The sequence below is a fragment of the Ipomoea triloba genome, chromosome 13 (assembly GCF_003576645.1).
Source record: "Ipomoea triloba cultivar NCNSP0323 chromosome 13, ASM357664v1".
Lineage (NCBI taxonomy): Eukaryota > Viridiplantae > Streptophyta > Magnoliopsida > Solanales > Convolvulaceae > Ipomoea > Ipomoea triloba.
In genome coordinates this window covers 18,629,313-18,700,914 of record NC_044928.1, presented here as the reverse complement: position 1 = coordinate 18,700,914, position 71,602 = coordinate 18,629,313, and the positions used below count along the sequence as shown (strand labels likewise).

General features: G+C 34.3%; 6 protein-coding genes, 1 long non-coding RNA gene and 1 other non-coding gene across 9 annotated transcripts; 3 read left to right on the top strand and 5 right to left on the bottom strand.

Moving 5' to 3' along the window:
* Positions 1-2,110: 2,110 nt before the first annotated feature.
* Positions 2,111-3,253, bottom strand: LOC116003135. The gene is made up of 3 exons (XR_004094626.1): positions 3,039-3,253; positions 2,564-2,769; positions 2,111-2,469 (listed from the first exon to the last, which is right to left on the bottom strand). It is a non-coding gene; the product is annotated as an uncharacterized LOC116003135 (long non-coding RNA).
* Positions 3,254-18,191: 14,938 nt separating this feature from the next.
* Positions 18,192-20,612, top strand: LOC116001310 (zinc finger BED domain-containing protein RICESLEEPER 2-like). The gene is made up of 3 exons (XM_031241195.1): positions 18,192-19,656; positions 19,816-20,471; positions 20,574-20,612. Exons 1-3 carry the CDS (start codon positions 18,192-18,194, stop codon positions 20,610-20,612), a joined length of 2,160 nt encoding a protein of 719 aa, XP_031097055.1.
* A 2,985-nt stretch (positions 20,613-23,597) lies between these two features.
* LOC116003076 (late embryogenesis abundant protein 6-like) lies at positions 23,598-24,856 on the bottom strand. Its single transcript, XM_031243252.1, has 2 exons — positions 24,718-24,856; positions 23,598-23,888 (listed from the first exon to the last, which is right to left on the bottom strand). Exons 1-2 carry the CDS (start codon positions 24,802-24,804, stop codon positions 23,607-23,609), a joined length of 369 nt encoding a protein of 122 aa, XP_031099112.1. The 5' UTR covers positions 24,805-24,856; the 3' UTR covers positions 23,598-23,606.
* A 3,818-nt stretch (positions 24,857-28,674) lies between these two features.
* LOC116002896 (CRS2-associated factor 2, chloroplastic) lies at positions 28,675-33,288 on the top strand. Its single transcript, XM_031243080.1, has 6 exons — positions 28,675-29,475; positions 30,386-30,513; positions 30,660-30,885; positions 31,705-31,832; positions 32,204-32,354; positions 32,765-33,288. The coding sequence occupies exons 1-6, from the start codon at positions 28,800-28,802 to the stop codon at positions 33,136-33,138; spliced, it is 1,683 nt and encodes a 560-aa protein (XP_031098940.1). The 5' UTR covers positions 28,675-28,799; the 3' UTR covers positions 33,139-33,288.
* Positions 33,289-34,137: 849 nt separating this feature from the next.
* On the top strand, positions 34,138-34,223 carry TRNAY-GUA. The gene is given in 2 exon segments: positions 34,138-34,174; positions 34,188-34,223. It is a non-coding gene; the product is annotated as a tRNA-Tyr (tRNA).
* A 5,575-nt stretch (positions 34,224-39,798) lies between these two features.
* Positions 39,799-42,097, bottom strand: LOC116001717 (protein LOL1-like). The gene is made up of 6 exons (XM_031241634.1): positions 41,956-42,097; positions 41,650-41,835; positions 41,048-41,161; positions 40,850-40,963; positions 40,244-40,353; positions 39,799-40,149 (listed from the first exon to the last, which is right to left on the bottom strand). The coding sequence occupies exons 2-6, from the start codon at positions 41,717-41,719 to the stop codon at positions 40,111-40,113; spliced, it is 447 nt and encodes a 148-aa protein (XP_031097494.1). The 5' UTR covers positions 41,720-41,835; positions 41,956-42,097; the 3' UTR covers positions 39,799-40,110.
* Positions 42,098-54,063: 11,966 nt separating this feature from the next.
* On the bottom strand, positions 54,064-59,500 carry LOC116000903 (eyes absent homolog). 2 transcript variants are annotated; one of them, XM_031240771.1, is made up of 7 exons: positions 59,426-59,471; positions 59,020-59,058; positions 58,596-58,805; positions 58,261-58,428; positions 57,290-57,383; positions 55,972-56,166; positions 54,064-54,555 (listed from the first exon to the last, which is right to left on the bottom strand). In XM_031240771.1, exons 3-7 carry the CDS (start codon positions 58,782-58,784, stop codon positions 54,272-54,274), a joined length of 930 nt encoding a protein of 309 aa, XP_031096631.1. In that variant the 5' UTR covers positions 58,785-58,805; positions 59,020-59,058; positions 59,426-59,471; the 3' UTR covers positions 54,064-54,271. The 2 variants fall into 2 exon arrangements, with proteins under 2 accessions (XP_031096631.1, XP_031096630.1); XM_031240770.1 differs by lacking the exon at positions 59,020-59,058 and having other exon boundaries at positions 59,426-59,500.
* A 6,281-nt stretch (positions 59,501-65,781) lies between these two features.
* On the bottom strand, positions 65,782-67,178 carry LOC116001309 (expansin-like B1). Its single transcript, XM_031241194.1, has 4 exons — positions 67,043-67,178; positions 66,840-66,949; positions 66,315-66,617; positions 65,782-65,979 (listed from the first exon to the last, which is right to left on the bottom strand). Exons 1-4 carry the CDS (start codon positions 67,176-67,178, stop codon positions 65,782-65,784), a joined length of 747 nt encoding a protein of 248 aa, XP_031097054.1.
* Between the last annotated feature and the right edge of the window lie 4,424 nt (positions 67,179-71,602).

The following is a 71,602-nucleotide window of genomic DNA, read 5'->3' as shown; positions in this document are numbered from 1 at the left end:
AATGGAAGGATAGAGTCATTTGTGTTGTTGTTTAGAGCATTTCTTAGATCTATGGCTGGCAAATGTCCACAAACCATTATGATTGATCAATGTGCAGCCATGGCTGCTGCCATCTCTCAAGTGTTTACAACATCACGGCATCGTCTTTGCATATGGCATATCGGTGAGAACTCGAAGAAACACATTAAGACACTAAGGAACAATAAGGATTTCATGGATCTATTTAATTGTTTGTTGAAGTACACAAACACAAACTGAGTTTGAATTGTATTGGTCAAGGTATGTTACTGTATTTTACTCATTCACTCTGTGTTTTACAGTATTTAAATTGTGAATATAGAGTATTAGCTTTGTGAACATAGAGATTTAAATGTGTGAATGTTTATCAGACTTCTACAAGTTTGAGTTCAGAGTCTTAAAAACTGTGAATGTAGAGTAGTGTATTTGTGAACATAGAGTTATCAAATTGTGAATATAGTTTTCTAAAATTGTGAATATTTTTTCCTTTTGTGATCTTATGATTTTCAGGATGGTGATTGATTATATGTGTCATAAGAATCCTTGGCTAGAAAAATTGTACGATTGTAGGGAAAAATGGTGTCCATCATTTAACAATGATTACTTTTCTTGTGGCATTTTATCCTCACAAAGGAGTGAGTCCACAAACCATTCAATTTCTAGGAAGCTAACAAAGACAGCAGGGCTTTGTTATTTCTACTCATCGTTTGTGAGCATTGTTTCTGAATAGAGAAGTAAGGAAAATGGTGAGGATTTTCAGTGTGCTCAAGGCATGCCCAGTATGATGATGGATGATGTGAAACTTCTTTCACATGCTCCCAGTATGATGATGGATGATGTGAAACTTCTTTCACATGCTAGAGAGGTATATACCATTGAAATATATTATTTGTTTGAGGCTAGAGAGGTATATACCATTGAAATATATTATTTGTTTGAGGAACAATTCTTGAAAGGTACTGCTTGTCATCAAGATAGTGTTTTGGATGATGGCTGCCATTTCAAGTATCATGTTTGGCGTCCTGATAAAGATGTTATAAGGCATGAAGTTAGTTTTAAGCCTATCAATTTAGATATTTGTTGCAGCTGTAAGTTGTTTTCTGAATTAGGAATTCTGTGTTGCCATTGTTTATGCATTATGAATGTACATTGCATTTGTTCTATTCCCGATAAATATATTTTGAAAAGGTAGACAAAGAAAGTTGTTGAAGGCAAGGCTGTTGATATGGGTTCTTTATCTTCTAATGTTGGTGTTGCTCCTTCAATTTGGGTTGTTGAGATGACTAGGAAGTTTCAAAGACTAATTGTTTCTAGTCAAGACAACAGTGCAGCTAGACAGTGTTGCGAAGAAGCTTTTGAAAGTGCAAAGAAAAGAGTTGAAATCGAGGTTGGTTATGTCCATATTGAAGAGTCTAATGTCCCATCTTCAAGTAGTATTGTTCAAGATCCATCAAGCCGGAGATTGAAAGGTGAGCGTAATAAGAGGCGAAGTAGTATTATTGAAAAGAAGTTTGTTGTAGCTACGGGGTGAAAGAGTTCTGCAAACAATGTTGCTTCAACTACAAAGGGTGTTGTTAAATCTATTTTGTTGGGAAGTTTATCTGAGATTGCTGGGGATGGATATCTTGTACATCCAAGTTCTGGGAGTTCTGAATTAGTTCATGTTAATAAGAGATGACAATGTATTTTTATATTTGTGAACATTTAGTTATAAAATTGTGATCTTAGAGTTTTAAAATTGTGAACATGGCGTTATGAAACTCTGAATGTTTAGCAGAGTTCTAATTTGGGGAATTGTGAATGTGGAGTTTTGAAATTGTGAATGTGGAGTTTTGAAATTGTGAACATAGAGATTAGAATATGTGAATTTGGAGTTATCAAGTTGTGAATGTTTAGTTTTAAAACTGTTAATGTAGAACATAATTCATATTTAAAAACTGTGAACATATAGTATGCAAGGTGTGAATGTTTAACAAAATTAACATTATTATAGTCAATTTGTAGTCAGAAAGTGTGAATGTGGAGTTTTGAAATTATGAATATAGGGCTATGAAGGTGTGAATATGTAACAAAATTATAACTTGTGGTCATTTAAGTGATTTTGGACTAGCAAGATTTGTACAAAAAAGGATTGAAAGATGTTCATCGGACAACCATAGTTCTATAGGAGTACAAGGAACTATTGAATATTCACCTTTGAGTAAGTTTTATAATTCACACTAATGCCTAAAAACTTTTGCAATCTTCTTTCTACTTTCTAATGCATTTACTCTTGTAACCTACATTCATCTCCAAATCAATTAACAAAGGAAAAGAAAAAAGTTGTCCAATTGTTCATTTCTTGTTGTACAACACTTTGGTTTTCTTGATGACACTGTATTTCAATTTGTTGGCACGCCACCTTGTGATTGTTGCGGCATACTTGGCCCTCAGTCCAAGTAAGAAATCTTCCTACAAATATGCAAGATTAAATAAATAATTTATTGCAATGTTAGGAAATAAAAAAAGAGAAGAAATTATTCAAAGCTAGTATTTGTTTACTTACATTTAAGCTTGCCTCCTTTTGAATCCAGGGTTCCATTTCTTTAGTGTCCCATTGTATGTCTCCATATGCCGCATTACAAATAGTCCACAGTCAATATAATTTTCTGTTTCTTTCCAATTCATGTTGATAACCTCTTCAGTTAGCTCATCCACTATCCAGAATAGAGCAGATGACCCCAATGCTAGGTATTCTTTTAAACTTGTAACCTGGACAAAAATATTTAAGTGTACCACTGTAACACATTCACACATTCATACTTCTATATTCACAGTTTCTATACTCCACATTCACAAATAAAAAAATCCACATTCACACATTTCAGTGTTACATTTTCAGTGATTATATTACATCTGCTATACATTCACACTTTCATAACTCAATATTCGCAGTTTATATACTCTATATTCACGATTTGAAAACTTCACATTCACACATGTAGCAATTGATAAGGAGTTCAAGTTGTTGATCAACTTACCAAGAGGTTTGTGCAGTCTCCATACTTGTCTTTCTTGTTACACTAGAGACTAAGGCCTTGCTGTCAATGATTTCAATTTTTGAAGCTTTAATATTGATGCAAACTAGAAAATAGTGACCGTGACGAAGCACTGGAAAAAATATCTAAATTCAAAAAAGGAAAATAAAAATAGTGTCATTAATGTCTTGAATGTGACTAAAAAAATTGAGTGTTGTTGATAAACTCACCAAGTTTGCATCAGTTATGTCTAAATTCTGCAGGCGCTCTATTTCATATGTCATCCGTTGGTAGAAGTTTTCTTTCTTTTTTTCCATTGGTAGACATTTCATCCATTCTTGCATGGGATCTAGTTGTAACTGAGATAAAAAACAAAGTTCTCAATTTTAATACTTTTTTAAGTTGGAAATACGGATAAACAATTTTATGTTCACGAATTGTATGCTCTGTGTGTGAATGTGGGGTATTCAAATTGTGAACATGGAGTATAGAAATTGTGAATATAGAGTATAGAATGTGTGAATCTGTAAAAGAGTTAACAGAGTTCTAGCAACTTGTAGCTCTGTAATGTGTGAATGTAGAGGTTTCAAATTGTGAATGTAGAGTATAACAATTGTGAATATTGAGGTATGAATGTGTGAATCTGTAACAGAGTTAACATAGTTCTACAAACATGGTGTTCTGTTTTACTACACATAGTTCTGTATTTAAAAAATATACTTGTTTGCAAACCAAAAAGGACTTACATAGGCTACTGTGCTAAAAAAATACCCTCCTTGGTTGCCCAGGTGCACGTTTTTTGTCAAGCATTGAGAGCCTCAGTGCCCATACATCTAAGAAGATATTTTCCACTTGACCAGAACTGAGTGAGGTGAAGTGATCCCTAGTAATCTCAATGTCACCAAAGCTGAAAAGCAACTCACTACAAAAAAAATTACCTAATTCACATTAATGTAAGTAATTAATTAACAACTATAATAAATATTTAGATGGAACATACTCTTTTGGATGTTCAGCAGAAACCTCTACAAACGCATAGTTTGATAGGAGCTTATCTGGAATAGTGGCATTGCGGATTCAAGTCCCATGTTCATTCCAAAAAGGAGACCGTAGGTTTAAGGGGATGTTCTTGAATTTCCGCTGAGGCTACTTTCTAGCAATCACATCTTCAACATCGGACTCACTCTCTGCCAATGCACTGTGTTCACATAATAGAAGTATTTAGTCAACAAAACAGAAGCTTATGTTTACAAATATAGAGCTATATGTTCACACCTTGTTATCTCTATGTTCACAGTCTGTGAGGTCTATGTTCACAATTTAGAATTTTGGAGGTTTAGCCTAAAGGTGTTTAGTTTTAGGTGTCCCGATGCTTTGTTCACAACTTTAAATCCCTATGTTCACAAATTGTTAACTGTATATTCACAATCTGTTATATCTGTATTCACAATTTGTTAACTGAATCCCTCTGTTTTACATATTCACAGCTTTAGTGGTCTATATTCACAGTTTATATATTCCATGTTCACAGTTCTTAAACACCACATTCACACATTTTAGGACTTCAGATTCACTATAAGTATGTTACCTCTGTTATAGATTCACAGCTTCATACTTCTATATTCACACCTTGCATACTCTACATTCACAGTTTTTATACTCCACATTCACACATTTCAGGGCTACATTGCTAAGTTCACAACCATTTTATAGATTCACAAAAACATAGTCCTAACATCATAGTTTTTAGCCTAAGTTCTAGACATTGCTAAGTAAATGTATTGCATTACCTATCAAAATCATCAATAGGGGAATCAACTCTTCCAAAAGGAACTCTAACCACACCAGGAGTTGAAAAAGCTGCATCTTCTGTGGCATCCATTGCAATTCTATCTACCAGGGCATCAATCCCCAGTTCCCCTACAGCAACCTCTGTATCCAGCTCCTTCTCCTTCTCTTGTTGCTGTGCTGGGGATGGTGTTGGAGTCAGCCCCATATCAAAGCTAGGAGCATCTCCTTGGTGTGATGTTTGTGGTGTTTGAGACAGTCCCAAGTCAAATGAAGGGCCATCAGGGTCCATTTGCTTCCTTGTCTCCTCAAAGGCTTCGACAAGGGCATCCACAGCTGTAGTGAAGGTTTTACTACCATAGAAGATGTCGTCCAATTGCGAGGCTGTTGGGGTTGAAGGGGCTTCCATGGTGCTGGCAACATTAAGCATGTTAGATATGCCCGAAAATGTTTTCCTCATCACATTGACGGGTGCTCCTTGCTTTCCTATCTCAGCCAAAGCCTCACCAAATTCTCCGACCGTGGAAGCCAGCTTTTGCAAGATCGCTGCTACTCTATCTACACTTGATGGTGGCACATTCACTATTGGTTCAGCACCAACAGGAGCTTGAACATTCTGCCCAAAGATGGCAGCAGCAACATCAGCAGGTTTTGCTATTCTGGGATAACTGTCCCCCTTCTAAATGACTCGGACTTGTTTTCTTCTTTAATCCTTTTGTTTGCAATTCAGCAGTCCACCTAACGATGGTTGGGTATGTTCTATTCACTTTCATCCCCTTGAACTATACTCGGTCAAAGTACACGAGCTGCATAAACCAGGGAGTTAGAACTGAAGTTTAGTAATTATACTAGTCATGGGCACGCGCTTTGAGCGAATGCCCAACGATAATATTATGTTAATTTCAGAACTAAAAATCAAGTATGTAATTACACATGTTAATTTTTTACACTGAATCAACTATCAGTTATGTTTTTTTTTTTGGTAAATGTAAATAAATTAGAATCAAACAAAATATGTACAAACTCACAAAGCATACCTCTAAAATTACAAGAAATAAAGCACAATAGACATCAAATAAGAAGCCCAAATTGTAAAGCATCAACGGCCCACCGCTGAAGCAAAACTAACAAAGAAGATCAATTGGAGCATTAATGAGTAACACTCCAAATAACGCATAAGCCCATAAGATATAATTCCTTAGAAGTAGGCCAACTGTAAAGGCCCAATGAGCTCAATAACCTCCGTGCTAAAGCCTAAAAATATGACCTTTATTGAAGAACTCAAAAATATATCTTGAAAATCGTAGTCAATCACTAACTTTAGCAAAATTAGTGATGAAATTGTCATGAATTATATGGCAAACGTAATGGAATTCTCTACCGTTATATGACAAAATTGAAATTTATTTAAAATTTGAGGGCAATTGGAAACATGCAAAAATTAAAGTGCTTTGTCGGCTATGCCTAATTTTGACACTACTAAAACACTACTAAAACTCTGATTAACGTCTGAGCAACAAATAATCTCAGTTATTTAAAACACCAATTGAATGAAACAACATATGACTCAAACACAAATATTAAAACACACCAAGAAATTAAAATACCCAGGCCAAATCTGATGCATACTACTTTGAAAATTTTCTTGCTCAACTTCTCTTTAATGTTTTGAAGACCAACAAATTCGTTTTACAAGTAACTCCTCTACAATGTTTCCAAAGAGTGCAGACTCAAATGAGTCATTGCTTTCACTAATTTCAATGCTCATCATACACTTGAGGTTTATATGTAAACTGTTGACCTTCATCAACATGATATGTGCCACTAATATTGCTCATTGCTATTTGCTAATGAACTATGCACGAAAAATATTATTTAAAGAAAATCATAAACGCACACAAAAAGCAATAAAAACATATATAACCATTATCAACAAAACAAAACATACCTTATAAGCTTTTCTTTAAAGCAAATTCTTTTCATAAAACCTGAAAATTAGAGTAGAATAAAATATTATATTATATTAGGCATTAGTATAAAATCTAATGTAAAAACAAAACTTATATAAAAAGTTTGACATTACATATAATATTTTAAACAAACCAAATGGCCCAAATCTATATATAATTCATTAATTTTAAATCCAAATGAAATTAGGTTAAAATTTAAAGCCAATCATTATTGCATGGACCATGGTCCACACAGTTGTGTGGACCATAAATAAAAAGTACATTTTTAATATACTAAAGGTATATTATTTTTGTACATAAGGTACATTATTTTAGAGTACATTATTTAAGTTGGACAATTTGATGAGAGGCAAATACCAAAAAGTTAAAATACTCCATAAAAAATTGGATGAGAATCTTAAAACCCGGAAAAAGAAAGAGAGAGACATGAGCTTTATTGTAAAAAAGTTAGGTTGAAAAACGTGTCCACTAACTTTGGCACACTATGGAATTGTCTTCAATAATTAACCAAAGTTGATGGAATTTCTGGACCAAAGAGAGTTAGCTTGGAAAACGTGCCAATACCCTGCCAAAATCAGTGTGTATTGGCTTACTGCTACGTTGCTTTGGACATGTGAGGACCTTGAAGAAGCCAAAAAGATGGTTTGGAATTCATGTTCTGCCACTAATTTTAAAGTGGGGCAATGTTATTTGGCAAACTTGTAATTTGCTTAAAGATTCAGGGCCAAAAGCTGGTTTGGAATTCGTGATCTACCACTAATTTTAACGTTGGGGAATGTTATTTGGCAAACTTGTAATTTGCTTAAAGATTCAGGCCAATTAATAATTTAATAAAAACTAAATATTATATCAAAAAATTTAAACCCTACGATTTCAAATCAATGACCAGCAAATGTGTCATTTTTGAGGGGCAATTGGCAACTCCCAAATATAAGTATAGGGAGATTAGCAAACTCTACATTCACAGTTTCTATACTCTATATTCACAGTTTGAAAACTCCACATTCACACATTTCAGTGTTACTTGTTCAGTAATTATATTACTATCTGTTGTACATTCACACATTCATAACTCTATATTCACAATTTCTATACTCTATATTCACAGTTTGAAAACTCCACATTCACACATTTCAGTATTACTTGTTCAGTAATTATATTACTATCTGTTCTACATTCACACATTCATTACTCTATATTCATAGTTTCTATACTCTATATTCACAGTTTGAAAACTCCACATCACACATTTCAGTGTTACTTGTTCAGTAATTATATTACTATCTGCTGTACATTCACACGTTTATAACTCTATATTCACAGTTTCTATACTCTATATTCACAAATAGATAAGTCAATATTTTACAAAAATAGTAATGAAAATTCAAAATAAAGTGAACTTACTAGGAGGAATGCAACCGGTCCGGTGAAGAACTGCTTTGGGTTCTTTTGAATTGAGTCAATCATAGACTTGTGTGTATATGCACACCAATTGTACTTCTTGATTTGATCAAGGTGTATCAAGGATTTTAAAATCCTAAAGTTACAACACTTGTCTGGTGGCCACATAGCATCGTCGATACTACAAACAGGACAAAGTCCCGTTTAAACATATCACCGTGGTCTCCTCTTCTCACAATCTGATCCAGGATTGAGGTTGTGATTGGGGATCTAGCATCAAGTCCCCATCGCTGCCTCCATAACTTCAGCAGCGCCATCTTCTCATTTATCCTCATATTTTGTGGCCTCATAAGCCACTTTGTCCCCCTGGGGGATCCATAATGTTCGCTCAACATCGTCTTCCTCAATGAGCAGGAGTTCACGCCCTTCCAGCCGGATAGCAGACCGATAGACATCAAACTGTGTAATCAAATATTTCATCAAAGGCCCTTCACTTTTTGTTAGTTGGAGGTGTAATATCCCTCCAAATCCAATCTCCTCAACAACATTCTTCTGCTCATCATTCAATTGCTGCACAAACTCAACCACAATCTTTGGGCTCATCCTTGTATTCCAACTTTTTTTTTGGTTTCCCTACATTTTTATCTTCCTTTGTTTGTGGATTTGTTCTCGTAGATTTTCTCTTTCCTCTTCCTTGTTGTTTTTTGAGCAACAGATGGCCTGTCATTTCTTTGTTTCGTTCTTATTTCAGCTGGTATTGATGAGTCTGAAGATGTTGCCTCTGCAGCTTGAGAGCTAAGGATAACTCCCGTCTTCTTTACTTGTTTGTTCACACGTGTAATCTCTTCTACTGTAGGATTTGTTCCCTCCATTTCTGCCAATGAAGAGTTTAGAAATAAAATGCAATCTCAAGTATAACAAGGATAACAAAAATTTTATATTTGATAGAAATATAATCTGTTAGTAGAGGGGGGATGGGGAATGCCGAATAAATCCAGCTACGCTCTACTAAAAGAATAACACTTCCATCAAAACTCTACGTATGTACCCAAATACATAAATATATTTTCACAAATATAAAGCTATATGTAGTAAAACAGAACACCATGTTTGTAGAACTATGTTATAGATTCACACATTCATAACTCTACATTCACAGATCCTATACTCCATATTCACAATTTGGAAACTCCACATTCACACATTACAGGGCTATATGTTTAGTAATTATATTACCACTGTTATGCATTCACGCATTCAAAACTCTATATTCACAGGTCATATACTCCATGTTCACAACTTTGAAACTTTACATTCACACATTACAGGGCTACAAGTTGCTAGAACTCTGTTACTCTACTACAGATTCACACATTCATAACTCTACATTCACAAATTCTATACTCCATGTTCACAATTTCAAACCTCCACATTCACACATTTCAGGGCAATATGTTTAGTAATTATATTACCACTGTTATGCATTCACACATTCATAACTCTACATTCACAAATTCTATACTCCATGTTCACAATTTGAAAACTCCACATTCACACATTACAGGGCTATATGTTTAGTAATTATATTATCACTGTTATGCATTCAGACATTTAAATCTCTATATTCACAGTTCGTATACTCCATGTTCACAATTTGAAAACCTCACATTCACAGAGACAAAACTCTAGGTCCCAAAATTATAATTCCATTTTTGAACCATTAACATTGTATGTTACATAGAACATAAACCTATTCCACAGAAACTCGTGAAACTACTTAGAATCACAAAATATTTAATAAAACGTGAAATTTTTGAACTAAAATTGCTAATATAAAAATGCGAAGTAATACCTATTTGTAAAATGCTTCAAAGGTGCGATGAATACTATGGTTGACTGTTGTTGCAAAAATGCCGACAAACAATGCGTTGAAGGACTGCTAGAATGGGCGATGAAGGTGCGATAATGGCAGAAATGGTGAAATCGCGGATGCGGATGAAGAAGAGAGAAGCGCTGATGAAATGGTGAAAGACAGTAGAGTGCGCGAAAAGAATCCAATATCATTTATATATATTTTTTTAAAAAAATTCTTATTGGCTGGGGATAACGGTGCCACTAACGGCACCGCTATTCCCAACCCAGAAACGTCGTTGTATTGGACCCAGGTCCACCTTGCCACGGCATAACAATTGCGACCCATTGCCATCCCTAGTAGTGTTCTAAAAACATGTCAACCAAATAATAACAATGACTTTGATACCCATTCTTGATAGTTAAACCTGTCAACCAAACACACCCTCAGTCTTTGAGTAAGAAACATTAAAAAGATTGTGAGATGGTTTTTAACAAAGGTAGGAAATGATTTTTTGTTGGATCTTTCTCTTGCAAAGACAAAATTTTTGCAGGTTAAAAAAATGAAAAGGTCCAATGAGTAGGGTTGTTAACGAACCGAACATGAACGAACAAAGGTTGTTCGTGTTCATTTGTTAAAATTTTGAAGTGTTCATGTTCATTTGTTAACGTTTTTAAAAATCATGTTGCTCCCCCATATGGAAGGGGTGGGTTCGATCCTCAGTGGAGGCAATGCTGGCTCTTTGTGCTTCAGTAGGTTGAGAAAGTAGTTATGAACAGATACTAACATTGTAACAGAGTCAGTAGTACTCAAAAACAAAAAGCATGTTTGTGTTCGTTTGTTAAGCATTCATTAGTGTTCGTTAACGTTCACAAACCTGTTTGTCAACATTTGAGAACATGTTTGTTCACGTTCATGAACGCTTAATAATCTATGTTCACAAACAATAGCCAAACAAACAACACAACAACTATATATAATGCTTAACTGCTTGTTCATGAACATGTTTGTAAACATTATTAAACGAACACAAACGAGCTTGTTCACGAGCTCTTAGCAAACGAGCGTACAATTGTTCAAACTTTATTCATTTATGAATTGAATTCTAAAATTTGTTCATTTATGTTCATTTACCTTAATAAGCGAACACGAACGCCGAAAGCTCTATTCGCTAACACATCTACCAGTGAGACGTGCAAGTGCATCTCCCTGGCCATCCAAGCGGACGCATGTATTAACGCGCCCGATTGGGCGATTGAGAGTGACCGCCAGCTAGCGACCACTCTCAATTGATGGCCATTTCAACAGCCAAATTTCAATTGTTGCCTAGCAACGGCTAAATTTATTTAAAAATATATAAATTATTTATTATTATTATTATTATTTTTATCTATAAATATGATTTATCTCTACAATTTTTGTCATTTTTCCTCATACTATCAATTCACTCCCTATTTTTAGTTGTTTTTTTATAGTAATTACCTAATTCTTAATAGGAAATTAATACTTTTTTATATATTTGGTGTCTATAGGTGCAACTACCTAAAACGAGTAGCAAAGAAAGGATTTTGGAATGTTTTGGATCAATTTTGGAAGCAAAGAAAATTACCTAAGGAAGGAAAGGAGCAGCGGAAAACGAAAGGAAACAAGAACAAGATTTGGAAAAACTCGTAGACCTCACGGCCGTGAGGCAGCAAAGAAAATTACCTAAGGAAGGAAAGGAGCAGCGGAACACGAAAGGAAACCAGAACAAGATTTGAAAAAACTCGCAGACCTCACGGTCGTGAGGCCTGCGCTGCCTCTTATTTAAGTCGCGATTTTCTGCAACTTTAGGTGGTTCTGACCCTTAGTTAGGTTTAGGTTATTTTTCCTCTTCTCTTCATATTTCTCTATCATAGTTTAGCCTAGTTTTACATACATTGCTTTGATTTCAAGTTTGGATTGCAGATTAGAGTTAGATTTGTTCTTCTTCATAGTAAAGATTTCTTTTTTCCCGAATTGTTTTCTTCTTAGATTTCTTTCTATGTTTATGATGATTTATTATAGCTTTGCTTTGTTTACCATTATGATGCGTGAGTAGTTTGCTTTTGTGTTTGGATTAGGGTCATTGCTATTCTTAATGCTAGGTTTATGATTATTGCATAAAGGGGATGAATTGTTTCCCTAGGGTTTATGTTTGAATTGGATATTGAATTCTTCTTGTTATTGATTGATGGCCAACAATTGTTAGCTTGTTTTGGAGAGAATTTCATTTTAACGAGAGTTGGATGAAAGACTCAAGTTTAACAAATATTAAACCCAATTTTGCTTATAATGATAATTTGGGGGCTTATAATGCTGGTGTGTTTCAAGGGTTAGGATTGATACATCACAAAAGTGGGGCAATCTTACTCTAATTCTTGTTTATTGATTGCAAAGTAGCTTGAACTTGAATTATTTTGTGCATTACCAATAATCCCTTGGTTAATTGTTTTCCCCTACGTTTGAGATTATTAGTGTTAGCAATACCCCTAATCTGAACTCATTCTTTTATCATATAGTTTATCCCTTGTTTAATTTGCATCCTTTTATTTCTATTCCCTAATCTTAGTTTCCTTGGGTTCTAGTGAATTCCAATACTTTAGTGCCTAGAATTCTACATATCATACAAGTATGTGCCATAGCCACAATCCTCAGCGGAACGACATTCACACCCTCTTTTTACTATCATCATTCTACACATCATTATTCTCTCAATTCATACATCTCAAAGCAATTTTTTTGCATAGCACAATGAAAAGGGGCAATTTTTGCGCACTTTAATTTATTTTTAACCGCTTTGTAGTTTAATTGTTAAGTAATTAGTTTCAAATTTTAAGCAATTAGTTGTTTAATTTTAATTTTATAATTTATCATTTTAATTAAATGTAGGTAAGTTTATTTTAATTAATTTTCATTACAATTATAAATTTATAATTCTAATTAAAATTTATGATAGTAAAATGGTTGGTCCATAAAAACTTAGAAAAACCTTATAACTAAAAGCAACCATAATAGTGGAGTTTTTTTTTTTTTTTTTTTTGTGGTTTTTGAGGAGTTTTTGTAAGTGTGATTAGGAAAGAGAAAATGGGAGTGGAGGAAACAAATAAATCTGATTAAAAAAAAAAGTAATTGGTAGCAGCGCGTCAGAAGCGCCTGACGCGCTCGCTGGGCGCACTTGTTGTAGCACACGCTGCATGTGCACGGATTAGCTTTGGAGTCCGTGGGTCCCATTTACTGTTCCAAAGACCTCTTCTTGCAAACAAATCCACTTTTTCTCTCTCTTCATTTCTCTTTCATTTATGTGTGCATTTACTATTCCAAAAACCTTGAAAAAGTCATTATTATGGATGCTCTAAGAGCATCTCCATCTACAATTTTTTCTTAGTTTTTTTGATGAGTTGGAGGTGTGAGATGATGATTTGGAGGAGAGTGGAGAGAGGAAAGATAAGAAATTATAATTGCAAGAAAATGATTTTATTGTGGGACTTAGAAGGAGAGAGAAAAGGGAAAGATCTCTAAGAGCAACCATATCAATTTGACACTTTTCATGGGTTTTTATGAGCCAACAAGGAGAGAGAAGAAATAAAGAGAAGAATGAAAAAAGAAAAAAAGTTTGACGTGGGTACATAGATTTTAAAAAAAAAATAGTAAGAGAAGACGTGCCAACGGGCGTGTGCAGTGCACGCGCTCGTCTAGGCGCACTCCCTATGCGTAACGCGGAAGGATTGAGTTTTCCTCTGCTTTTTCTCTTACATGTGGGGCCCTAAAAAAACTGTAGGAGTACAAACGACTCAAAAAAAACCTATTCCCACACTAGTTAAAAATCCACCCTTAGTTTTTGGTCTGTAAAACCTCATAAAATTCACAAGTGTGGATGCTCTAAGAGAATCCACATTGATTTGATTTTTGTAAATTTTTTAGAAGCCAAATAAGAAAGAGAGGAGGGAAAGAGAAAATGGGAGGAAAAAAATAAAGAAGGGAAAACAACAGTGTCGGCCAAAAAAAATGTGAAAAGAGAGATTTGCGTGCCCTTGGGGGCGCATGCAATACATGCACCCTATGGGAGCATAGGTTGCGCTCAACGCACATCACTGTAATATTTAAAACAAATTCTCTCTCCTCTTGGGTCCCACAAAAAGCCTCCTCTCTCCTCCAAATTATCCTCTTTCACATCCATCTCATCCCAAAAAACCAAGAAAAATCTACTAGTATGGATGCTATAATGGGGAGAAGGGTTTTGTGATTAAGTGAGATAATGGATGATGAGGTGGATGCTGAGACCCACAAAAAAATTAGGAAAAAATATCAACTGATGAAGATGTTCTAAGTAATTATTTATATGAATAAATTTTATTTTTGATCTCTTGACTATTATACATGAATCGAATTTGGTCTTTGACTATTAAAATTTTCTAATTAGATGTATGACTATATAATTTGTATCACATTTAGTCCTACCATCCCATTTTCTGGTCAATTATTGCCGGAAATATTACATCCGGAATAAGTAAATGCATGCACTGCTTCTTCCCAGAAGAAGCAAATTCAATGCCTCCTTCCAAAAGGAGCACTTCGGGCAATAATTGGACGACAAGACCAAATTAATGTAATACAAATTACATAGTCATGCACCTAATTAAAAAATTTTAATAGTCAATGACCAAATATTATTCATGTATAATAGTTAAGGGACCAAAAGTGAAATTTTCTCTATTTATAAAGATTCTTAAAATAGTTGTGTTAATTAAATGAAATATTTGCGTCTTTGGTAGAATTTATGTTTTTTTTTTCTTTCAATTTTTTGGTTCTTTTTCTCTATAGGAGTGTTTTTTTTAAAATAAAATTGAAAGTAACAATAACAAAAAACTAACTATACAGTCACACTTGCCAAAGACATTGTGGTCTAGTGGTACCCGGTGTCCCGGTTTACACCCCTACATGGATGATGGGAGTGGGTTCTGTTTTAGTAGACCTAGGATAATTAAATGATTGCTACTATGATAAATATTATAATATTTATAATTAAAATTGTTATACTTACCCACCCAATTTCATGTCTACACCTCGACCCATCGCACAAACAAAAACCCGTGAGATCGACTACGGTTGTCTCACACAAGTTTTTCCAAAATTATATATTTAAATCTGGTCAAATTACTTGTTATAAACCAAACAATTTACAACTCAAATATAACTTGGAGGGAAAATCAAAGCACTTAGCTTTAAATAAGTTGATCTGGGCCGCCGGCGTCGGCAGTAGCTCTGAAGCAACGGCGGCGGCGGCAGCTCTGGGAGTTGACGGCAGCGGCTGCAATGCCGTCGACAGCAGATCTGGAGTCGACGGCGTGGCTGGTGGTGACTCCGACTTCGGGTTGACAACATGGTGGCGTTACGGTGTTTTCATCGAAGAAGAAGCGGACGGCGTGGCTACTGGTGGTGTGACAGCGTGGTGAAGAAGAAGCGATGGTCGAAAATGGCGTGTTTTGGTTTTGCGCATATTTGTTTTGTGGGTTCGACTTTGTTTTGCGCAAATCTGATCTGTTTATTTTTGTCGAATGGAGCCGTGTTTTGGTCGGCTTTGCGCGGCACCCATAGAGAACAAGTGCCGCTTAAATTTTTATTAATTTACTTTACGCGGCACCTACTCCCTATGGGTGCCGCATAAAGTATCCTAATAAATTTTTAAATTATTTTTTTATTTATTTTTGAGAATCCACTACACGCAAGAACAAGGAAGACAGACAAGTCAATTTGCAACAAGCAGATGCGTTAACGGTGATGAGATGAAGGTCAACAGAACGTGGCCAAAGCAGTAGCCACAATCATGGTAAATCAAAGACAAGAAGTAAGAAGAATTTAAAGTGTTACAATTGCGGAAAGAAGGGTCACCTGAAGAAAGATTGTTGGAGTTTACCGAAAAATTCTAATCCTCAAGGAAATGTTGCAAACAACTCAGATGATGGAAGTGCTCTCTGTTGTGAAGCATCAATAGCCAAGGAAGATAGAAAAAGGTTTGCATCACTACTACAAAATTGATGTTGTTTGTTAAGTTGATGATGAGTTGATCATACGAATCAGGTAGACTTTGAAGTAGAAGTTCAACAAGTTCTTGTGGCTCTATTTTATAGCTTAGAGATGAAAGCTGAGAAAATAAAGTATTCAACGTGTTTAAGTGTTCCGCCACTGATGTATATTCTGCCATACGGAGAGTATATAATTTCCTTTTAAGGAAAATTTTGTTGTGCAGTGATTTGGCCTCGTACAGCTTGTTGAGGTGATCCCAAATCTCCTTGGCCTCGTACAACATGTTAAGGTGATCCCAAATCTCCTTGGCCGTTTTCTTCTCCTCAATGCTTGACAGTACTCCATCTGCTATTGATAGATGAAGATCTGCGATAGCATCCTCGCCCATCTCGTTCCATTTTTTGTCATCAGTGAAATCCTTCGGTCCTTCACTGATAGCTGCTAGACAGTTGTCTTTCCTTAGGATAGCCTTCGTCTTCAATTTCCACAATGAGAAATTTTTCCCATTGAATTTTTCAATCTCAAATTTCGCTGCCATATTGTTCTTGACTCAAGTACAGAACAATATATCTGACGGGCTCTAATACCAATTGTTGCGCAATCGAAAGTTCGATAGATCAAAATTGCAATTATTTGAGAAAATAACAATGAAGGATACACAGATTTTACATGAAAACCCCCTAAATAATATAGGGTAAAAACTACGAGCAATGATAGAATAATTTCACTTTGAGAAATATAAGTTACAACCCCCCTCTATCTAATAAGGAGAAAACAATGATAATTCTCTCTTGCTAGGAAGGAGAAAAAAAACACTCAAGAAATATACTTTCTATTTAGCTCTAGTACAGGAGGAAGATGAAATGGTTTAGGATGATTTGCAAATGAAAATGACCTCCCTATTTATAGTTGAAAGATTGAAGTCATTTCATAAATAGCTCAAAGCTTAGGGACTTTTCAATAATTTGCTTTTCAACAATTGTGGCTTGCCTGACATTCAACAATTGTGGTTGTCAACCTTTGCTGTTGCTTTGTTGTTGCTGGCTGCAGGTAGGGGTGGGAATAGGTCAGGCCCCAACGTAGGGGCCTACGGCCTGGCCTACTTAAGGCCTGGCCTGTTTAGTAAAAAGGCCAGGCCTAGGCCTTTATAAAAGCCTATTAGTGTAAATAGGCCCAGGCCTAAATGTAAAAGCCTGGCCTACGAGCCTGCAGGCCTGGCCTGTTTATAATATATATATATATATAATTTATATTTATTACATATTTCATTTTATAACTAATATCTTTTTATATTTATAATATAACCCCCACTATATATATAGACTTTCAACCAAATAACCCTAATTGACTAATCTCCTAATTCCCCATCGGCCATCGTCCATCCCCAAATCGCTTATTCGCAATATGCCCGAATAAATCGTCGACACGTCCGTGCTTGCTCGAGACTCAGAGTCACCGGTCACTACAGCGACGACCGGCGAGGCAGTGACCGGCGAGACAGAGACTTGCAAGGCGGGAGGCGGAAGGCGGCGAGGCAGCGACTCCAGCGAGGTTAGTGCGTACTGGACTGGTTCTTACTTTTCTTTACGTACACTGCGTAGGCGGGAGGCGGCGGCTGCTGTTGGCCTGCTGCGTCCTTTAGTCGCGGCTGCTGTTGCTGGGTCCATCGGTCGCGGCGGCGGCTACGTCCGGCAGCCGCGGTGGCGGCTGGGTCCGGCGGTCGAGGTGGTTGCTGCGTCCGGCGGTTTGATTTTATTGGTTTACTAGAAATAGTCTATTACTGCTGTAGGCCTGTAGTTTACTAGTTACGTACTTACGTTTACAGTAGTGTTATTGATTTATTTGTTAAGTTTATTAAATTGGTTCTGTTTATTTGTTTATTAAATCATTCAATTGGTAAGTAATAGACTAATTTGGTTATGTTGGTTTAATAAATTGGTTCTGTTAGTTATGTTCATTTGTTTAGTAATAAATTACTTACTGTGTTGAGTTGTTGTTTAATGTTTATAAAGTTATTTGTCAATTTGAAGTGCTTGACTGTTTAGTTAGAGATTTGTTTAGTATGTTTACTTGTTTATTTAATTAGATACTTTATATAGGATGACAAATAACAATACAAATGAATCTATTCGTGAACAAGTTAACGTTCAAGTTACAACTACAACTCCATCAATTCCATCAATTTCTTCGAGTCAACCAATTGAAGGTACCAATTCTGAAGAAGTGAGTAGGGGTGAACTTCCTAATGATTCAATCATATCAAAAAATCGGCGAAAAACATCAGCAGTGTGGAATGATTTTGAAGAAATTGAACTTGATAATGGTACAAAGAAAGCAATGTGCTTGTATTGTAAGGATAAGTTATCTACTGGTGGAAGGGGGGCAAGCACTAGCCATCTTAAGAGGCACTCAGAGATTTGCTTGCAGAAAAAGTTGCATATCTCTCGAGAAAATAAGCAAACAACGCTACAATTTCGCCCGCCTACTGAATCTGGAGGAAATCCTTTCATTATTCCTGGTGGTAAATACTCCAATGAAAAGATGAGAGAGATTATTGCTAGTGCAATCATGGTGCATGAGCGACCATTTAGCATCGTAGAGGATGAAGTGTTCATGTGGGCTTTTGAATATGCAAATTCAAATTTCAAAAAGGTCACTCGTAAAACAGCAAGAAGTGATTGTTTGCAATTGTATGAAGCTGAAAAGAATACTTTGAAAAAGATTTTGAGTAATGTGAGTAAGGTTAGCATTACAACAGACATGTGGAAGTCAAGTCACCAAGTGGTTGAGTACATGGTTATAACGGGTCATTTTGTTGATGTAAGTTGGAATCTTCAGAAGAGAGTTTTGAGTTTTGTCAAAGTGCCTCCTCCTCGACGCGGAACAGATATAGCAAATGCTATTTTTAAGTGTTTGAGAGGATGGGGTATTGAGAATAAAATATTCTCAGTAACCGTTGACAATGCATCTTACAATGACTCTTGTGTAAGAAGTTTGAAAGAAAATATGTCATTGAGCAGTAAGATGGTACTTGATGGACAATTATTCCATGTTAGATGTTGTGCTCACATTCTGAATTTGTTGGTGCAAGATGGCCTTAGCACTATTAAAGATGTCATTCTCAATGTTCGTGAAAGTGTCAAGTTCATAAATTCTTCAGATGCAAGGCTAAAATCATTTCATGAAGTTGTTGAATTAAAAGGATTGAAAGAGAGGAAACTTGTTCTTGATTGTCCAACAAGATGGAACTCTACATACTTGATGTTGTGTACTGCGGCTAAATTTAAACATGCCTTTGCAGATTACAATGAAAAAGAATCACATTATAAGTATGCACCATCATTTGAGGATTGGGACAAGATTGAGAAGGTTTGTCAACTTTTGGAGGTTTTTAACGATGCCACACATGTCATATCAGGTAGTCATTACCCTACTTCTAACTTGTATCTTGCTGAAATTCAAAGGGTGAAAAAGGCTATTGATAATGCAGCTGAGTCTTTTGATATATTCATGAGTGAGATGGCAATATCTATGAAAGCAAAATTTGATAAATATTGGGGGGAATGTAATTCTATGAAAGCAAAATTTGATAAATATTGGGGGGAATGTAATTTGCTAATGTCAAAATTTGATAAATATTGGGGGGAATGTAATTTGCTAATGTCTATATTTGATAAATATTGGGGGGAATGTAATTTGCTAATGTCTATTGCATGTGTTTTAGATCCAAGGATGAAGTTGCTAATGTCTATTGCATGTGTTTTAGATCCAAGGATGAAGTTAAATGGTATTATTGCATGTGTTTTAGATCCAAGGATGAAGTTAAATGGTATTAAGATAACTTTTCCCTTGTTGTATAAAACACAAAGTGATGTTGAAAAGAATGTGGAAAGGGTGAAAAGGGCATTAGAAGAATTATATCTTGATTATGTGAACTTATTTAGTCAAGATGCTTCCTCTACTAGTGGACATAGTGAATTCAATGTTGAAAGCACCACTGCGATTCATGGTGTACAGCAAATGGATAAAGGGATGCAAGAGATATTGACTATGGTCCACCGAAGTCAATCAATTCCTCTTACAAAATCAGAGTTGGAGACTTATCTTGAGGAAAATCTTGTTATTCATTCTTGTTCTTCTTCATCTTTTTGTGTCTTGGGGTGGTGGAAAAATAATAGTTTAAAGTTCAAAGTTTTGTCAAAGATGGCTGCTGATATACTAGCTGTTCCTATTTCAAGTGTGGCATCTGAATCCACATTTAGTGCCGGGGGCAGGGTGATTGATGAATATCGTGCTAGCTTAAATGAACAATCTATTGAAGCTCTTATTTGTGGTGGGGATTGGCTTCGTAACAAGTATGGGCTGAAGAAAAAAGCAAAGGTAAGAATCTTATTTTATATTACTGCTTATTTAAAGTTTAAAGTTTTATCTTGTAATGGACTTACTTATTTATTATCATTTTTTTTCATTGTGTTTGTGTAGGAGGATTCTGGACAAGAGGAGATTATGCTTAAGCCGTGACTTGTTTCATTTTATGTTTGAATATTGTTATGTTTACATTGTTGTTATTATGTTTGTATTGTTGATTTATGTTTGTGTTGTTAAACTTGTATTTCTGTAGTTGTATTGATCTGTTGGACTTTTGTATTATGGACTTGTGGTACACAACTTGTATTAGTTGTATTGTTGAATTATATTATGAACTTTTACTTGTCGTGTTGGATAATCTATTATGAAATATGAATTTTTATGGTTAATATAAAATTAGGTATTTTTTGTAAATTTTTTACAGGTATACTTGGCTTAAAAATGTAGGCCTTAAATAGGCTTTAATTGGCTCAAAGCCTATTTAAATTGGCTCAAAGCCTATTTAGGATCTATTTACAAGCCTTTTTAAAAGCCTATATGTTAAATAGGCTTTTAAACAGGCTTCAGGCCAAGCCAGGCCAACTGTAGGCTCAGGCTTGAGCCTAAAATAAAGCCTATATGCAGGCCCAGACCCAGGCTCAGGCTCAGGCTTTGGATTTCTATAACAGGCCCAGACCTAAATTTCTAAAGCCCGGCTCGACCTGGCCTATTTCCACCCCTAGCTGCAGGTTTCACTTTGCCGACATCTTCTTCAAAGTTGCATTCCATACAATGACACCAGACCATGCCTACCACATTAATTAATGAATTTTTTTACAAAATTATTTCAATCGATCATATTGCCTGCAATTATTATTGAATTTCATTGGTGGGAAATTTTATTTATTTTTTTTGACATTGTTTAATTAACTAAAAAACATTTCCCAAATTAATTATTTTCATCCCATATGGATGTATGAAAGCCAAGCAAATGAGAGTTTGAAAGATTACAGCAACTTAACCATGAAAATTAAACAACCAAATACAACCTTGAAAATAGGAAGGAGATCAAGAAATGAAACAAAATTAAAAAGACATATATAATTGCACCAACTAACGAACAGTACGTAGCTAATTAACTGGGCGGCTAGATATTTCTAGTGTGTCGTCCATGGCCATGGGGTAACCTCCCAGAGGGTAGCCCGGCATAACCGCGCCGGTGGTAGGAGCCACCGTGCCGACGGGTCCGTGGTGGTGATGCTCAGCAGAGGTAATATTTGACTCTTTGGGTTTCAATAGGTTGAGAAAGTAGTTATGAACATATATTGTATTGTAACTGAGTCAGTAATACTCAAAAAATTTAAATGAAATATTTGCATCTTTGGTAGAATTTATGTTTTTTTTTTTCTTTCAATTTTTTGGTTCTTTTTCTCTATAGGAGTGCTTTTTTCTTTTTCCTTGTTACTTATGATAAAATTATAATATTTATTATATAAAATTTAGGCTAAAGTGTCTTCTAGCACCATGAACTATATCCAATTATTCATGTCGCACCCTGAACTTTTATATCGTATATATAGAGCCGCAAACCTAAATAAAAAATCCACCTAGAACTTTTAGCAGGTTTCCAGGTCTTCTTGCTGACATGACGTTTGATGTGGCATTTCTCTTAACCTTATGTTGTCCATGTAAGCGTTTACATATTTAAAATTTAAAAAAAAAATTATTATATTAAAATAACCAGAATTTTATTCTCTTTATTTTCATAATGTATACTTTTCAATTTTGCAATTCTAATGTTTCAAATTTATTTTCAGAATTTATATTTTTTTGGCTAATTTATTGTTTAGTATTTTTTCAATTTTCCAAATTTATAGAAATGCTAATTTTTTTGTTTGTATTTTTTTGTTTTTTTTTTAAATATTTGTAATATGTAAATGCTTACATGGACAACATAAGGTTAAAAGAAATGCCACATCACTTGAAAACCTGCGCCATGTCAGCAGGAAGACTTGGAAACCTGCTAAAAGTTCTAGGTGAATTTTTATTTCGGTTTGCGGCTCGATATATACGATATGAAAGTTTAGGGTGCGGCATGAATAATTGGATATAATTCATGGTGTTAGATGACACTTTAGCCTAAAATTTAAAATCAGCCAAATACTTGTGCTAAGATAGCACGTAGTGACTTTCTTATATGGAAAGTCATGAGATCAAACATCAGTGGAAAAAGTGACATTGTTGACTCTTTGTGCTTCAATAAGTTGAGAAAGTATAAATGAACATATAGTACAATGTAATATAATCAATAGTACAAAAAAATTAACATATTTATATGTAAAATAATACTATTTAAGATAAAATGATTGCTACTATCTACTGATGATAAATATTATAATATTTATAATTAAAATTGTTATACTTACACACCCTCATGTCTACAAGCTAAGTCAACTCATCGCACAAACAAATCCGTGAGATAGACGATTTTCTCACACAAATTTTTGCCAAAATTATATATTTAAATTCTGGCCAAATTACTTGTTATAAACCAAACCATTTACAGCTCAAATATAGCTTGGAAGGAAAATTAACCTAGAGAATATTAATAAATTAGGGAAACAGAAATCTTAATTCTCAAAATTTTGAATGATCATATTCTTTATGAACTACCAAATATATAAAAGCTAAAAATACAGATAAAATTTTCTATCTAATTGTCTTGGCTGCTGGATCAATGTTGATCTTCATTTGGAGCTTTGCTGTGTTGATTTTAATACCTATCATCTTCTTCAAAGTTGCATTCCATACAATGACACCAGACAATGCCTACCACATTAATTAATGAATTTTTTTACAAAATTATTTCAATCGATCATATTGCCTGCAATTATTATTGAATTTCATTGGTGGGAAATTTTTTTTTTTTTTTTGACATTGTTTAATTAACTAAAAAACATTTCCCAAATTTATTATTTTCATCCCATATAGATGTATGAAAGCCAAGCAAATGAGAGTTTGAAAGATTACAGCAACTTAATTAACCATGAAAATTAAACAACCAAATACAACATTCAAAATAGGAAGGAGATCAAGAAATGAAACAAAATTAAAAAGACATATAATTGCACCAACGAACAGTACGTAGCTAATTAATTAACTGGGCGGCTAGATATTTCTAGTGTGTCTTCCATGGCCATGGGGGTAGCCTCCCAGAGGGTAGCCCGGCATAACCGCGCCGGTGGTAGGAGCCACCGTGCCGACGGGTTCGTGGTGGTGATGCTGCGGCCCTGCCGCCGGATAAAGATGAGCTTGCTTGGCTTGCAGTTTCTCGGCGGCGTGACGCGCTTTGGCTTCATGAAGATTCATCTTGGCTTCAGCTTCTTTGGCTTTTCTTCTCTCCTCTGCTATCTCTCTCTCCTCCTTGCTCCTCGCCGCTGCTTTCTCCACCTAACAATTGCGATCATTATCACACCATCAAGAAACCATTGTTATAGCATCGTGTATTATGGATTCATTAGTTCAAAACTTATGTGTCATCAGCAATGGACATATTATGTTCATACAGACAATAGTTTGTGTGTAAATAAATTATGCACACATATGAGAATTATATAGACACATATAATATGATAACGTAGTACTGAGACAGATAATATATTAATTTTTAAATAAATTAAAAACACATATTATGATAAATACAAACACATAATATGTTATAACATATTATGTATCTACTATTTTATTTAGTATTACCGTTAATTACAAATACAGAATATGTCAATTGTAGATATATAATCTGAAAGATATTTTGGACCAGGTTCATAATATAAGATAAACTTGATTTATAGTATAAAATGACTGTTTATGCCATAGACTAGTGTATACCTTACATTGTGAACCCTCATCAAAAAATAACTTTCAAATTCGTAGTTACCTGCAGTTAACTGTTTTGTACCTATAATCAAATTGAATGCATATAGCATATAGTAATTACAAACACATAACATAATAATTACAAGCATATAAATTATTAATGGTAAATATAGAATATATTAATTGCAAACACATCACATATCACATATTAATTATGTATTAATCAATATCTTATGTATCTATCATTAATATATTCTGTATATATAACACATCATTTTTGAATAAAGATTTAAAATGGATAGGTATAAGGATTGATAAAAAGATTCATCCAAAAACTATCACGCCAGCCCAAAACTAAAGTAAAAGAAGATGAGACATATATATATATAAATTAAATGCATGCCTTTTCATCAGTCTTGGCTGCAAGAATATCGAGGTGTTCTTTGGCAGCAGCAGCTGCGTCGCTTACTTTCTGCTTCGCAGATTGCATCTTCAATTCCAATATTCTGTATATTATATATATGCTACGCAATCCTAGTTACTTCTGCTACATACATGCATACATGTATATATAATCGTATTGGCTTGTAGAAGAGCTAGTAGCAAAATAAGAGGCGGTGGAAACCCGGCGGCGCAGCCCAAGTCCACCGTGCCTAACTGAGAGCACGCCACGTTTCTAGCTCCGTGTCGTTCATGCAGCTGCTCAACGCATCCGCTTATAAGATTTGAGTCCACTCTCTTTATTTATTTACACAAAAACTTGCGTGAGATCATCTCACAAATATTTGTCCAACGACTCGTGTTAAAGAAAAATGTAATATTTTTATAATTTAATTTAAAAATATTATTATTATTTCTTCTAAATTTTATGTTATTCTCTTATAAGTAACAAATATTTTATATGTTTCAGTATATGTATTATATTTTCATATTAATCCAATTCGTTTTACGAATAAAGTCTATGAGACAATTTAATAGGGAAAATCACTCTTTATTTAGTTGTTTGTTTAACTGCATATTTGTTTACCGTTGAAAAATAGCTCATTTTTGATAGCTTATTTCCTCTTTTAGTATGCCAACGGTCCAATCAATATTGTGGATGTGATCCTTTATGTTTAGGATCAGAGGCATTTACAGGGGACTGCATTTTTGTAGTATGAAACTGAAGTTTTGGGCAAACCTTAAAACAGGCATAGCCATAACCCAATAAGAAAGTCCCAATATGGGTCAAGTCGCTCAAATGGGACAAATTATACCATGAATTAAAGTCTACATTGCATTGTAGATTTTGGTTAAAAAAAACATTTAGATTCTGTACTTGCGATTGACATATTCTGTACTTACAGTTAACAATTTTTGTATCTATAAACAAATTGAATGTATTTATAGGTAAAACATGAAGCACATACCGAGCGCCCCGCATGTCTACCATGTGTCTCTGGGACACCTGTCGATATGAAAGGCAACCACACTTGTTACGTTCCACGCGTCTTGTTTATTCTGACGATTTGCATGTACATTAATTGATATGTTCGAGTTATACTTTAAGGTCATAAGTAAATTATTATAAGGCATGCATTTGGAAAAGACCTTTCGATCTCTAACAATCGGGGAATCTCGACCAATCAAAGATTAGGCTTTATAAATCGAAAGGATGCTACTCCCGATCACACTTCTGGTCTGTCTTAATACCCACCGGATCCTAACCTGTTTCCATATTCTGACGATTTGCATGTACATTAATTGATATGTTCGAGTTATACTTTAGAGTTATTTAGGTTTTTGTTCTCGGTAAGGGCTTTGGCTCCGCACCACGAGGGCGGTTTCCTAATGATCCAGTCCAATGGTTCGACTTGCAATATTATCAATCTTTTTGACAACAACAAAGGGTGGAAAAACTAGTATTTCTCCCTCTGGTACGATTAAAAACTCCCGGTTTCTAACATGCGGAGTTCTCAATTTCGTAAACATGTCTATCCAACCCCCACTACCTCATTAAAATCTTCTATCTAAGTCATCTCTTCGGAATTTTACTACTACCAAGTCTTTAAATCTCCAAAAGATTACGCCTCAGCTAACTTGCAAGATTCTTGGTACGACCTCGAGAAGAAGTATACACCAAGGACAAAGCAAGTTACTGTAGCCATTCCGCCAAGGCCAATTATCCAGACCCCGGAAGGTTATTAATATTTTAATTCTCCATATCTTAATTAGACACCATTTTATTTGGAATGAGATTGGCTAACCCTTGTGTTTTTTGTTGTACAGATGTGCCTCAACTAGTCTTTTGAAGAGTCCGCTCTAATCCCAACCAGGCCTAAATCCACACTCCGCGGGAAGAAGAAATCGGATTCGAGGAGGTAACCAAAGGAGAGGAGGAAGTGCGGTCTAAGAATCCAAGAGGATATCCTGATCACACTCATCAGATTGATGCCTTGTTGGCTAGGCTGGGACACCCTGACAACCTCTTCGACCAAATTTCCAATCATCTTCTAATGATCAAAGATTTTTCTGATTGGTCAATCAACCGGGTCGGTGAGTAAAGTGTTGGGGCATGCTATAGGTAACTTTCCATGCTTTTTCCCAACTAGCAATAAAATTATTTGAGTTTCTAACTTGAAATGATCGCAGCTCGAGAACACTTTATCCGGCCTTTTTTGTCCGGCCAAAGAGAGCGAGCAAACATATCAAAAGATATGGATGGTGCTCATAAAACTATCACCCGCCAAGAGGCCAAAATTTGAGAGTTGGAGGGGAAAAATAAAGAGCTCGAGAAGAAAGCTATCGAGGAGTATAAAGTATCCCTCGCCTTCTTCGAAGACGCAATATTGTCCTATTTTGGAGCCCTCGATCCCATTGCTAAAACATTCCGGAATGATCGACTCTCAAATTGTTTGCCATTATCAGTCACTATATGAACGGGCGCTCCAAATCAGAAAATAACATTCTCCAAATAACCCTTTCCCATTGTTGGGAGGTTATAGTCGCTAAAGGCTCAACCTCAATCCATTTGAAAAAATAATCGATCACCACAATCACAAACTTTCTCCGCCTAGTTAACTCGGGAAAAAGGCCCAACTATATCTAATCCCCACATAGCAAAAGGTATAGCGGTGCTAACCGGTTGATAGTATGTCGAGAATCATCCAAGCTTAATTTGTGAATGCTTGACATGTTGATAAGCGCCAAGAATAGTCGAGTTTAGGGTTCAGTTTTAGGACATTAATGCGCAGTTTTGTCACACTCGGACTCCCAATCCTCATTCGGTTGAGGCATTTCATCAAACGTACCACTCCTCTCATACCTCATCCTTCCGGATAGAGGGCGAGGATGTGGATGAGTTGGACTCGTGAGAGGCCGCTATCACGCGCACACTCACTTTCACTAGGTCTACTATCTACCCCGGCCGGAAATAGAAGCAAATCATGAAGAACATCACCCACATAAGACTAACACCCTACTTCATCATTTTCACAATCAAAATGAAATAATTCAATCATCAATCGCAAGGGCTAATATGGGGCAAACAATCTCCTCAACTAATCTACTCAAACATCATTCAAATCAAAGAACAAGCAGTAGAAAATAACAAAGCAATCAAATCGAAATAACAATCTACTTAAAACAAGAGTAGAGTAGAGATACCTATTGATTCAAGAGATCTATTACATCTTCATTGTCATCTTCTCCACCAATCTAGCTAGATCTACCCAAAACTAAGAGATCTACTACTAAGAATTAAATGGAAAATCTCCCCAAAGGGGAGAGAACAATTAAAATCAGATCAAGGTTAAGAATTGGCCACCAATCTCACGAACGTTCTGTTTGTCTTCTCCCATACTGGATCGTCTTCTCCAGTACGAAACAGTACTATTCGTCTTCTCCAGTTGGAGAAGACTGTTCGTCTTCTCCAGTGGGAAAGACGAACCACACTGATTCGTCTTCTCCAAATGAAGAAGAAGATCCAGTATGTTACGAACAGTGAAGGTTGGAGAAGGCGGTCGTGATGGTTGGGGATGAAGATTCCGGTCGCCGGAATCTTGGTCGGAAAAATTATGATCGGTTGTTCACTTGGAACAATCAAACAACCAGTCATATAGATTTAAATACATCAAAATAACAAGTTTATGTATTTAATTGACCTTTTTGAATGTTCAAGAACTTAATTGCACTTTTGAGTAAAGTTTGAGGGCCTATTTGATAATTTTCCTTAAATATTTTTTAAAACACTAACATTTAAAAATTTCCTCTCTTTTTTTAGTGACGATAGGAATCGCAACAATTTTCCCAATTGATTTCAAAAAATTAAAAAAATAAATCCCAAGAGTGCAAAATAAGTTGTTAATAACGACAACGTACTGCGGCAAAAAATCTCCTCCGGGCGTAATCTCATCTTCTCGCAGTGGTCTCGTCGCAATAGAACCGCCTCTAAGCTCCTCGCGACGTCGCCGGCTGCCTGCTCCGCCCCCTCACTTGCTTTGATTGATGGCAATTGTAGCAACACTGAAAGGCTTCGACCTCTTCTCCAATCTGCCCACCACTCCGCCGCCGTCTTCTTCCGGTGATACCCACCGCAATGCACAACCACCCATCCCCATTCCCAAGTATCCACCTCCTTTAAAATCCCAAAATCGATCCAACAATCGCCCAAAACCTCTACAGAAACCCAAGAACAATAGCCCGGGGTTTAAGACCCACCACCACAACTCCAAATACCACAAGCCGGTTAAGCCAGGGGAAGTCATCTCAGCGGATGGGGATCGCGCCGTCATCGTCGGCGAGTCTGGCGTGTCATACCGCCTCCCCGGGGCTCCATTTGAGTTCCAATACAGCTATTCTGAGACGCCCAAGGCTCAGCCCCTTGCAATTCGGGAACCGGCTTTCTTGCCCTTCGCGCCGCCCACAATGCCTAGGCCCTGGACCGGGAAAGCTCCGCTGAAGAAATCAAAGAGAAAGATTAAGCTTTTTGAGCCGTTAGATTCTGCAGCTAAACTTGATGGAAATGATACCAAGCAATATCAATACGAAATGTTGAAGGCTTATGAGCTTGGGAAGTTTCATGTGAGGCCGCGGAAAGATGTGCTTGGGCCGCCATTAACAAGAGCCGAAATTCAAGAGCTTTTGAAACCTGCAATCTCTTGTAATCGACAGGTTAATCTGGGTAAGTCTATTACTTTTATCTATTTATTAATCCAATTTTTCATAATATTAAGTTTAGTATTAGTATACAAAATTTATATATTTAGAAACTACACTAAAAATGCTATTAAACACAAAAAATTAAATTTAAAATAAGTAAAAAACACTAAAGAAAATAAACAAAGAAGAAACCGTTGTTTTAACCAATGAATAGTAAGTAGTAGGACTGATAAAATGGGAGTATTTTTTTATGACGCTAAACCCACACCCACTACTCGTGAATTTGTTTAGGTAAATCATGTCTTATAACTCTAGTTGTCAAAGGACCTAGAGAGGTAAATAGCTTATGTTGTACATAGTTGATCGGTTCAGAGTCAATAGGCCGCTTCCAAGTTTGAACTTCCATGTAGTTACCGGCTCAATACATGAAAGCTAATAGACCGCTCTAATTGGAAGTTGAACTTGGAACTTGTAGTTACTGAGTGAACAGCCTGACCAACTTGGTTGAGTTGAATCTTACTTTTACTATGGTTATTGTTATGGTTATGGTTTATGGTTTATGGTTTTGGTTTTGGTTGTTGAGTGGTAGAGTTTATTTTCGACACTAGTTTTATCTCATGTAAATTTGATTCTTGCAAGTTTATGCCTGAATTAGCATTTGGCTCTGTTGTTTCTCTTTAACCTTAATAAAGGTGCATTCTTGATCATTAATGGTTGATAATTGACCATGTTTACTGTCTTCTATAGTTGTACAACTATTCTAGTAGTCTTACTGTGATCTAGAATGAGGATTTCAGTTTATAATTGTGCACATTATTCAAGCCATTTAGGTTTCAAATTTAGAGAACACTTCTATTGAGGTGTCTCAGTTTCTTGTGTTTGCACAAGGGTATCTTGATTGTTCAATCTCATCAATACGTTGGATTGAACAGGTCGGGATGGATTAACACATAACATGTTGGAGTTAATACATACCCACTGGAGAAGACAACCTGTTTGCAAAGTTCGGTGTTTAGGCGTTCCAACTGTTGATATGAACAACCTATGCCGCTGTATTGAGGTTCTGATACTCGCACTAGATTAAAAGTATTTTCAAATGCTATTGTTTTAATGTTTTGTTATGGTAAATAGCGGGTTCATCTATTCCTGAATCGTGATGTACAAATACTTATTTGTTGCATCTAAATGCTTCTCGTTTGCTACCAGGAAAAGACTGGCGGAAAGATCATTTCTCGAGCTGGTGGCGTAGTTTATGTTTTTCGAGGTAGGAACTATGATCATCATTTGCGTCCACAGCTTCCAGTGATGCTATGGAAGCCAGCTACACCAGTTTATCCAAAGCTTATACAGGAAGCTCCAGAAGGGTTAACCAAAGAAGAAGCTGATGAATTTCGAGAAAAAGGGAAAAAGTTGCTCCCTATATGTAAACTAGGTATGCAATCTACCATGCATTCTTATGGTCATTCTAGCGCAATGCAGTGGATATAGATTTGTGCATCAAAACGTGAAATAGTTGGAGAGATGAATCTTACTAACCCCTTCACCAGCCTTAACTGCACAATTTTTACTCCTGTGGGGCCTCGAACCCGCCTTAATTGCACGTGCCACTATGATACCACTTGTTAGGATCAAACGCTTGCCATTACAACAATAGCTGCGAATGCGCAACTTTATTTCCTCATACTGCCACATTTTCGAGAGGCGACGTGGCCCTTCGGGCCTCCACTCAACAATCCCCTTAGCCACCAGTGCTGGACTTGGCCCTTCCCCGGCCTCAGCCCAACAACCTTTTTTCTTCTTTCGTTTTCTGTTCTAGTGATTTGGAGGATTATGCACATATCTGTGATTCTCCTAGCATCCTTTACTTTTTCAAATCTCTGAATTGACCCTGCATCATGCTGTAACGACGTAACGTTGCATATTGTGTCTGACCAAATCTCTAAATTGAGAGCGTTAGAGAAATCAGTTGGATAAGCCTCGAAGGTTCGTTTGATTGCAGCTCAATGTGGTGACTAACTTCTTGGACGGGGAATTTTTAAACTTCTACCATGCCTTTGGAAATCTTAACTAATATCTTCGTTTCACGATGATCCCTTTCATTGGATTATCTGAATCGATGTGTTACTTTCCCTGTTATATTCTTTCAAAAATGAGAAGCAAATTATAAAGGTTTTACTTGTTTACATACCTGACTTTGAATCGTTATTTCCAAACTGCTTACTTGAGTAACTTTGGTTCCTGACCAACATAGCAAAAAATGGAGTCTACATTAACCTCGTGAAGGAAGTAAGGAATGCTTTTGAAGGATGTCCATTGGTGAAGATTGATTGCAAAGGGATGCATGCGAGTGACTATAAGAAGCTAGGAGCCAAGCTGAAGGTCTGTATTTGTTTTTCTTCTCTTTAAAAATATTTTGCAACACTATCTCTTGCTGATAATGGGAATCCGAGCACTTATAAGTTGCATAAACTTGTGATGAAAAGAAACCGAGAGAATTTCATATTCTACTTCCTTACAAACGGATTATAGAAAAGTTACTGGTTTATTGTATTCCCCGGTAGTGGTTGCTGAGCCATTCCTATTTTATTCTATTTTACCCCATGAAAGTGAAGGTTGTGCAGTCATAATGAACGGGGGAAACTATATTCAACTTCTTTAGGAACATAGAGAAGTCCCCGGGATGGTCTCGGTAACATAGAACTAGTATTTCACCATCACATCTACTCTAATTTCCTTTCCTCCGGTGGCAGGAATTGGTTCCCTGTGTGCTTTTATCTTTTGATGATGAACAAGTACTGATGTGGAGGGGAAAAGATTGGCAACCTAGATTCAAAGATGTTTCTCGGGCTTTCAGATCTGCTGTTGGGGTTACAGATGATACTAACCATCTAGGATCTTCAGGTATGCGGTGGCTTTATTCCAACAATTCCCCCACAGTTTTTACTCTCTGGGACTCGAACCCGTGACTTGGCTCTGATACCACACTATGCCAAAAGCTACCGCTCGTAGTGAAGACGTAACTTTATTTCTTTATACAACTATCACATTTTCGAGAGGGAGGGTGTTGGACTTGGCCCTTCAAGCCTCTGTCCAACAATCTCCTAGACACCTGATGTCGGACTCGGCCCTTCACAGGCCTCCGTCCAATAGTTTATTTATCAATTTCATTCTTATGATTATGACTAAGCAAGTGTTTCTGCACCGAGGGCAGCGAGTAAAGAGATTTTTCTTTTTCCACACTAATAACAAATTTTCTCGTTCCTGGGATGGAGTCTCGTGTTCTATGATGGTGAAACCGTTCTTGTGATCAGGAAGTAGCAATGAAGTTCAGAAACAAGATACCGGGATTCAGAGCTTGAGCCCGAGAATGATGTCCCTCTGGCAGCGAGCAGTTGATTCAGGCACCGCGATGCTGTTGGGTGAGATTAACCTTGGACCTGATGATCTTCTGAAGAAGGTAGAGGAGTTTGAAAGCACTTCACAGGCCACACAACACTCATACCCTGCACTGGTTTTGTCAAGCAAGGATACTCGCGAAACCAAATATGAAGACGATGAAAGCGAAGATGATGAGTACGAGGAGGACGATGATTTTGATGACGAAGATCTTATCAGTGAATCACCTTTGCCCTGGGGGTCTTTGCCCATAGATTCAATGGTAAAGCAATTTAGTGATGAAGAGTAGAGTTAATATTATAGTAAAGCAAGCCATCATGATCTGTTCAGCTATAATCCAGTTTCAGTTGTAGTGTACAGTCAACTTTTCTTTGTTGCTGAAAAATGGAAGTTTTAACATACAAGTTCTCTATTCATCAACAAACGATTAAAGGTTAAACTTTAGAAATATAACAACAAAATATATATGATGTACATGTACGACAACAAATTATACCACAGACTAAGGTTCACCTTACATTGTGAATCTTAGTCCAAAATGGCATTTAAATTATTTGTTTGAATTTAATATATTATGTGTCTATCGTTAATAGTAGCAAATTATGTGCCTGTAATAAATTGAAGGCACATAATATGTTAACTATAATAACAGGATAGTCATTGATGGTTTAAACCAAAACTATAACAGATATGGAGTAGAAGGAGCCATTGTCGAGTAAATTTTTTGTTCATCTACTAAAATTTTTAAGTCTTTTTTTTTTCTTTACTCAAACAATGAGACTAAAGTTAATTGTGGTTAATGAACTTTTTGGAACTTTTCAATCAAAAAAATTAGACTCCATATGAAAAAGGATAACACATCCCCAATCCCCACACAAATGCCCATCAGAATAGGAAAACCATTTTTTGTCCAATTGAAATAAAAATCTTAATATTACTTATCAAAAATTCAAAATATGCAACAAAATGAACTAGGAAAAAAATAATGGACATATTCTTTGATAGTAAAACCTCACATAATGCATTACAATTAGTTAATTATCAATCAAAAAGTTTTTTTTTTTTCTAAAATAATGAGAGAAACATATAGTCATTATTTGAGAGCACGTACAAGGTAAATTTCAGTCGTGTGTAATAACTTGCAAACTATATAGAAGAAATAAACAGATACTACATTGTAACAGAGTCAGTAGTACTAAAAAGAAAAATAAACTGCAGGTAGAGTGGTTCCATCTAGTCCCTAGATGGAAACGTATAATATTATATCTAACTGCAATGTGTCAACAAGCCGACCTTAGCTCAGTTGGTAGAGCGGAGGACTGTAGTGTGATTGCCGAAATCCTTAGGTCGCTGGTTCGATTCCGGCAGGTCGGAAGACATTTTTAAGTAATATCTTTGTGTCTTTGTGCATAGAAAGTGCCCAATTATACAATCCTGTTAATTTTTCTCGGAATCTTGGAGAGAGTCCATGCTGCTCCGTGAAAAGAGTGGGGTAGGCTGTGATATTTTTGACCCTAATTTTGACAAGCTTTTTAACCCGTCAAGCCTAATCCGCGGACTTTGACGGAGCGGACTTGGGCTAAGTCCGTCAAATGTATAATAAAAAAATTAAGTATTTAAAATAAATAAATGCTATTACAACATTAAGGGTGTGTTTAGTTCGCACATGAGAATCGGAATCGGTATGGATATCAAATACTTAGTTAGGGTAATGGGTTTTGGTGAAAATATTTTGCATGCTTGGTAGTAGGGTGGACGGCAATGATTATTAATAGTTGGGAAAAAAAGAAGGGAAATAAAATCCTTATTTCATTAGGGTAAAGGTTTTCTAATTAATGGGGTATTCCAAACCCATAGTAGTATTCCAAAAACCTATCAATCAAACAATAATAATCACTTTGATACCCATACCTTATGCCTAAACCCATCAACCAAACACACCCTAAATATATATTGTCAACTTGATTATATTACGAACATTAGTATATGTATATAAACACACACACCCTTTTATATAATTAATGTATTAGTAATTAAATTTTTGTTTATATTTTACTGTAAACTGTAAGACCATCTCCAATCAAGGCACCAAAGCACCGAAAAAAAAAATGGCGTGGAAGGGCTCCAATCAACACGCCAAAACACTATAATTTTGGAGCAATGTGAACAGCGCAACGCTATATTTGGTGCTGCACTGTTCACACTACGCCAAATCTGATGATTTTTTTTTCCTATATTGCCCCCTACTTTTATTTGTAATACCTTTTTATGTCATTGGTTTAGATTTAATATATTTGTATTGACAGGATAATTGGGCAAGCACTCGACCCGGAACCGTTAGTGGCAAAGCAAGTGGTCACAAGTAAGTCAAACGGTCATGCATTACTTTGACGTATTGAAGAGATGATAATTACTCCAACGGCTCTCCATTATTACGACCCAGCACTCAATGTAGGCTCGCCATTATTAGGAGTCCGTTACACTCATCGAAGGGGCTGTTGCACCTTCAGTATAAATAATGAACCTTAGCTTGTAATGAAGGGGGGAGGGGGACTCTGTTTTCTTACACACAAACTCTTGTACTCAGACTATGATTAATTACTTATCAATATTACTCCAGTAACCATTTTTACCGTCATTGGTGCTTTCATTAAGAGTCGAGATCAAATCTCAGCCAAAATTTCATGGATGCTTAAAACAAGAAAACATTGCATTGGTGAAACTCATTCAAGACTGGAAGTATGGTTTTCAATGTATTTTTTCTCTTACAGTTGTTGTGTTCTTCCACTTGGTTTCTCATTTTCCTTCAACATGAACTTGTATGCAAGGATGCAGTACTAAAAGCAAAGAGGTTGGATCTAAAGGAAGTAGTACTCAAAGCGGGGAATAAATGGGATGTAAAAATAGACTGCATTTACTTCGATTCTCTATTTTCATTTCTCTAGCTTTTCATTCCCCACCTTTGGGTTGGCTGAGTTTAGTTCTTGTCGATTCGAGATGTGGCGTTGTGGTTTACCATGGAGGAATGCCCATTTACTTATCACCAATTGGCTTTAAGTAGGATATGACAACTAGATATCCAAAGAACTATGTGGTTAAGCGTGTTGGACTGTACATGATGGGTGACCCATTGAGAATGATGAATCTAATTATGTACCAAATTAATTTGTCAAAACACTTATAGTAACATATTCAATCACTAAAAATAACACAAAATACGTACCTAACAAAGTATAGGGGGTATTGCCAGAACTTTGTATGATGTTAGACTTATACCAGGATTAGTTTGCATGCTAATGATTTTATCTATAGATCTGAGAGTGATAAGGAAACCATTAAAATCAGTAAGGGTGCTCTTTTTTTTCTTTTTTTTTTTTGAAAACGTAAGGGTGCTCTAATTGTAATGAAAATGAAAAAAGACCACGGGAAACATTTATATGTTGTTGGACAGTATTGTTGTAGATAGAGCACATTCTTTTGAATCTTATAAAATTTGGAAGGGGGACACCCAAACTACAACACTACTAGTTCGAAACTACAAAATGCCATAATGGGAATTTAGCTTTGTCGTCTTCTATCACAGCTTCTACGCTTTCCGGCGGGGCTGTCAAAATATGCCAGCCAGTAGGATAATCTCTGGCCATGCTTGCCACGAGGTCGGTAACTTCGTTTTGCTCGCGGCCACTGCAGAGAGTTTCCAAGACTCAAGCAACCCCTCCGCATCCGGCTCTTCTCGTCCTGTGCTCGAAAAAAGAAAATAGTGCTCAGAAGCATTGTCGACCTTCCAACGCATGGCCATCGTAGCCAACATCTTCATCATTATCCCTCATGGATATGTCTGGGGGTTCTGTTCTATTAGTAAAGACTCTTGCTAGGTCTGGTGGATCTTCTTTGAATCCATACTCCAAACCTGTCATGTGTGATGCTTCCGGGGAGTCATTTGAGTTTAGAACCACTATACTGGTGATCTGCTTCCCTTTGTCATGACCCCTAACAACTATATGCTCTGACTCAGCTGCCGCCCTTCTTGGGGCACCACCTCTACCTCCTCTACCTCTGAATGCACCCCGGTTGGGTTGCTGGGGATTCACTAGTCGTCGTTCTTGAGGAGCCTCAAACTGCACTCCTCCTCTGCCCTGAGGAAGTACTGATCTATTCGGTTGTTGGTGTGTTCGAATTCTGGGTAGATTCGCATTCATATATTGGGGAGCTGCAGTGAACTCGCCGTCCATCGAAGTTGAATCTATTTCTATGTCTTCGACTCCTCCAAGGATTGCGTAGCGAGATCCAAACTGTGATGCCTGATGACCCTGGGAATTGGCTGGTGGATGGCGGTTACCCACGTTCGAGGGACTGTAGTTGCCAGCCCCTCCACTTCTTCCTCTTCTTTCCTTCCTCGTGACCAACATCCAAGCACCGTAATTCTCTTTATAGCTTTGAGCCGGCGCCCTGGGTTGTGGTGGTACTGATCGGGCCTCTGTCTGCGCGTTGTTCTCCTCCTGCGTTCTGTCCATCCTGGTGGGATTCTCCGTTGGGTCTTTCGTCGGATTGTCTACTCCGCACTGACCCTTCTTGTGGCCATATACCCCATAATCAAAACAAACTAGATGAAGCCCTTCATATTCAATAGGTATTACCTCGTCACTCAGCGTGAATTTAGATAATAGAGGCTTCGTTATGTCCACTTCGACACAGATTCTGGCGAACTTGCCCTTCGAGGTCAGACTTGTGGTGTTGTCAATCTTGATTGGTCGTCCAATACTCCTTCCAATTTTCCTCAAGAACTCGTCCTCAAAATATTCTATGGGTAGCGCAGGGATCGGAGCCATACCAGAAGCTTATCCATTCTGTTCTTCCGTGGGTGAAAATTGGGAACCCATTCCTGGACAGTTACGTAGTGATCCAAAATGATCCATGGCCCCTCAAACTTAGCGAATTCATAGTCTCGGAGGGACTCAAACTTGGCCAAGAAATAATCTTGGTCCAGAGTAATGAGATCAAAGGTCGCTTCCGGCTTCTACATCTTCTGCAAGCGCTGCAACAGGTATGGATATCCCACCTTCCTGCCAAGAACTTTGATAATCAGCGATCTTCTCCAAGGCTTGCGGAGTCTTTCTTTCTCTTTTCTTGTTACTAGGATTACTGGGCAGTTGGGGTCTTGCTTGTCTTCATCCATAATATCATTGTCCGAAGCTGAATCCTTCTCGTCAATGCTAATGGGTTCCCTCCGTCCCCATGCAGAGTTTGGAGTTTCCACAGGAGTGCGCCATTGTGTGGATTCAGGTGATTTCAAGTCCGCTAAAGTGGGTGTTTCTTGCACAGCTTCCTTGTTTGTAGAATTCCCAGGGATTTCCATAGAGTTGCGACCTCTTTTTGGTTTCTTGGTACTTCTTTGGAGCAAATCTTGCTCCTCCGGCGACCGAGCCGTCGCCGCCGGAGATGTGCTTTCAGAGAGGTTTTCTGTTACTGTTTCCATTCTTTTGAATCTAGTGATAATATTACTAGGTTGTGACATTTACGTTTGGGTCATCTTATTGAATGTGGTTTGTTTGAATTGCACAAAATGAATGTGTTAAAAAGGGTTAAATGCTATAAGCTAGATTTCTGTGAGTTCTATGTCATTGGGAAACAGTCTAGAGTTGGTGTTTCTACTAGGAAACATAATACCGAAGGGATTCTAGACTATTGCATTCTAATGTTTGTGACATATTAGGGAACTTTTGATGGGTGGTTCTCGGTACTATGTAAAGTTTACATAACGATTTTTCTAGAAAAATGGCACAAGAATATCCAAAATATAATAAACATCATCAATTAATAAATGAAAGATAGACAATGAAATAAATCTCACAATAGTGCAAGGATTCACAATCCAAGATAAATACCACAAGATAAATGACAATCCAAGCTAGAAATAACAATATCAAAGCTAGATAATGAAAAGTAACAAGAAGGAAATAGAAATGACCTAAACTAGAGCTATCTACAACTGCTTCTGCTACTGTTCATGGACTGTCTCCTCCTCATCTACCAAATCTGAAAAAAAAAATCTATTTATAGGGAGGAATCAAGATTTTGACGAACTGACGCCACATAGGCGTGTCATTGCACGTGCAGGTGCACTGGCAGGGCACGGACATAGAGTGCCTGTGCTGGAGGCGACCTATAGCTGGTGTTTATGCATTGGCAACGCACGAGCATGCAACTGTTCGTGCGTGGGTTTCCCTCCACGCCACGATCTTCAGCTTTGTTACTTTTGTGCGTCTTCTTTCCCGCCTGCTTTCATATGCTCCTTTTTATGCATTTTTGCTTTGTTTTGATCGACTTTTGCTTCCTTTTGCCTTTTCCTCTCTCAAGAGTGCATTTGGACGAAACTAAGCATAAAACACACCGTTTAGTTTGGAAATCCAATAAAACACTTTGAAATGAACATATAAAGGGGTTAAGAATGTGATGAAATATAGTATAAAATAAGTCATCATGTATAAGGGTAATTTTGTACATGTACATGTTTAGAGTTATATAAATATGATGTGTGTAACTTTGGATGCATGTTTTATCATCATTACAATTAGTAAAAGAACTACTTTCTCCAGTTGACGTAAGTGCATTATTGAACCACATAAATTTTGTCTTCTTTACTTTCTGCCATTATTGCCGTTTATTGTTCTCGTTAATCGATCTCAACAGTCTATATACTTTAGTTCATTTTGTATTAATTAAATAAGTTATGCAAACTTTTTATAATCGGTAACCAGATATATTTTTGTTGAGTTTTACATTAATCTAGTTGTCTTTTAATTTTAGTCAGCCACCATTCGAGAGTGTGCACTGAGTAAACCTCGCTCTTGTGATAAACCGCATTAGGAACAACCTATGCTAGGGGCTCAATAACTCGTGACCATTAACTCATGCCTGAGAATCATGTTTTATCCCCTTAGTCACCCTGTTATCTTCAATGTCACTATTCATTATACATCAACTGTAAACACAACAAATGTACTGTGCAACTATACCTTGAAGAGGAAGTAGATCAGAGCATTTCATGTTTCTCTCCAACCAGAAAACACCCATTAATATAATTAGTCGCAGCTCCAACCCAGAAAAACTGCTTATTCATGTTACAGTCACGCATGGGAAAATTAGGTAAGCTCTATACATGTAACTAACAACGACATTATTATTCCTCCTCTGATCTGATCTGCCTGTCCAGCCCACATATATATTCATTCATAACATGCATGCATGGAAATTAAACCTTCTAGCTCTTCAACTTCTGCTCGTTCATGTTTGGTGAAACCTGTTTATGTGTTGTCCAACCATTATCATAACATTGAAACACTCAGAAAAATGGAAAAAAACATTTGCAAAATGGAAGTTAATTAAACCCGTACCCCTACTGCTGTCAAAAAGTTGCAGACTGCACATTTGACAGATCTTGCCCCATATTGGTACATCAATAGCATTCTACAGTTGCCACAGTTCACATGTGCCACCTGATTTGCTGCATGCCACAATATATATAATTGCATTTTGTTATTTCTTATTTCCACACATAACTCACAATTTGACCCAAAAAAATTATAGAAATAATCAATCAATTATAGTGTTTTTATCATGAGTTAATTCAAAGAATAGTACGTTGACTATTGACATATTTTTATTATTCGTTTCCAATTTGACTCCAAATGGTCCATTGACTATTAATATTTATCAATTTTCATCATTTGACTTTCAATTTGATCATAAATGACTTGATAATTTCACCTCTATTAATATCTAATTTAGTCTTCAACCATAATAATTTTATCCAAATTTACTAATTTTTCTCAATTTAGTCATTGATTCTAACCACAATGACTCAATTGGTAAAACCATCAAAGTCCAGGATCTAATTAAGCACAAAAAATTGTTTGGGACTAAAATAAGAAAAATCATTATACTCAAAGAACTAAATTAGATATTAACTCTCAAAAACATTATTAAACGAGATTGATTACCTTCCAAAGCTAAATTGATGGTGTGGCAACATGAGCACTGAACGCTTGTTGCTCCACGAATATACATTAGCAATGTGTGGCAGCCACCACAGATTAGCTGAGCCATTTCAGTGCCTGTTCACAAAATATAATGTGACCCACCAATAACGTTGATGAAGCCTTCCTTAACAATTCAATTAGCAGCTAATACATACATACCTGGTGGAGGTACTGCAGTTACTGCACTGCATACTGCACAGCATACTGAGGTTGCTCCAACTGGATACATCAAAAGGTTTCGACACCCAGAACATACAAGCTGGCTTTGTGCACCTGTTCATCACCATAAACTTTTAATTTCTCAAATATAGATGGAGAATATGAAAGTGTTGGACGGAGGCCCGTAAAAAGTCAAGTTCAACAATCGGTGAGTAGAGAGGTTATTGGGTGGAGGGCGATGAAGCAAATTCAGCACTCTGTCTCTCGAAAATGAAGGGGCGGTATATAAGAAAATAAAGTTATGCCTTCACTATGAGTTATAGCATAGTAGTAAGCGCTTAATCCTAACAAGTGGTTTCAGACTCAAGGTTATAAGTTCAAATTTCAACAAGAGAAAAATTATACAGTTAAAATTGACAGGCCCTGGTCGGTGAAGACCTAGCCCAACAAATAACTAAACTGACCCAACTAGGTTACATGTTTATCAATTAGTTCCTAGCACCGTCACGTTTAATCCTAAACTTTTACTTGTGAGTTAAGGCCTCCTCCATTTATCCTCTTATTATGCACAGAATGAAAGTGGTTAAGTTTAAGCATCATACCATTAGTTGCAGGTGACAAAAGTGGTGATGGAGCTGGAGCTGTTGGATATGGAGCAAGAGGAACAGGCATGGTGAATCTGAAAAATGGTAGCCCTTTTCTCACGAGCTTCTAATTAACTCCTAAGTGCAAGCTAAGCTACTTCAGAGACATGAAACATAGTAGCTATCTATCATCTTCACTTTGCCCTGGAAACATGGAGAAATTAAACTAGAGTTATGATGATGATGATATTCTGAGAAAATTTTGAAAAGCTCATGGCTTTAAAAAACAGAACATAGTCAGAGAGTTGCATGTAAATTTCATACATGGGTATTGCTTGATGCATCGGAAGAGGCATTGAAGAATATAGGAACTTAGTTGAGCATTTAGGAGAGAGTGAGACACACTCCTTTAGATGTAGGGGATGAAGGAGAAAAGGATTCTTGGGGAGTGGGGTGGGGGTGAGGGTGGGTGGGTGGGTTGAATGATTATGAAGTTTGGAAGAGATGTGTCAAGTGAGATTGGAGTAATTATATTGAAGAACTCTAATTGTAGGTTGTTTTTACTAGACTTTTTCTTCTAGTTGAAATTTCTATAATTAGAAGAATATAATAGGCCAATCACATTGTGCTCAGATGATAGAATAGTGACTTCAAAAAAATATGAAAGGTTATGAGTTCGAGCTCAGTAGAACATTCAAAAAATAGTCTGGAGGGTGGGAAATCTCCCTATCTCCCTATTGAGAGAGTCACTTTAAGGTAATGAGTTTTGGTGGAATGAAAATGATTATTAATAGTTGGGGAAGAAAGAATGAAGGGAAATGAAACCCTTATTTCATTAGGGTATGAATTTTCCAATTAATGGGATATTTCAAACCCATAATAGTATTCTAAAAATCTATAAACCAAACAATAACAATCACTTCAATACACATACCTTATGTTTAAACCCACCAACTAAACACACCCCTAAACCACAAGATATCATTTTTTCTCTTCTCCGTTTCCCTTTCTGTTTTATATGACTCTCTGGAAAAATTCTGCAAAAACTCAACTCTTCTCAGATAAAGAGAGTAAAAAATGGTAATGCTTAAGGAGACTTTTTTTTTTTTTTTTCCCTTTCCTTTTTAAAGCTTGTTTCTCTGTTTGGTTCTATCTTTTGTAATGAGCAATGAAGGTTTCATTTTCTTTTGTGACAGGATGGATTTTGGTGATTTCAAAATTCTTGGTGGCATGTCAATATCAGCTTTGTCAGATAACTAGGGTCCCTCACTCCCCTCATCCTATCTCTCCCTCAAAATACCTCCTAGATGCTCATACAAAACAACATTTTTATACTCCAAAACCTCTATACACCACAAAAAAATCTAAACAGGCTCGATTCTTATTAAAAGAGGAGTACGAAATTTAACGCATTGTAGATATCAGTGTACAAACACTTTTTAAAACCTGTAAACCATTAAAACACATCTTATGATTTACTTCCTCCACTAGAGCTTACAAAAGGGAGAAGTGAGCCAATTTACAAGCTACTCCGTATTATATAAGAGTATAGTCTATCATGTGCACTTTTAAGTAGTAGTTGCAAATTTCTCGTCACATAAATAACTAAATTAAATTTAAAGGAAAGGAACAAGCATGACCTTCAAGATTAGATTGTCATCCATTTTAGCAGTCCAATCTAGGATGTGAAGCCACTATACAATTGCAAATTTCTTTTTTTTCTTAATATGAACACCCAAGAATTTCTTCCCTCTCTCCTTCAAACCAGCCCTTGAAATATTGAATGTAATCTCAATTTAGTGTTTGTAGAATTCAGAAAAGAAAAATAAAAAAAAATAAAAAAAAAACTTGGGGAACTTTAAGTTGTTGTTAATTGGTGGTGGTCCATTTGTTGTGCCTTTCATGTGTGCCAACCAATCCAATGTCCTTTCCACCCCCACCTTGATTCCCTTCTATTTTTCCACTTGACACTAAGGGTGTGTTTGGTTCGCACATAGGAATTAGGAATCAAAATAGGAATCAAAATGATAATCAAATACTTGGTAATGGTAATGGATTTTGGTGGAAGTATTTTGCACGTTTGGTAGTAGGGTGAAATTAGAATGATTACTAATATTGATATTTGGTTATGTATGCCCCTATAATGAAAATAAAAGTTTTAAAAATACAAAAATAAAAAATCAAGACAATTGACGATCCTAATATAAATGACATCCAAAGCATTAATATGAACAAAATCAAAACAAAAATCTAAAAACACTAATCCAAACTTAAAAATCAGATTACCAATAAGGTACTCATTGAATATAAAATGAAGTTTTTAATTGAAGGGGTAATCAAATCCCATAATTGTATTTTAAAAATTATCAACCAAATACTAACTATGATTTTGATTCTCATTCCTAGTGTATAAATCCATAAACCAAACACTCCCTAAACCTAGTTTAGGCTAAAACTTGTGAAACTTTGATGTCTGACTCTAGGCACATGCAATGTAATAGGTTGTGGTTCCATTCTCATGTGTGGCCACAGTTCCCCATCCAAAGGGGACTTAAATTAGTTATAGTTCCCCATCTAAAAGGGAATTAATTAATGGGGTATGTGATAAATAGTTGTTAGCTGATAGTTGTTAACAGACTAGTTAGTGGGTTTGACTAGATAGTTGTAGAAAAATATTTGGTAAATTAGTTGTTAACTGATAACTGATTACATACAAAATGACCAAGTATATTTGTTTTTTAAAAAAATATATCGAAAAAATTGTTTTGAGCACCTATTTTAATTTTAGCATTTTGAAGCAATAAGTTATTACAAAAAACTGATTAACCAAATACTCATATATATTGACTATTTAACCAAGTCAAACGGCTAATAGTGGTTGATAGGGAATAACCCTCAGAAACTGGGACTTATACGACCAGTCGGGCTAGGTAAGCCAACAGGCCCGAGGTCGGACCGACCGGATTACCGACCTAAAGGACATACCTCCCAACCTCAGCAAAACCCAATTGCATCGTCCAGTCCCCTAGGCAAATCCCTCCTAAGAGCTCAGTCCCGACCTCGACAGCTCGGACCGCTCTCTATGCCTTTTGAATTACAAGGGCAAGAATCATCATACTCCACGTGTACAGCCCCAAGCCCGCTCAACAAGGACCCGATGCATGCATACCACGTGTTCCCCATGCCGAGAGCACGGAATCTGTCCCCTAGCGCCGCTATAAATACCGCATTAAATGCAAGAGAGAGGGATTTTTGGCTGGAGACCGATCGCTGGGATAACCTCGGGAACCTCCTCTACATAAATTGATAACTAGTTTGAACCTTCCGTATTCCATATCATATACGGTCGGTATTTGCATCATCAGTGGTCAAACAAGTCAAAATTAACTAATAAGCTAATTATGCTATTAAGCATGACCAAAATGTCATTTTCCAAATCCCATTATGGTGTCAGTTTCCCTTCGAGTGAAAATAAATTGATTCATTGGTCTGACTAGTGTAACACATGAAAAATACATTAAAAAAAAAAAAAAAAAAAACTAAATGCATATATGTTGGTTTTAAAACAAAATAAGAACCGACGATACTATTTTGTTTGTTAATCTATAATAATCCACTAAATATAATTAGAGATAATATAATTACTTAATTCATACATAAAGTGGCATATATACATTGCGTGCTTTGGAGGCTGGTGAGAATGAAGGATCTCATGAGCCTAGCTTTATGTCAGCATCTCTACAGATACGATGTATATTCATATCTGATCTTCTTTGCATCGTATCACATTGTTCGGCGGAGACCGACAAAAGGGCAAGTCTAATTCAGTAATTAGTGATTAGAGAGATTGAAATTGTTAGGCGGAAGTCAGAAATCGATGGGTCAAGTTCAATACCCTACATCTCGAAAATGTAGCGGTATATAAGGAAATAAAGCTACACATTCGTTATGTTGTAGCTCAAAGAGTGAATAATACAAGCTATAATCCAATGAATGAACTAAGAATAATATTATAGCTACTAGGAATCGAACCCTGGTATTTGAGTTGAAGATTAGGAACCCATATCCCTGAATCAGGGGTTTAGGTGAACCAAGAGATGCCTCTTAAAGGGAAGGGAAGAGTGCGTGCCTTATACATTGTTGAAGACCTTCTGAATGGTTGACAAATGTACGACATCAGCTTGCCTTCAATATTGACCATACACGCGTCTTCCACTACTTGGATGTCAACGATTTTCACACAGATAAATAGAGTCCTACTTTTTGTACATAAAATCTGGCTTGAGTGGTTGGTACTTATGGGGCAATTATGCTATGGACTCGGGTCCACCTTGCAAGGTGGACTCAAGTACATGTTCACAAATTTAAAACTTTATGTTCACAATTATAGAATTATATTTTCACAATTTTAGAACTCTATGTTCACAATTTTATATCTCAATATACAAAATTACATTACTCAATATTCACAATTTTTGAACTCTATATTCCTAATCACTGTTGCAAAAATCCCCGCCTAGGCGCTAGGCGCTCCTAGGCCGAGGCGAATTGCTCCCTAGGCGTCCACCTAGGTGGCCGGCCGCCTAGGAGGCCGCCTAGCGCCTAACTCGGCCGACTGGGCCGAGTTGGCGACCGACTACGCCGAATTTGGCCGAGTTAACTCGCCCAACTCGGCAGAGTTAACCAAGTTAACTCAAGCGAGTCTGCCTTGTTAATTTTATTATTATATTTATATATATTTAAATTTATTTATTTATATAAGTATGAGAAATAAGATATATATATATATATATATATATATATATATATATATATATATAATATAATATAATATATGACATACACCCACACACATGAATTAATTTTTTGTTTTTATAGGTCGCCGCCTAAGTACCGCCTAGGCGCCGCCTAGACCGCTTAGGTGCTAGGCGCTAGTCTACCGTCTGACTAGCGCCTAGCGCCTACTGCAACCATGTTCCTAATTTTGTTATAGCAAAAATTGTGTTATACTATTGAATATAGAGTTATGAAATTGTGAATATAGAGTTCAAAAATTGTGAACATAGAGTTTAAAAATTGTGAACATAGAGTCCTGCAATTGTAAACATGGGTCCATGGCATAACAACCGGTACTTATGTTGTTATGTTGGAATTGTGGGTTGAAACCTTGCTAGTTGAACTTTGTTAATATTTTGCTTCCTTTCACACTCCTTTTAAATTTGTTGGGTCACCCTTCTTATCTGTCACCCTCTTGGGCTTAGATTTTTCCAATATAATGAGCCCGAGTCCCATATCCTCATCAATATCAAATGTAATTCAAAATATCGAAAATGTGAATTTTAGTGACATGCCAACACTTTTAATTAAATGTAATTGATTTTAAAAAAAATTTAATTATGCTTGATAAAATTAATGGTAGTGGACTAAAACAATCTTCAAAAGATATATCAATTCAGCCATGAAAAATGATAGAGGGGAAATGAGGTGTAAAGTCGTTCTACATATTGGACATCAAGTCAACAACTACTGATGCCTCATGGTGGTCCGCATCATATCGTCGATTCTACCCAATCTGAAATCTGAATTATTAAAGGTATGGTATACATACTTTTATTTATTTACCCACAACATCTCATCCACATTTTTAATAGTCATATTTGTACTTCTTTTTTACCTCCTTATTAATGTAAAAACTCTAGGGCATGTTTTGTAAATAATTAGCCTATCAGCTAATTTTAGTCTATTTGATCATTATTAGTTATTTGACTTGTTTAAAAAATCAATATAAGTATTTGGTTAATAAGCTTTTTGTAACTTCAAAATACTAAATTTTAAAAAGCTAATCAAAGCAACATTTTCAATTAGCATTTTGAGAAAAAAGAAATTATACCAAACAACTATCAGCTAACAGCTAATTTACCAAACACAATTCTACAATCAGCTAATATTATCAATTAATTATGGCCCTGTTTGGTAAATGGATGTTAGCTGTTTGGGTTAGAAGGTATGATTATTTGATAACATTAGCTAATTGTAGAAAGATGTTTGGTAAATTAGTTGTTAGATGTTAGCTGATATAGCTGTTTGGTATAATTTCTTTTCTCAAAAAGCTAATTGAAAAGGCTGCTTTGAGTAGCTTTTTGAATTTTATTATTTTGGAGTTACAAAAAGCTTATTAACCAAACACTAAAATCGATTTTTTAACCAAATCAAACAATATATAGTGGTCAAATAAGCCAAAATTGGCTGATAGGCTAATTATTTACCAAACAGGGCCTATACCTTCTAACTCAGTCAGCTAACAGCATCAACTAATAGCCATTTACCAAACACTATTAATCCTCCATTTCAACTTTCCGCTCAAAACACTCTTATACTAATTTGCGTAATATTGTAAAATATGATAATACAATTTCTATTCGTACTATAATTGTACAGTAAAATATAGTAATACAATTCTAATACAATATATTTTTCCTACTTTCCTATTCATAATATATACAATTATAGATTAAAATTAATAATCTATACTAATGGTAATACAATTATTATTCCTACTACAATTGTACATTAAAATATGGTAATACAATTCCTAATACAATATATTTTTCATACTTTTCTATTCGTAATACAATTTTAGATTAAAATTACTTATTTATACGATTATTAAAAACAAAATTCTCCTTCCTTGCATTCCCGCCCAAACAATGAAATAGGAAAATAGAAAAGGATCCTTAATTCACTAAAAATGGCAAAGGAAACGAAATTACTGATTAGTACTAATAATAATAATCAGTTAAAAAGTTAGCAGTAAAATATGAAAATAAAAAAATTCTTAATTCACTGAAAATGGAAATGAAAATGGAATTCACTAATTAATACTAGTAATAATAATCAGTTAAAAAGATTAAAATTACTAATCTATACTATTATTAAAAATAAAATCCTCCTTCCTTGCATTCTCGCCAAACACTTCTGCCCAAATAATAAAATAGGAAAATAAAAAAGGATCCTTAGCACACTGAAAATGGAAAAGGAAATAGAATTCGCTGATTAATACGAATAATAATAATCAGTTAAAAAGTAAGCAGTAAAATAGAAAAATAAAAAAAGATCCTTAATTCAGAAACAAAACTCACTGATTAATACTAATAATAATCTGTACAAAAGTTAGCAATAAAATAGAAAAATAAAAAAAAATTCTTAATTCATTGAAAATGAGAAAGAAAACAAAATTCACTGATTTAATACTAATAATATAATAATCAATATAAAAGTTAGTAGTAGAATAGGAAAATATATATGTGAGATAGGGGAGGAAAATAGGGAATAATAAAAATAAATAAATATGAAAAAAAGAAAGATGGGAAATAAGTAGAAAAAGAAATGCTTTCAAAAAAAAAAAAGTAGAAAAAGAAATAGAGTGAGAAAGTACAGGATTAGATGGACCACAGATTTTGTACTGTTATTTTCCTACCACTTTTGAGAATCTTGTATTGTTTATCCCAACTTCCAAGTGGATATTCCTATTGCACTTCTAGAAAAATCCTACAATCATTTAACCAAATTCTATACAGCATTAGATTTTTTTCCCTTAAACGTGTGGATGGCTAATTCTCTATAAATAACTCAAATCTATGCACCTTTCCTACATATAGGTTTCCATATAAAGTAATGTATTTAAAGAAGAGGAAAAAAACAAACAATTTATTATATTTGTATGTATAGTGATAGCTGCATTCTAGTTCATTTCTTTGCCTCATAAGCTTACTTTTTAAAAATAAAATAATCATAAAATGAGTGATCAAGTGGGTAGAGCATGACTCTCATATCTTAAAGTTACGAGTTTATTTTTGCCAACATTCTCTTAGCTAAAACTATCACGATGTATACCCTTAGCTTAAATAGTAATTGCAGGTTTCCTAATCAACCAAAAAAAAAAAATGATGAGGTACTACAAACGGATAGATTAACTAATATATTTACTTACATGACATTGCAATAATATATTTACTTACATGACAATGCAAACATAAATGTGATGAACTATAACAAATATTTACAAAATTTAAATTAGATTATTCAAATTAAACTAAATAATTATGAAAACCTTAAATAGTTATGATTAAATTATCACTTCTAATGAATAGAGAGAGAGAGAGAGCGGGTGTTTAGTTCAATGAATATTTTGAGATAAAGTAATATTTTTGAAAATTTCAAATAATCTAAAAACGTGAGTAAAATATAATTCTCATGGATATTACTAAACATATTGAACTAACAACAAAAATTAAGAATATGACATTTTCTTGAATCAAACAAAGAATATGATATTACAATATTCGGTCAAATTCTTGTCTTGGTAACTATAATGTTATAAGTTTGACTTCCTGCGAGAGCTACTATTGGCCTTCTTGATTTGAACTGGTCAGCTATAGACAACCTAGATTGGTTTACCTTCTTATGGTCATTTGTAGGCTAAGATCATAAGGTGAGATTTACTCAATGTACATTATCAGGTAGTTACTGCAGGTTCCCTCATTACTCAAAAAAAAAAAAAATCCTTATTCAATATTCATATTCCTAATGTTATGTAAGATAATTTGAACCAAACATACCCCAAAAGAAATTTATATTGATATTTTTCTTAAGATCTTTACAATACATGGAATTTAATATATAATATTATTTTTAAAAAACTTTTTGTTTGCTTTTATATAAAATTGAAAGATTGGTCTTATCTAAACTAAAAATTTAAATTGATAGTGAAATTATGTATTATTGTTTTTATATATTTATACCCAACATTTATGTATATATTTTGTATTCATAAATTTATTCTGAGATGCATGTGAATATGTGACAGGCACGAGCTAGCTATAGTTCCAATATTATACGAACCTCATCCTTAGGAAAGGCTAAAAATATGAAATGAAGTGCTGAGATTTTTAGTTTGTCGCCTGACTTAAAGGTTACTGATGGTGATAGTGTGGAGTTCGAATTGAATCTTATTGGAAATATGTATAAGAAAAAGGTCCAAGGATGCTAGGACTAGAATCTGGTTAGTGGGTTAATTGCGCAACTCGCAACTTACTCCATAGTCGCTCTAAGAACGGGGTCATGTAGACTTAAGATTAGTCCGGTGAAATTGGAATTACTTCAGTTAAAAAAATTGAAATGAAAAAATATGAAATGAATTGAATCTTAAGGATAGTGATCATTCATTGTTAATTATTTAAGACCATATAATAATAGATCATACTTTCAGGCCTTGTTTAGCAATTAGCTGTTAGCGGATTATATTAGCGGTTAATAGATAACGGATTGTGTTAGCGAGTTTGACCAACGGATTGCATCAGCGATTTGTAAAAAGATGTTTTGTAAAATTAACTTTTCAGAATAGCGGTTAACATGTAAAAAGACACATTCATAATAATAATAGTAATAATAATAATATTATTATTAACTTTATTATGTAATAATAATAAAATAAATAAATAATACTCCGTAACAAGATAAAAATAATAGTAATTATAAGAAGACAATAATAATAATAATAATAATAATAATAATAATAATATAACAACAACAACAACAACAACAATAATAATAATAATAAAACAAAAAAAAAAAAAAAGAGAGTGAACCCACATTAAAAATTTAAAGGAAAGAGGGAGTTAAACTCCTCTATAAAAGGAGTTCAACTCCTCATCTTTTCAACCCTTCCCCATCTGATGTGTTCCCACGTCGGATCAGTCATTATATGGTGGACCATGGTCCACAATGCATTGTGGACAATGTCCCAAAACGCCGTCGTTTCATTAAGTAAAGTAACGGTTGCCGTCGAGTCTTAACGGAGTTTCGTAAATGAAACTACAGTTCATCACAAAAGATATTGTCTTAACGGAGTTTCGTAAATGAAACTACATTTCATCACAAAAGATATTGTCTGACATTTGTTTTTATATTATCAAATGAAACTGTAATTATATAAAAATGAAATTGTAGTTGTGTTGAAAGAAAACTGATATAAAATGAAACTGAATAACAGTTTCACATATTTGAGTGTATATTGTTGAAACTGTAGTTATATTGAAATGATACTGTAGTTGTGTATTGTTGAAATTGTAGTTATATCGAAATGATACTGTAGTTGTGTTGAAAGGAAACTGAAGTATATTATAAAATAAACTGTAGTTGTATTGAAAGGAAACTGAATAATCGTTTCACATATTTGAGTATATAATGTTGAATGAAACTATAGTTATATAAAAAAGTAACTGTAATTGTGTTGAAAGGGAATTGCAGTGTATATAAAATGAAACTGAATATGTTATACACAGAGTTAACCGTGCGGAACGGAACCGTTTTTACTGTTTCTTTTTATTAATCAAAACAACGTTCGTTTTGATGCATGGACCACTATGAATTATTGACCACGGTCCACAATAAAATTTGCGACATGGGATGGGGAAAGTAAAAGGAGCCTAAGGCTCTTTTATTAAATGGGCCTTAGGCTCCTCAAAAGTTAACAATTTTATTATTATTATTATTATTATTATTATTATTATTATAGGAGGGTGTTTTGGGGGAAGGATAACGCTCACCCCAAATGCTGTAATTTTGAGATTTCAGTGGTTTGGAGCAAACCGTTGCTCCAAACTGTTGAATTACCAAACAAAAGTTTTGGTATTTTGACATGGTCAATGATAAAAATGACGGATCCGTCAAAATTTTGACAAATTCGTTATTTATCAAACAAGTTCATAGTCAAGATAAATTGTTATATCTTAATATAAATCACTCATCTGTAAAGGTTACCAGGGGTAGATGCTTCGGGCTTTGGTTTTTTTTTTTTTTTTTTTTAAATTTTCTTTTTAGGTTTCGGTTTTGATTTTAAAAAAATTAAACCATTCGGTTTAACATTAGAGTTCGGTTCAGTTTCGATTCGGTTTAAGATCCCCAAATTTCAACATTTCCTAATTTTCCGAACATACTACCAAACAATACATATTTATATAATCACACAATCCATATCCAAAATCTAAACATTATATAACAAAATAGCAATTCAAAGTTCAAACATACTACTAAGTACTAATTGTGAGGTAAAGAACAATTGCGGCAAACAACAAAAGAGCAAAAGTAAAAGACAAGCTAAAAAGAAATCAAATAAAAAATTTAAGAGAGATACCAATGAGAATAGGAACTGAACAACGGAGCAAGCATCAAGAGACTTGGCTTTACTTCTTTTGTTATTATTATTATTATTATTATATTATTATTATTATTATTATTAAAATCAAATGGTATTCGGTTTGATTTTTACCAAACCGTCGCCGTTCAGTTCGGTTCAGTTTACAAGAATCCCGAACCGTTCGATTTTTTTATATATATATATAACTAGTTCGGTTCGGTACGTTTTGATTCGGTTCGATTTGGATAAACCGAACCGAATTGCCCACCCTAGAGGTTACATCACTAAATTAAACTAACACATAGCTAATATTAATAAACAAGTTGCAATCAGTAGTGAGGCAGTGTTGTTCAATTTTCAAGTGACAAAAGGGACATTTGTGAGCTGAGAAGAAAATCAACATCACACAAATAATTTTCTTCATTATCTGGTTGCTATTATGCATATTTGGAGACACATACTAATCACCCCACCCCATCTAATCAATGCAAAAGACAAACTTACAGCTTCTATCAAATCTTCAAAGAATGATTCATCAAGATTTATTTTAAATTCATTGTTTGTTTATTATGGGTACACAATATATTTCAATCTCAATTAATTGATAAATATTTTCAATACAATCAATAAATATGTATGCTACAATAACAAAATACAAGGCTACAAATAACTGACGATTAATATCTCTACAAAGAAGGGGGTACGGTTTACAACATAACACATTAACACCTCTAGTGTTGTTCCCAGTGACTTTTCCGACTTTATAACTAATAGTTTTGATTTCAAGACTCTTGATGGACAAATAATACAAATTCATGTTCTGAAGTGAATAATGTTTCCCACTTTCCCTCACCTATAATTCCATTTTAAATATAAAAAAAAAAATTTGTCATTGTTCACACAACTTGTGTAATAAAGAATATAGGATGTGACCATCAAGTTACATCAGTGGGATAAAGTTGATTATTTTTGCCGATATGTTGGACTTTTCTTTTAGATATAAAGTTACATCCAAATCAAATACGGTATAACTAATTTCAGTCTATATGATCGTTACATATGCTGAAATTGAAATTCTGCTAAATGATTGCTATAGAGTTAATTTTATTTTTTGTCATAGATTTATAGGTGTCATTTCATTTTAAATTTTTAGTTTAATTTTTTTTTTTCAAAACATTCTATGTTTACATGACTATTTTTGGTCTTCCCTTAACAAATCCAAGAGTGCAATCATATGCTGCCCAACAAAAGTACTGTGACATGATATATACACCAATCTGTGTATTGGGCTCACAAACTTCAGACTACATGAAAATTTATATTTGCCTTCTTTTACAATAATGATAATGATAGAATCTTGCTACACACCATGATCTAAGGGAGAACATCATATTTCTAAATTCACCAATCCAAGAATGAATTAACGAGATGAATCAATTCAGGTCATGGTTCAACTGGTGATTTGAGATCCTCTTTGTTTTTCTCATCATTGCGGTTTTCATATACAACTGCAAGGTAGAGATCCAGGTCTTTCGGTGTGAGACCCGGGAACCTGTGATACTTGCTTGAACACGGATCAATTTTAACAAACGGCCACCTCATGGCTTCCGCTGCTTCACATTCTTCCCATCCATCCCCAATGACACAGAACTGGACATTTGGGCCACTAAATCGCTCCCTTATCCATGTAAAGCACTGCATCTTTCCCACATCCCATGCACTGTAAACTGATATCGACGATAATTTGTTAGTCAAATGCTCCTGAAGTTGGGCTGCATAATAGAAACTATTGCATGACTGTAAGAGATCAATTGGTTTTTTTCACCTTGATTATGTGGTATTTCCGTGGTCATCCACAAAAAAATGTAATTCTTGTTTGCTAAAACAAAAACTATAGCTTATTCAGGATTGTAATCCTTGTTTACCAAGACTATAGCTCCTGTAGGAAAGAAAATTGGTGCAAGCACTGATATTTAGCCATACAATCATAACACAATAGGAGGTTTGACTTGGGGTAACCCCAGCCAAGATGGTTAAGGATACAAACTTGTAACCACAAAGTCATGAGTTCGAATCCTAACCTTCTTGGTTTGAGCCCGTCAGTTATGGGCAACCTGGTTTACCTCCTTGTGATCCTTTGCCCAGTTGGGTCACAAGGCGGGGTTTACCCAATGCACACTCTCGGTGGCAGTGGTTGTGGGGTTTTCTCGTCACCCGAAAAAAAAAAAAAAAAAAAGGTTTGACTTAGTGCACATTTCATTTCAATGTACATGTAAGGAACTTCAAATATTTGTAGTTTCTATGTAACATCTTTGAACAATGTTACAATGATTTAGCCAAGACTAAGAATAATTAAAACACGAGTGCCATATGTTAGAAACCAAGAGTGACTAGTTTAATAGTTTTTCCTCTTGCCATTATGACTGGCCACAATTATTAACTTGACTACTATTTTGGGCAGGGTGGGGGATCACCTCTCCCTTTCCCCAGTCTCAATATGGAACTCTATGCTGCAAAAGTGATTATCAGTGTTATTTCTCAACATTTTAGAGCATTTCTCAACTTTGCTACTAGAATGAACTGTATTAATTCTTGAGTAATAAAATAAACCAGAGAGTGAACAGAGGGAGGGTGTGTTCAAGGATGAAAATTATTTTTAGTAACCCCCTTCTATTTTTTTATTTTTTTTTCCAATTATCATTCTTGCCCTGCTTCTGTTAATATCCTTAGCAAACTCAAACAAAGAACATATTGAAAAAACTATGACAGTTAGTTTGAACCACTGAAATCCACTTGAACTAGCCCCAACCTTACCATTGGTTAATACTTTTTCTTTTTTGGCACATAAGAGGGGGGTTGTAAAGTTGGGATTTTGACCTAGTCCAAAAAGTCTGAGGGGCTTAGTTTACCAGTTACCACTAAGAAAAACCCTGAACCTCCCACTTCTCCAAACTTGACATTGAAACTACATCAATGATATTCAGTGAATTTAGGAAAAAGTAAACAAGGTGATGATTAAAAAACTAAGCTCATAATGAAACCAAGATGTAAAATGAAATGGTTGAAGATTTTCACAGAATATATAGAAGTGCAAAATAGCAAAGTTTCAAGATAAAATTAGTAAGCTAAAAAGTGGAACTAACCATTCTCATAAGAAATGATATCACCCAGTCGAAAGAGTAGGCATTTAACCAAGCTGGGTATCAGTGTCCCAGAAGTCACTAGGACATTCACATGTTGATATTTAGTACCCTGTCCATCATTAGCATCAATAGGTGAGCAGTCACTGGGAGTCAACTCTGCATTAGCACTTGCACATTGTTCCAAGCAAGTCCGAGCTGAATAGTAAAAGAGGCATCCATAAGCAAAGCACATTAAGAATCACTCCATGATTTTTATCTATTAAACCAACCATATCCAATTCTTTTAGCCTATAACAAAATGGAAAGGCATAATGAAGAAATACTTTTATCTGGAAGAACAGGAAATAAATATTGTATGCAGTCCAACTAAATTCCACTGTCATCTGTAATGTCCAAAATGGAGAACACCAATCAAAATGGAAATGATGAATGCATGATACCTATGTTTCAGTACGGCTTAAGGTGAGTGTACAATTTATTTATTTAGAGTATAACATAAGCTACTAGTTTAGTGCAAAGTGTTGTAAGACACTTAATATATATATATATATATATATATAACATTGCCTGCCTTCTTTAGCACATGCAGGCAGCAGGAAAACTGTCTCATAATGAAATTTAGTTATGTAGTAGCAATATTGCAAATCACCTTCTGGTGTGCATTTACAATAGTTCCTAAAAGTTCATGGCAGAGTAGAAAATGAAATGTCCCTTATTGGAGAACTTTCAAAAGGTGCTCTTCTAATATATAAGGAAAAATGAAGGAGTCTGATCCTATTCTCTATCATTCATGAGAGAACCATACTGCATTAAATATCAATGAAGAGAAAAGTGATTAAATTCCAACACTGTGCAGTTCTCAGATCAACTACAGAGAAAATTTTGTTGTTCATATTTTTCCTTTAAATGTAAGAAAAGAATGTAAACTTTGTAAAAGAAACAAAACCCCAAAATCAACTGATATAATTAAGAATTATGTGAAGGATAATAACAGAGGAACATGAAGATTTACCAACAACCTTTTCTTCATCTAAAGAATGATTAACAGGATTCCCAAGTCCAATAAAAGATAATGCCAATGCTAGCAAGTTCATATTGATGGTCAATTAGCTATTACGTCACCTTTATTAACTACCAGTATATTGCATCATAGTATACTACTACAAAAATACTTTTCAGACAAATCTTTCAACCTAACAGTTCAGCATGTATTATGTAAATCTGCTTCTCATTCAAGATTTTACAGGCACACATTTGTTATGTTCTATTCAATATTTCAATGTTACCAGGCTAGTAATAGAACTGTAAGGTAATTTACCTGATGAGAACCATCTATCTGTATAACTATCAGTTTCATCATAAAGGTCATTCCAGCATTTAATCATATCTCCATTAAGAATGCTATGCAACCCCTGCAAAACAATGGAAAACAGCAACCTAAAAAGATAGTTGTAGACTAGTAGGTCTCCAAAAGAAATCATTTGCCAAAACAAATACTTTTGAAATGTGTGTGTGTGTGCGCATTTTTTTTTCCACAAAATTTTGTCTCTATTTTGGCTGTTGCAGAGTTGCTGTACATATACATATTCCTTATGCACCCAAAGCCTTATTATAAGAACCGACTAGCTAGCTGCAGATCTGGAACTCATTCCTGGTGATTTGATCTGTGTCCATGGTACCGCAAGACAACCAAATATTTGTGCAAGTGAAGATTTTAGACTCCCATATAGCCCAAAGCCTTAAACTAAGGAATGGTAAATGGGTTTTTTTTAGGTTAATAACACTGATTTATGCATGACAAGTGGTTTATAGGTAAGCACAAATGCAGAGTTCTATTTGAAAGTAAAGTTTGGGTTATGCGCAAGGTTTGCTAAACATGTTAAATTTTGGACCTTTGGTGTTAGATCTAATGACATTATGCATTTCTTTTGGTGTTATAGATACATTGGCCGTTATGTTTTTCTTACTCCCTGAAAGGCAAATTGGATCACAAGTTCTCTCAAGTGTTACCATATTGAAATACTGCTATGTAAATTTTTTTACACTTCTTGCTTGGGAACTTGAGTTAGTAGTTTTCTAAAAGAGAATACATATAAAGAACAGACATTCTCTATACTAGGATCACAAATCACCTTGGCAGACATCATAAGAAAATACTAGAAAGAAAACATCAAGAAAACAGCATTCAGGATGATTCTTGGGTGATAATGATGACCAATAGTGAGAAGTACTCCGTAATTCACAAATATCAAAACGTTTTACATGGTTGGAAACAACCTAAAAGAATACCTTTTTGTACTTCTGTGCTATGACGCGATGCCTGTATGCTAATTTTCTCTTATTGGCATCATCAGTTGGAGGACTAAATCCATCGTTGTCAAAATCATAATCTGTGAGATCTCGACCATCATCATATTGGCTCATAGTATCTAGGTATGGCATGTTGCAATTTTCAATCTGAAAATTCATAAAATATTAGAATTAGAATATTTAGAAATGACATTTGAGACTAACAACTCTCAACATATTGAGGGTGTAATAAAACCGAACAAATGATAGAAAAATGGTAACTAGATTTTAAAGACCCAATCAATTGAAAAGACAAATTACGAAGGTAAACTCACTTGCTCATAAAAGAAATTGTCATCACATATTTGAAGAAGATGTTTCTCCCATGCCTTACCAATGCGTACACCAGTCGTCCAATTCTTTGAACCATTGAAAGACTCCGCAAATTTTTCATTAATTAAAGACTTGAGCAATATAAGAGTCTCATCCATATCCCAAATAAACACATTCATTTTCTGATCCATAATGGTTAGAGAATGCACACCCTAACAAGTCAAGGTTTTTTAAAAATCAGCTTTCTAAATTTCAGTATTATACACACAAAAGGCATAAAATGAATGCATTTGAGTCCTTTACAGAGATAATAAAATTACAGAAAACAGTAAAAAAAAAAAAAGAAAAAAAAAAAAGAAAACCTTTAGTTAATTATATCTCAGAATGCAGTTAAGTTTATAATTCACAGACTTCGTCTCTTCTTACCTCTGTCGTCAGGTTGATATTTGTATCCAACCAGAAAATCTGTGTAAAACATTATAATTATCACATAAAATAGTTACTTGAGTTCTTGACCTCATCTATTCCGGTTTCTGTTAAAATTGTTTCAATCATTCCCAAAAGTCTATGGTGGATACTTCTCAGGCAAATCCATATTTCAGTACTATGCGTTTAGCACCATATTCTTGCAATTATAGCTGCAACAGCAGCTCTCTAGTAATTCAACCTACATTTTTCAGTTCCTAGGATGAATTGTAAACCATGATTTTCTTCCAAGTCCCAATTTTTTAAATGATCAATTCAAGGTTTCAAACTTTGAACAATGGTACTACAGATATTTGTGGCAATACTTCGATTTAGAGAGAGAGAGAGAAAGAGAGAGAGAGAGCACCTCATAAATCTCTGAACATTTTTGGGAGCTTTCCTTTTGCAGAGCAGTTGCGGAGTGGGGGAAGATGCCATAGGTTTCTCAGTCTGTCTAATAAAGGTTGTTAGCTGCAACATGATTTGGGCCATGGCTAAAATAAGCCCGTTATGAATTTGCTAAAGGAATGACTAACAATTCATTTGGTTCCAAGGATTCACGGAATGAATCTGGCAAGAATAAAAATGGCAAATTATGCTATGGACCTGGGTCTACTGGACTCGAGTCTATGTTCATAATTTTAGAACTCTATGTTCACACTTTTACAACTCAATGTTCACAATTTTAAATCTCAATATACAAAATTACATTACTCAATGTTCACAATTTTTTAACTCTATTTTCACAATTTTGTTATATAAATTAAAAAATTGTGTTATAGTGTTGAACATAGAGTTTTGATACTGTTGAATATAGAGTTATGAAATTGTAAACTTGGACCCAGGTCCACCTTGTAAGGTGGACCAGGTCCATGGCATAACAACTGAATGAAAATTCTATTTTGAAATTAATGTTGGAAAATTCGCAATTTTTTGCCACTTGAGATTTTTTTTATTAAAAACGATTCTTTTATAACTATTTTGAGATCTAAAAAAAAAAAGTTGAGTTAATTTTATTTTTTGTTCTAGATTTATAAGTGTGTATCTACTTTTAGTCATTAGTTTTAGGGAAAAGGGTCAAACTTTAGCTTAAAAGTCAATTAGCCTCCACAACTTTTTAAAGGTACAATTACACCCATAAACAATTCATTTTGATGTAATGAGACCCAAAAACATGTTAATGACATGCTATCACAGGTCATTAGAAATTTGCCCACCTTCCGGTACATTTTTTAGGACAAAAAATGTGACCGGCAACCGGCGAACGATCACCGGTGCAGGAGAAAGGGAACCACTGGTTCGCCTTCTCGCTGGAGATGGTCGCCTTCTCCAGCAAGAAGGCGAACTAGTGGGTACCGCCTTCTCAACTGGATAAGGTGACCACTTGGTCGCCTTCTCCCAGCGAGAAGGCGGTTACTAGTTTGCCTTCTCCCAACGAGAAGGCGGAACCACTGGTTCCCCTTCTCCAGCGAGAAGGGGAACCTCTAATTCTCCTTCTCCATGACTGGCGACCGTTCACCAGTCACTTTTTTTGGCCTGAAAATGTACTGGAAGGTGGCCGGATTTCTAATGACCTTTGATAGCAGGTCATTAGTCTATTTTTGAGTCTCATTACATCAAAATTAATTGTTTATGGGTGTAATTGTACCTTAAAAATTTGACAGGGCTAATTGACTTTTGAGCTAAAGTTCGAGAGCCTAAATGACATAACCATTTTTGGTATCCATCAACAAAACTGTTTAAATGACATTAAATACAAGGACATTTTAGTATATTCAATTTTAAGTGTTAATTTATCTTCTTCTTTTTTTTTTTTTTCATTTCCGGTCCTAGATTTATGTGTCATTCTACTTTTAGCCATTTTTTTTATTTTATTTCTGAACATCTATGTTGACCCTAACATTATTGTAGCGTGATCATTTTTTATCTCGAATCAATAAATATGTTTAAATGTCAAGAAAATGACGTTATTAACCATTCAAAATCCTTTTTTCTCCTTGGTAATAAAGCAATACAAAAGTTCTATCTGATTATATAGCGAACTTATATGATGTTTAATTTTTCACACACATACACACAATATTAAGAACATTTAATTTGTACAATTTATGGGTATTTTGTTGAAAATGTGTGTACAAGTATTACATTTTTCCTTATAAGCAAGTAAGCAACAAACACTTTAATCCATATTAGAATTACTAGTTTTACACGCGCATTGCGCGAATGGGTTAATGCCCAATGTTTATATTTAAATAAATATTTGAAAGTATATCGATGCAAGATTATATAGGAGAAGTTTATACATAGGTAATTGAATGTCAAATTTGTTTATTTAAATATGTAACTCAAAGTATATAAATCCAAGATAATATAGAAAATTCATTATAATTGTCACTAAAATAAATGTTTGCAACTTTGTAAAATCGATAGTCTAAATACTTGGTCTAAAAATGATAGTGTAAATAAATACTACTTTTGGTTTGAATTTTTCTAAGTATTCTTAATTCTCTTTTGAGTAACATTGTCATTGTCTTCATCTTTACTATTTGTCATCTTCCTTTTTGTTGGTAGTGTGTTATTTGCAATTGAGTTATTGTTGGTAGCATAAATGCCAACGTCATGCAATGAGATTATGATATAAAAGCTATGGACTTTCTTTTAGGTGTTCTGCTCGGGATTCATTTGGTTCAACCATTATTGTTGAATGAGTTATTGTGAATAAAGAAATCTCTAGTTTAAGGAAAAAGATTAAATAAATTAGTAAAAATTTGAAAATTTTAAATATGATGTATTCCAAAGATATTAAAATGCAGTTTCTTGCTTCAATTTGTTGGGTAATGGGTTATTTGAGTACTTTCATTGTCAACAAATCCCCCAAGTAGTTAATATGATTGGTTTCAAACAATTCTTTTTTATTTTTTTCATGGTATTAATAAAATACTTGGTAAATAAATATATAACATTATTTTGTATAATAACTTTGATATTTAATTACAAGATAATTTAATGTAAAAAGAACATAATGAACAATGTAATGAATATCAATTGATGAATTTGAATGTACAAAATCTTTGCATTAGAGAAAATAATGACAATATAACTAATGAAATTATTTTTCTTATTTAATTTATTGATAATGAGTATTTTTTTAAATAAAGGCATTGTAGACACATAATTCTAAATTAAAGAAATGCATATGTATCATTTTTTGTTGTAACTACTAATTTATTTAATTCAATAAGAGTAAAATAGAGTGATCCCGCTTTAATTTGTTGGGTTATTTGAGTACTCTCTTTGTCAACCAATCCCCCAAGTAGTTAATATAATTAGCTTCAAATTATTTTTAAATTTTTTCATGGTAGTAATAAAATACTTGGTAAATAAATATATAACATTATTTTGTATTATAACTTTGATATTTAATTACAAGATATTGTAAAAATAAGATAATGAGCAATGTAATGAATATCAATTGATAAATTTGAATGTAAAGAATCTTTGAATGGGAGAAAATAAAGACAATATAACTAATGAAATTATTTCTCTTATTTAATTTAATTTTTTGATAATAAATAATGTTTTCAAATAAAGCTAAGGTATTGTAGACACATAATTCTAAATTAAAGAAATACATATATCTCATTTTTTGTTGTAGATAATAATTTATTTAATTTAATAAGAGTAAAATAGAGTGAGGAACTTAACTATGCCAATTTGATTGGGATGAGATTTGAACCTAAGACCTTTATTATAGAAATTAATGGGTAAGTTAAAAGTTAACGGAATATTAACGGAGAATATAATATTTAACGAAAAACTTAATGGATAATCATATAATTAAGGATAAATTAGGAAATCTCAAGAAAAAATATAAATCTAAACAATCTGAACCATTCATTTGATTAAATAATTTGACCGCCATTTTTTCTACCTATTTTAGGCCTAACTCTCTTTGGCTCTTATTAGTATATATATATATGTGTGTGTGTGTGTGTGTGTGTGTGTGTGTGTGTGTATGTATATATATTATATATATATATATATATATATATACTAGTTTTTTCGACGCGCTTTGCGCGAAGACTTGTGCCCAATATTTAAACCAAATTAGTAAATCATTTTGAAATAGATATAATGCATTTTTTTTAGTTGTCGAAGTTTCATAGATATTCGAGTAAAATTTTTGTTGTGTATGTATTTGAAATTAATACAAGAAATTCAAATTCATTGTGATGAATATATTCCACTGTAATTTTAAGGGTACTCAACGTTGTATTAAAATATGTTTGTCTTTGAAAATGAATAAAATTTGTTTAAATATAGTCTTCTTCTTCTTTTTTTTTTTGAGAAAAATATAGTCTTCTTCTAATGAGAGATATATCCCTTATAAATTCATATTCATATATAGATATACATAATACTTGATTTCAACTATCTCAATTCAACAACTTCCACAGATTGGTATCCAAAAATCTTGTCTCAATTCAACTGCAAATGCATTATGTTGTTGCTCATTTATAATATTAATATTTTTAAATAATAGTGTGTGTATGTGTATATATTAATATTATTGAAGTAAGAATTATAGAAATGATAAATTACTAAATATAACTATGGTAATAATATTTAATTAAAATCTAAATGAATTTAAACTTACCATTGAAGAATGTAAGAAAAGATATTGTGTATGCATGTGTATGGTAATTATAATGTGAAAAGATAACAGAAGTTATAACGGTAGGGATATTTTTGTCCAAAAAATTATGTAGTACAACTTTTATAGCATAAGGTACAACAAAAATTAACGGAAAAAACGGACATAAACCAGGGGTATAACCTGGATTGAGACTTATTATGTTTTTAGATTAGATTATTATGATAGACAAGGACATAATTCGAGAGGAATTTTGTGAGCCAAAATGTTGAATCAATATTGAAGATAGACATATAAAACAACTGATACAAACAAGGAAATCATGGTAAAATTAGGGTGTGTTTGGTTTAGCTATCAGGAATGTATATTAAAGTCATTGTTATTGTTTGGTTGACATGTTTTTAGAACACTACTATGAGTTTTGATTACCCTTTAATGGCTAAAGACATTCCCTAATAAAATAAGGGTTTCATTCCATTTCTCAGTCGTTTCCCCAACTATTAATAAGCATTTCAATTCCACTCTACTACCAAATATAAAAAATACTTTCACCAATACTACCAAACATAAAAAATACTTGCACCAATACCCATTGCCATCACCAAATATTTGATACCCATTTCAATTCCGATTATCATGTGCGAACCAAACACACCCTTAATGTTACCGATACAAACAAGGAAACACGTACAAAGTAAAACCCTGGTAAAAGAGTAATGAGCAGACAAAAATACCCTTCGTGCACTACAAATTACCAATTAATACCATTTTTAAAAAAGACACAATAGGAGAAAACAAAAATAATAACAATAGTTTACTAATGTAGATAAAAGGCTTAGATTGGTTCACAGTTCACATCTTAACATAGATTCTCATTTAAATATATATGTGTGTGTAATCCCCATAAGGAAGACAAAATAACATAATTTATGTTTCTCAAAAAAAAAAAAAAAATTTTATGTTGATGAAGTGATCGATTATTTACAGTCAGATACTCAGATACATATAAATAATATTGACAACTGTAGACAAATAAATTAATACTTGTTCAGAAATTTATAAGATTGCCATTATTCCTGCAAATTTGGATTGGCAAAGTGACATGACATTTGTTTGAAACATTTATTATTTTTTTTAATGCTTAGTCGGATGACAAATTTGCAATCCGTACAAATGCTACTGGCGCTTTTGTATTTTTTTTTAAATTCTGTTTGTTCATTTCTTTTGTTTTGGTTTTTTTTTTTTGTTTTATTTTATTTATTAGTTTCTTTTGTGTGCGTTATTTTTTTTAAAATTTTTTGATTCTTTATTTATATGTAATAAAATTGTTTAATGAAATAATATATTAAAAGAGTACATAAATTTTCATTGATTTATAAATACAATGTATACAAATTAATTTCATCGTACTTACTCATCTAATAACTTCTTCATTATATTTGTTTATCGTACAACTGTTTTTGTATTTCATGAAATAATTTTTTAAATTGTTTTTTAAAAATTACGTTTTTAGATTTTCAGTATTGCTAGTTGTAATATTTAAAAGTAATTTATATAAAAAATTATGTTTTTGGATTTTCATTTTTGTTATTTTAAATATTTAAATGTAATTTATATATTGATATAAATTAATAATGTTGAAAAGAAAATACAGAGTAATATTTATTGAGAAAAAGGTATTAATTTTTTAAAGGGATGTGAAATTGTGGTCCACTTTAAAAAGTTGATTGAATTGTAAGGATGTAGTGTAAATAGTAAATGAATTACAAATTGGGTAATGTGGAGTAGGACCCATTCTTAAAAGTTAGAGATTTGTCAGGATAAGAATAACCTAAGCGCATAATTTAACATAACAGTTCTCATATAATATCACAAACAATATAATTATTTATTAATTTTAACGTAAAATAGCACACCACATTACAACTTTGTGTTACAACACACTTATTTTCATTGTTCATGTATTATCCGGTAGGGACGCACAATTATTAGCGACAAATTCATAATTTTTATTTTTGGTTGTCAGCAACCATTATCCGAGATTGTGCACAGAATAAATCCATAATTCTTTAGAGATGAATACCGGTGTCAATAGTTCTCCCGGCCCTCCAATTTTCTGGAATCCATTTTTTTGAGTACACCAACGTTGTTCCACCGTAAACTTTACCTACAGTGAATCTCACTTTCATTGCACCTTCTGGCGGATTTGCAAGGTCAAAAACAGCACCATAAACTCTACGCATAGATGTCCACCCTTGGCTTCCCATCTACATCATATCAATCCAAAACATAAATTTATGTCCACATAAACATATGAAAAGTTAAAAATTGTACCAATATACACCGAGATAAATATTTTAGTCTCTCAATTGTTTCTAAACTGTCAATATAATGTAGTTCCTAGTTTTCAATTTCAACTAATTTGATTCTCAAATTATTTAAAATTTCGCCAATTAAACTCTTTGAAGATAAAATTGACGAAATCTTTAAAATGAAAAAGTCACCATTTTGATCCCGTCTCATGGATATAGATCCGTGAAACGGTTTCATAGGAGAGTCGTAACTCATAAAAGCATGGCAAAACGTAATAATGATGACATACATCGTACACCTCGGCGGAGAGGACGTCGCCCTGGTTGAGCACTGCAAAGGACAGGTACCCAGGATTGCTGCTCTGATCAGTGATTTTGATTATAAGATTTTTGGGGTAATTGCATGCGACTTTTTCGTATACTACATCGATGACGCCTTTTTTGACGAGCTCCGATTCCTTGCCCGGCTTAGCCAATTTCGTGAATGCTAGGTAGCTGCAAATGAAATCTGATCCAGCTGGTCCTCCTCCGTTGTCAGTTGCGACAACCTTTGTTCCTGCGCTACTGCACAGTGCTTTATTCGTGCATATTACCTGAAATTTAATTTATATTCACGTAAGAACATCTCTTAACGTGATAACATCCAGATTTCTTTAATAATGCACAGTAATTTCTATATGAATGCACAATAACTACTCTAGCTCCATAACTACTACATGAATGCACTATAGAACATTTCGTGCATTCATATAGTAGTTTCGGTGCATTCATGTAGCATTTTTAATTTAATTCCAATTTAAAGCTAGCATACATACGTTGTAGCATGAACCGCAACCAGCTCCATTATTGAAAAGCTTGTTAGATACGGTGCAGACAGCGCCGTCATTGACGGTTCTCCCGTAGTCTTTATAGCCACATGCGCCGTCTGAATCATCAAACCCAACCACAAACTCATCATTAACGTACATGTATACGAAAATTAAGGTAAAACATAAAATGGTCGACAATATATAATAACCTGGAGTTCCCATGCCATCGGGTTGTTTGTAGAAGGTTGCTTTGGAACCAACTAATTTGCTGTGACAAAGTGCAGGTGCATAAATCAAGAATATGCACAGAAGAGTGAAACAACTAATTTTCAGTGTAAAAACCATTTTTGCTGTATGTGTTAATATAACTTCTAAGTGAAAGTTGTTTAGAGATCGAGCTGATGAGGTGCAGAGCTGAACCTAAAAACCCATATTTATACTTGAGTCTCAGCTCCTTGTTTATTAACATTTGCACGTTGACATTTTAAATGTACCAACTCACTAGATTAGGCACATAGTTTACAATTTAGCTTTGGCAAAAACTTGTGTGAGACTGTCTCACCGTGAGACGGGTCGAGTCAAGATACAAATGTGATACTTATACTTGCAAATGTCATACTTATATACTCAAATGTAGTACTAATCAGGAATAAAATTTTTGTTACTTATAAGGTTAAATGTAATACTTTTAAGGGAAAATATAATACTTTTACATTTCGATTTAAAAGTATTACATTTTTCCTTAAAAGCATTATATTTGCTCTTATAAGTGAGGGACACTTGTCAACATTACTTATTATGAAAAATGTATTACTTTTCTCTTATAAGTAACAAAAATTGTATTCCGATCCTAATTATTATTACATTTGAGCATATAAGTATGACATTTGCATGCTGCTTCGACCCGACCCGACCCGTCTCACGAATAAGGATCCGTGAGACGGTCTCACACAAGTGTGACCCTTCAGTTTTAAAATCGCACCTTCATCAACTAAGGCTGTTTTTGGCATACTCACTACTAAGTAGTAAAACTAGGAAAGCTGAAAAACTAATATTCCTCTGCCCATTTTACCTGTCTTACTTTCCTTTTTAGTTTGTCTCAAAATTTTGTCCTCTTTTCAAAATTGAACATCACCATCATTCTACCTTTTTCAATTTATCCTTATGACTTTTGTTTCTTTATTGCTTTTATTTCCAAAAGTGAAAAAGTTGGAGGCATAATTGGAAAGCACATAACATTTACTTTAATTTCTTAAAAAGCGTACAAAAAGAAAATGAGACATCCAATTCGGAACGGAGGGGGTAGTTAATAAGTCAAATTGATTCAAACTAAAGTGTTTAGTAAAATTAGCTGTTCAATAAGTTGATAAATGTAAAAGACATCAAATGAGAAACTGAGATATTAGGATTATAATTAATGAAGGGTAATGTTGTCATAAATTAATAAGGATCAAAGAAGGAAAAAAAAAAAAAATTAAAAGTTAATATCTTATTTTGAAAAGCTATATGAGAAAACGCTTCAAAACAAGCTATTATTTTAAACTTCTAATATTTTATCAAACAAAACTTGTAGCTTAAAATAAACTATAATTTCTAAAATAAGTTCTACCAAATAGTGCATACTTATTTACTTTTAGATTTCTTACAATATATGAATATATTAATGTTTACTATACATCATTTTTAATATTCCTTTTGTTGAATTTTATGTATCTAGTTCGGTTAATGAGAAAGCTTGAATGAAATTATTTTTAATTTAATTTTTCACAATATTAAGTATTAGTATATACAATTTATATTTTTAAAAAATTACAGTAGAAATACTATTAAACAAAACAAATCAAATTTAAAAATACTTAAAGAAAATAAGTAAAAGGAAAGAATTAGTTTGACCATTAATAGTAAATAAGCCAGAGAAAATGGAACAGAGGGGATAATAAAGTAAATTCGTCCATGAAAACAACCCCAGCTATGTTGGTTCGGACAACTTAAGATGATTTGTCGAGGTTTACTACCCAGTGTTACCGAAGTCATCTATCTGAAAATCTGAAATTAATAAGGGTCTATCAACAATATTTGATATTATTCCTTTCGAAGAAATTATTGATCTTGATGTGTACGTAGTTGAAGGATTCAATGCCTGTTTGAAACTAGTAAGTAATCAACTAAAGACTACTATACTACTCCGTACTAGATATTGTTGATAAATGACACCCATAGGTTTATACTTCATAATCAAATTTTATTGTATTCTAATGAAAAAGGAAAACCTGGTTGCCGCATGTAGAACAAAGATTTATACCGTATTGCGTGTACTAGTTCGTACTCTTCGTCTTCTACGATCCACAGGAACAGTCTCCAAGCGAAAATTTAAATTTAAGGGTCTTTTTAATTTGGAAATTAAATTAAATTAAATTTAAATGCCAAAGACCTAGTGGTCTAGTGGCACCCGGTTGCACCCCTACATAGGAGGGGTGAGTTCGAGCCTAGTGGAGGCGTTATTGGCTCTTTGTATTTCATTTGGTTGAGAAAGTAGCTATGAACAGATATTACATTGTAATAGAGTCAATAGTATTAAAAAAAATTAATTTGGAAAGAATATTTTAAATTTTTGATATTTGGCTGAAAGCTTGAAAGTAAGATTTTTTTTTTTTTTTTTTTTTGGTTGAAAGTTAAGAAATTATATATATTTTTTTTATTTTGTTCATTTTCCTAAAACTGAACATATTACTTTTACAACAACAACAACAATAATAATACTCTAAAAACATAATAAGATTCAATCTAAGTTATATCCTTGATTTATGTTTATTTTTTGTATACTAATAAAGGTATACAATACATTTACTTTAAATGTTGTACACTTCAATTTTATTAGACAAAATTATCCATACTACATTCTTGTTAGACAAAACTAACATTACACTTTTATAACTCCGTTACTATTTAATTCTAACATTGATAACTCCATCATTATTACATACACTTATATCTATCATATATTTTTCTTATTATTTCATTATCATTATATTAAAATCATTATATAATTAATTTAATTGGTGATTATATTTTAATTATATATTTCTGTGAATGGTAAATCAGATGTGTGTATATAATACATATTTTATTTGCGTATACATAACATGAATTATAATTTTTAATTATTTATATTTAACAATGTTTTAATATTGGGAATTCAAAAAAATAAAGTGAAATGAAAATATTCATTATGTCAAGAGAAAAAGGCACAATTTGACAGAAAATGTCTTTTTAAAGTTTTAGGGTGTGTTTGGTAACCCGAAAAATGATTTCCGGAAATCATTTTTCGGGCTTTTGGTGTTTGGCAACATCTGAAAAATGTGGTCAACAGAAAACATTTTTCGTTGACCACGGAAAATGAGCTCATTTTTTCGAAAAATGACTTCTGGACAAAAAATTCGGAAGTCATTTTCTGGAAACGAAAAAAGGCTTCGTGCGACGTTTTTTTGTAAAAAAAAATGTATTTAGAATTTCTAATAAATATTATTAGTTTATATATTTTTATATTTTAAATAAAATAATAAAAATATATAATTATACATTTCTACTCATTTTTCGAAAAATGAACCAAACACATACAGACAGTTTTCCAGAGTACATCCAAACACCGAATATGAACTCATTTTCCAGAAAATGACTCATTTTTCAGAAAATATTTTCCAGAAGTCATTTTCCTGCTTTCCAAACACACCCTTAGTTGAAAGACATTTTTCAGATTTTTTATTTTCGTATCTTTCTCTCCACTCATCTCTCTTGAAGCAAGTTTCCATATTATTGTTGGAAAAATAACACTAAAATGACATTTTAAGTAGCCATTTTGTGGTACAATTTAAAGTGGGGTCCACATCCAATTTGGGTCGGGTCAATGTAGATTCGGGTTCTTCGTAGTTAGACGAAGAGATCCATATATTGTACGCTCAAAATGGATAATGGGTGAATGAGAAATTGGTTCTCAAAGTAGACCCATTTGAGATGGAATTTGAATTGAGGAAAAGCTTATGTAGCTTTGTCCCACATTGGTTGGGAATGAAGATTTGCCCCACTATAAATACAAGAGGCTTTTTAAGGCTAATTGACTGGTATGGCATAGAGGCTCTCTCTCGAGCGCAGGGGGGTGCAAATCAAATCCCAAACTGAGTCTGAAAAGGCTTAACTCGTGTAAAACGAGTTTTCCATCTCTACGAACGAGTTTTCCATCTCTACGAACTGACCTCTCGCGAGTGCGATGTCTCGCAGCATGCACGACCTAATGTCTCGATGGTTCGTAGACTAGAACCATGTCTCGCACCGCGACTCCAGTTGTGTCCGTTAAAAAATGACTTTCGGTATTACGGAATTAATTTGATTAATTCCAATCATTATTTTTAGAGTTATTTTGTGAGTAATGGACTTGTTAGTGGGTGTTAATGTATGCTAGTGGCAGAATTAATATTCTGCTAGTGGGTGGAGGTTACATGAATTTTATTAATGCCATGATTAATGCTATGATCCATTTCCTCTACTATATATTCTTAGGTGAGCAACAGTTTTTGACACACCAAGCTACACGAAATACACAGATTTTCTCCTCAAAACATTGCTCATCATTCCTTCAAGCCATCTGCGTTCATCCCACATCCTAGTTCGCCGGATACCAAGTATGTGTGCTCAAACGCAACGCTCCAGCACCCCGGGAGGCGGTAAATAAGGTTTTAAGGACAGTGGCAACACGACTTGTGCTTCCAACCACC

Bases quoted from the DNA above. Each gene is read 5' to 3' on its own strand.
- LOC116001309 (XM_031241194.1), bottom strand. From the start codon at position 67,178: ATGGTTTTTACACTGAAAATTAGTTGTTTCACTCTTCTGTGCATATTC. The intron at 66,950-67,042 runs GTTATTATATAT...TTGATGATTCAG, and splicing joins CGATGGCATGGGAACTCCAG to ACGGCGCATGTGGCTATAAA. The intron at 66,618-66,839 runs GTATGTATGCTA...ATTAAATTTCAG, and splicing joins GTTGCGGTTCATGCTACAAC to GTAATATGCACGAATAAAGC.
- LOC116001310 (XM_031241195.1), top strand. From the start codon at position 18,192: ATGACAAATAACAATACAAATGAATCTATTCGTGAACAAGTTAACGTT. The intron at 19,657-19,815 runs GTAATTCTATGA...CATGTGTTTTAG, and splicing joins TGATAAATATTGGGGGGAAT to ATCCAAGGATGAAGTTGCTA. The intron at 20,472-20,573 runs GTAAGAATCTTA...GTGTTTGTGTAG, and splicing joins GGCTGAAGAAAAAAGCAAAG to GAGGATTCTGGACAAGAGGA.
- LOC116000903 (XM_031240770.1), bottom strand. From the start codon at position 58,784: ATGGATCAGAAAATGAATGTGTTTATTTGGGATATGGATGAGACTCTT. The intron at 58,429-58,595 runs GTGAGTTTACCT...ATGAATTTTCAG, and splicing joins ACAATTTCTTTTATGAGCAA to ATTGAAAATTGCAACATGCC. The intron at 56,167-57,289 runs GTAAATTACCTT...TTTACTATTCAG, and splicing joins AGATAGATGGTTCTCATCAG to CTCGGACTTGCTTGGAACAA.
- LOC116003076 (XM_031243252.1), bottom strand. From the start codon at position 24,804: ATGCAATCTGCGAAGCAGAAAGTAAGCGACGCAGCTGCTGCTGCCAAA. The intron at 23,889-24,717 runs GCATGCATTTAA...CGCAATTGTTAG, and splicing joins CAGCCAAGACTGATGAAAAG to GTGGAGAAAGCAGCGGCGAG.
- LOC116001717 (XM_031241634.1), bottom strand. From the start codon at position 41,719: ATGCCTGTTCCTCTTGCTCCATATCCAACAGCTCCAGCTCCATCACCA. The intron at 40,964-41,047 runs GTATGTATGTAT...TTTTGTGAACAG, and splicing joins AACTGCAGTACCTCCACCAG to GCACTGAAATGGCTCAGCTA. The intron at 40,150-40,243 runs GTACGGGTTTAA...ACACATAAACAG, and splicing joins ACTTTTTGACAGCAGTAGGG to GTTTCACCAAACATGAACGA.
- LOC116002896 (XM_031243080.1), top strand. From the start codon at position 28,800: ATGGCAATTGTAGCAACACTGAAAGGCTTCGACCTCTTCTCCAATCTG. The intron at 30,514-30,659 runs GTTCTGATACTC...GTTTGCTACCAG, and splicing joins ACCTATGCCGCTGTATTGAG to GAAAAGACTGGCGGAAAGAT. The intron at 31,833-32,203 runs GTCTGTATTTGT...CTCCGGTGGCAG, and splicing joins AGCTAGGAGCCAAGCTGAAG to GAATTGGTTCCCTGTGTGCT.